The 72,089-nt window shown below is 35.9% G+C and overlaps 5 protein-coding genes across 9 annotated transcripts; 4 read left to right on the top strand and 1 right to left on the bottom strand.

The window, feature by feature from the left end:
• Positions 1-223: 223 nt before the first annotated feature.
• Positions 224-2,665, top strand: LOC105162131 (auxin-responsive protein IAA28). Its single transcript, XM_011080088.3, has 4 exons — positions 224-599; positions 712-971; positions 1,796-1,877; positions 2,447-2,665. Exons 1-4 carry the CDS (start codon positions 370-372, stop codon positions 2,496-2,498), a joined length of 624 nt encoding a protein of 207 aa, XP_011078390.1. The 5' UTR covers positions 224-369; the 3' UTR covers positions 2,499-2,665.
• A 13,114-nt stretch (positions 2,666-15,779) lies between these two features.
• On the top strand, positions 15,780-20,622 carry LOC105162132 (beta-1,4-N-acetylglucosaminyltransferase family protein). 3 transcript variants are annotated; one of them, XM_011080090.3, is made up of 2 exons: positions 15,780-15,936; positions 19,204-20,622. In XM_011080090.3, the coding sequence occupies exon 2, from the start codon at positions 19,259-19,261 to the stop codon at positions 20,348-20,350; it is 1,092 nt and encodes a 363-aa protein (XP_011078392.1). In that variant the 5' UTR covers positions 15,780-15,936; positions 19,204-19,258; the 3' UTR covers positions 20,351-20,622. The 3 variants fall into 3 exon arrangements, with proteins under 3 accessions (XP_011078392.1, XP_011078391.1, XP_011078393.1); XM_011080089.3 differs by having other exon boundaries at positions 15,784-15,979; XM_011080091.3 differs by lacking the exon at positions 15,780-15,936 and adding an exon at positions 15,989-16,355.
• A 16,237-nt stretch (positions 20,623-36,859) lies between these two features.
• LOC105162134 (uncharacterized) lies at positions 36,860-61,153 on the bottom strand. 3 transcript variants are annotated; one of them, XM_088880438.1, is made up of 20 exons: positions 60,004-61,148; positions 58,778-59,255; positions 58,103-58,190; positions 57,799-57,980; positions 57,449-57,585; positions 53,173-53,239; positions 52,535-52,703; positions 52,303-52,414; positions 47,001-47,076; positions 46,716-46,898; positions 46,184-46,344; positions 45,126-45,234; positions 44,662-44,857; positions 44,289-44,575; positions 44,007-44,128; positions 41,200-41,344; positions 41,034-41,126; positions 38,061-38,134; positions 37,417-37,470; positions 36,860-37,337 (listed from the first exon to the last, which is right to left on the bottom strand). In XM_088880438.1, exons 1-20 carry the CDS (start codon positions 60,984-60,986, stop codon positions 37,043-37,045), a joined length of 4,011 nt encoding a protein of 1,336 aa, XP_088736564.1. In that variant the 5' UTR covers positions 60,987-61,148; the 3' UTR covers positions 36,860-37,042. The 3 variants fall into 3 exon arrangements, with proteins under 3 accessions (XP_088736564.1, XP_088736565.1, XP_088736566.1); XM_088880439.1 differs by having other exon boundaries at positions 37,199-37,337; positions 37,417-37,498; positions 60,004-61,151; XM_088880440.1 differs by lacking the exons at positions 36,860-37,337; positions 37,417-37,470; positions 38,061-38,134; positions 41,034-41,126 and adding an exon at positions 41,698-41,733 and having other exon boundaries at positions 41,206-41,344; positions 60,004-61,153.
• A 2,226-nt stretch (positions 61,154-63,379) lies between these two features.
• On the top strand, positions 63,380-64,489 carry LOC105162177 (uncharacterized). Its single transcript, XM_011080145.2, has 2 exons — positions 63,380-63,821; positions 63,870-64,489. Exons 1-2 carry the CDS (start codon positions 63,380-63,382, stop codon positions 64,487-64,489), a joined length of 1,062 nt encoding a protein of 353 aa, XP_011078447.2.
• Positions 64,490-65,179: 690 nt separating this feature from the next.
• Positions 65,180-66,987, top strand: LOC105162179 (uncharacterized). Its single transcript, XM_011080146.1, has 3 exons — positions 65,180-65,206; positions 65,269-65,667; positions 65,725-66,987. Exons 1-3 carry the CDS (start codon positions 65,180-65,182, stop codon positions 66,985-66,987), a joined length of 1,689 nt encoding a protein of 562 aa, XP_011078448.1.
• Positions 66,988-72,089: the final 5,102 nt, after the last annotated feature.

Below are 72,089 nucleotides of genomic sequence, written 5' to 3'. Positions count from 1 at the left end.
AATCTGAGCGCAATAAAGAAAGCAGAGTGTCGGGTCCGAAAAGGATTCAGCAATTGGGAACAGCACAGCATTTGGGTCGGCTCAAAGTCTAGCAATGATAGAGACATACTTTGGAAAGTGTTGCCCACAACATCTCTACCCTGTCCCCAAACCCCCCCCCCCCCCCACCCCCTCCCCCAAAAAACCCCCCCTCAATCTATACATATATATATACACACACACGTCTGTGTGTAATGCAGAAAATACCCACACCCTTTAGAAGTTAGAACCCATTTCCCTCTCATTACATTTCCACTGCATTTTCTTGTTGGGCTTTGTGAAAAACTTGTGTTCAGCTTTCCCGGATCCTTCGTGTTGGAGGACATAGATATGGAGCTCCAATTGGAACTAGCACTTTCGTCCAGTTCGGGTAGAGGGTCCGACCCGAATCAAGATTGTAACCGGAGGAGAAAACGCTGTTTTGATACAGCGTTTTTGGGTGTCATGGAAAGTGTGGATTCGCCGCAAACGTTGCCGTTGCTGATATGGGACGAGAAGCAGAGGAGCAACGGAGAATTACATGAGCAAAAGCGCATTCACGACTTAGCCGCCTCCGACAGGTTTATACTGAAACCGTTTTATCCGGGTTTTGTAACTCTTGATTTTGGAATAAAATTTTGTAATTCGAAAAGGGTAAATTTTGATTAATTGGCATATAATTTGGGTGAGCAGAAATGTGGAGGATGATGTGTTGGTGGGTTGGCCGCCGGTGAAGTCTTGGAGGAAGCAGTTCGGCCATCACAGCCGCCGCGTATGCGCCACCAACTACGTCAACGTCGAGCATGGCGGCGGCGATGGTGGTGGGAGGGGATTGAATTCGATGTACGTGAAAGTGAAAATGGAAGGAGTTGGGATAGGAAGGAAGGTTGATTTAAGCAGTCATCGCTCTTATCAGACACTTATTGCCAAACTCATTGCCATGTTTGGAAAATGTAAGCATGTTAACTTTTTGTTTTTCCAAGTGGTTAAAATCATCATCATCATCATTAGGCCTATTTATATTTATACTCATACTCGTAATCTATGATCTGTTTTACATAAATTATACTTTTTAGATAATTACATATAACTACTAAAAACGCCAACATTTATTAGATAAATATTTTTTACTTTTTAAAAAAAATTATATAAATTGCAAAAAATCTCGACATCATTACACAAACTATTTATACTTTTTTATTGTTAAAAATGATTTCTGTGATTATAAAATTCAGGACTAGTGTGTAAAAACAAACCATAAAATAGATAGTATAGATGTAATTATAACTAATTAATTTAACTTTTAAGTATTAGAGACAAACCTCCCGTAAATAAAACAAAAAGATGGCAATTCAACGTTCTAAATTTTTAAAAAAGAAGCTTACATTGTCGTCCTATTTTGGGAGGTTGTACTTTCTTAATTTTAAGGGGTCCATACTGTCTTTTTTTTAGAAATTCTTTTACTTATTACTGGCTTTTACATGGTTTGAGTATTTAGCTCTTATTATTATATTAATAGTAGTAAATATTATGAATTTAAATGAAATTATTTAAAAGAAAAAATTAAATGATGCTATATTAAAACAATTTAAAGTGAACAAAATATAATCCAAATTTAAAATTAAAATATTTAAAACTTTTTAAATTTAGAATTAATTCAAAATAATTTAAACCATTTACTAGGGTTTTTTTAGGAGATATTTACTAAATATTGAAAATTCATAACTTTAAATACATCTATCTATATATAATATTATTGTATTATTTTGTGAAATAGGTGAGGACAATGTGGAGACTTACAAGCTCACATATCAAGACAAGGATGGTGATTGGGTGCTTGCTGGGGATGTACCCTGGGAGTAAGTCAAATCTAATTTAGAGATAATTACATTCATTTTTTCTGAATTTTACATATCTACTTTCATTTAATAAATATATTCTTTTATTTGTCAAAATGTATTGATATTAACAAAACTGAATGAAAATCGATATTTTCTCTCGATTGGCTTATTGTAGGTTAAATAATTTTTTTATTACTAAACTATCCTTATAATAGTAAATATATATTTCCTCATATACATTAACGTGTGAAGATGTACAAGGGTAATTTGATCATAAAAAGATTTATTTGACCTGCAATAAATCAATAACAAGTCAACCAGAAGTAGATTTTATCCATTGTTTTTTTGTTAATATAATCAAATTCGATAAATTTTGACTAGGGGGCTTATTTGTTAAACGAAAGTAAACCTCAAGAGCGCTAAATATAATCTTCCAAACTATAAAAGATTTGTGTGTAATTATACCAAATTTTAGGGAATAACAGTGTAATTATACTTTTAATTTAAGTATAATTTGTGCCTTATATTACAATTAAAATTGGCATCTGTTAATGTTCTAACACATGGATATGTATTTTGTCGTGCAGAACTTTCGTCCACTCAGCGCAACGTTTGAAGTTGCAAAAGAACGGCTACTGATTATAAATTGCAGGGTTTTTATATAGATACATAGATAGATTATATGTATAATTAATATAGCTACAGAGTAGCCTGCATATATACACCTTTGTTTTTGTCTCTTTCAAGTGTTTAATGTCATGTCTAATGATGCTCCGACAAGTAGTAGTTTTTGGCACGTATTTAAATGTCCAGTTGTTCGGTGGTATTTGTAAATTATTAAAATTAAATGCTTTTTAAATTATAGTTTAAATTAATCAAAATAAAGATGTCTCAAAATATAATTTATGTTATGTTTTAATTTTAATCCAATTAGAATGAACTAAAAGTTTTAAGTTGGTGAAAACGTACTTATTGCAGTTTAAGATATTCTGTTTCAAAAAGTTAGGGTAAATTAGAATGATTTTTTTTTTTAAATTTGGCGTAATTACGAATACTCAATTGTTGTTTGAAAATTTTATAGATATCTCATGATGTCATTAGAAAAAATATAATTTTTCGGTATGGTTAATTATTATAGCTAAATGAAGAAAATCATGACAAATACAAATCAACCGCAATTTCACAACGGGCATCAACTGTTGTTTCTACAGGTGTGGGCACGAAAATCATGATAAACATTTTGGCTGTTGCTAAAAATCATGGCTAATATTGACTAATCGTGGTAAAACTTTAAGCTTTGCCTAACCGTGGTTAATAGTATTGGTTTATCACGATTTTTAAGCCGTAGTTATTATAATGTAGCGATAACTCAAATTTTTTGTAGTGTGTTTTGATGAAATTAAGTAATTCTTGAATGAAGGTGCGGAATTGCCAATTTTGCCCTTATTGTATTTGTTTTTCTAAAACAAATTAAAGCTTGTAAAAAAAATCGGACAAGGTGGATGAAAAAAATTGAAAAATTATAAAATAAACCCACTTAGTCCATAAGAAAATAAAAAAAATTTAAAAAATAGATAAAGTTATAGTTTTTAATTTACAAAGATATTTTGATCAGTTTACCACAAAAAATGGATGAAAATCTAATGAAAAATAATAAATTGGGCTAATTGTCAGACGATCCTTAAAATTAGTGGAATATTGGTAAGTTTTCAAACAACAAGAGAGTATTCGTAATTATGTCAAACATTCAGAATGATCATTGTAATTTACCCAAAATTTTACGACTTTTATGCATTGACTCATTTTTTTTTTGGGTATATTTCCTATTACTCCATACCAATAATAATTAAAATTTATCCACCTACCAGGGTAGTCCAATAATTTCACAAATAAATTGATAATATACAAATTTTTTTATCAAACACTTATGCATCGACTTTTTTCACTTATAACTATTACTTTCAAATACCCACAACATTTATATTTTGATCTATTCACTTTTTTTAATAAAAAATTAAACACTTTTAAAAAAATATGAGTTTTGCGCATACCCCATAGTAGAGAATTAGCTCTTGGTGCTTTTAACTAATTCTTTTTTATATTAATTCTTTTGAAGATTATGATATATGAATAATAATCAAATTAGTGTTTGGATAACTTTATATAAAAAATTCTATAAATTAATTTATTTTATAAGATATTAATTTCATTTCTTAAATAAATCTATGATGTATTTTTGAATAATGCAGCTTAAAAACATATTAACAATAAAATTAGTTTGAAGAGCTTTATTCAAATTTTAAAAATAATACTTATGTAATTCGATTTAACTTTACGACTGTCAAAATAATTTATCGAAAAAAGGTTAAATGCATTTTTTAATAAAAACGATCAATTTATCCCCCTGTACTATTAGTAATAGAGCAATTTACTCCCCTCCCCTGATGTATTTTATGAATCACATGTGCTCTTTTTTTTTAATTTAAAATTTAAAATAATGTTTATATTTTTATTTAATAACAGTTGGATCTTGATCAATTTACAACTCAAATTTAACTAATAAATCAACGATGTAGATTTTATTTTTTCAAATCAACGGTTTAAATTTAAATTTATAAATTATGATTTTATATAATTGAATGTGAATATATTATATTTATACTTTTATAGTAAAAAATATTTATCTATATATTGTATTTTATATATACAATATAGATATATATAGAGAGAGAGAGAAACTGAAGGGGGAGGGTGGTGATTTGGGTGCAGGAAGGGGGTGGCGACAGGGGAGGAGGAAGGGGTAAGGGGGAGGGCGGATCTGGGTACGGGAAGGGGGCGGAGGAAGGGTGTGGCAACGGGGGAGGAGGAAGGAGGACGGGAGGAAAAAGAGAGAGGGGCGACGAATCTGGGCAGGGGAGGAGTGGCGGCGGATCTGGGTGGGGAGGGGGGGTGCAGATTTGAGCACTGGAAGAGGATGGCGACAGGGGAGGAGGAAGGAGAGAGGGGGAACGGGGAGGGGGCGACAACGGTAGGGGAGGGAGATGGTGGCGGTAGGGTAGTGGCGGCGACAGTCTGGCGAAGAAGAAATGCAAAAATATATTTACATATTTATTTTTGTATAACTAAATAAATATTCTTTCTTGCATTCCGCCTACATGGTCGGATTTACCTTTTATTTTTGTACACTCCGCCTACATGGTCGGATTTACCTTTTTACTGTTGTGCATTCCGCCAATTTTCCTATTCCTGAAATATTTTCTCTTACTAAGGCTCTATTCCCATGCCTGACAATATCACCGACTCGGAACCTACCTTCTCTCTGATTAGAGGAGGAATTTCTTCCTCTTCCCCTTTGGGGAGCATTCCTGAAAAACAAAGATGATTCATTAGCCCGCATAAAGACCAGCAATTTGCTGATGGTATAGCAAATTTGCTATCCAAAGTTGTTTTATACGATTTTCTGCAGTGACATTTGCATCTAGAAATTGTATGAGAATGTCAGAAATTACTTCCTTGACTTTATCAATTCGTTTTCTGATTATTTTTTGAATTCTTTTTAATCTTGTCTTATATTCAATTGGTTCGTCCCAAAATTTCCAATGGTAAATGGGCCAATGAACTCCATTCATAAAATATCTTTCTCCTATGACCATTTCTTCAATCCAACCATTTGGAATTATTGAGAAAATATTCATTCCTCTAAATATTTCATTATCAAATTCATCTAGATTTATTTCCATCAATATATTCTCTTGAGAGGAAATCAGGGAGACTATTTGTCTCTCCTTTAATATATTCAATGGAGAAATTAAATGGGGCAAGATGTGCTTGCCATCTAGCAAACATTTGTTTAGAAACATCATATTTAAAATCTTTATTAAACATAAATTTAGCAGCAGAACAATCTGTCCTAATGGTGAATTCTTGATTAAGTAAATCATCTTGAAATTTTAAAACACATTTAACAATTGCAAGAACTTCTTTAGCAACCGTAGCATAATTTCTTTGGGCTGCTTTCCATTTCCCTGAATGGAATCTAACTAAGAATTCTTGTTTATTTTCATCAATTTGTTTTAGTATTCCTCCAAATCCAATATCAGAGGCATCTGTTTCAATAATTTTCTTCCAATTTGGATTAGCAAGAGTTAAACATGGTAATGATTTTACCTTTTGTTTAATTAACCTAACTGCTCTTGTATGTTCATTAGTCCATTCTGATGGATTCTTCTTAAGCCTATCATACAATATTGCTGTATCTTGGGCAATGTTCTTATAGTAGGGGGCTATATAATTTAGACTGCCTAGAAATCTCTGTAGTTGAGTTTTGTCAGTAATTTTATCAGGGAATTTATCAGCGAATTCAATACTTCTATTGATGGGTATAATCTCTCCTTTTTCAATATGATGGCCAAGGAATCTGACTTTTGTTTGAAAAATGCTCATTTTTTATTTTGATAAAACCAAACCATTTTGGATAACTAAGGTTTTAAACATTTCTAAATGCTTAAAATGGTCCTCAATACTATTTGAGAACACTAAGATATCATCAATATAAACAATGATAAAATTAGAGAATTGATTAAAAATATCATTCATAATATTTTGGAATTCTGAAGGAGCATTTTTTAGTCCAAATGGCATAACATTCCATTCATAATGTCCAAATGGGACTGTGAATGCTGTTTTGTATCTATCTGATTCATTTATTTGAATTTGCCAATATCCTGATTTCAAGTCAAATTTTGAGAAAATTATTGCCCTATGTAACCTGTCTAACAAGTCCTTTTTATTAGGAATCGGATACCTTATCCATTTTAAGACTTTATTAAGAGGTTTATAATTTATTATGAGTCTAGGTTTTCCTTTTTCTTTTTCTGCATGTTTGTTAACATAAAATGCAGTACATGACCATGGTGACTTTGAAGATCTAATTAGTTTTTTCTCAATTAAAGAATTAATTTCATTTTTACATAATTCTAAGTATTCACTATTCATTTGGCATGGTCTTGCCTTAGTGGGGATGTTCGCTTCTGAAAATTCACTTTCATAAGGAAGGTTAACAATATATTTTTTTCTATGCCAAAATGCATTGGGATGTTCATCACATATTTCTAGTTCAAATTTATTTTGGATCATTTTAATCTTCCCTTGTAATTTAGGATTTTTAAGTAATTCATTTATCTGTATTGAATTTATTTCTTCCTTAATAAAGCATATTTGGTTAGTTTTAGATATTATTAAATCTTTTATTTCATTTATAACCCTGTCTATTGGTTGGGTGATGAATTCAAATTTTATTATTTCATTATCATAGGTTCCTATTATACCCTTTTCATTAATATTTTTTATCGGAAAATCTTTTTAAGGAAAGGTGTTCCAAGGATAATTTCATTTGTTAAATCTTTTATTAGCAAGAAGCTTGTTGGAATACATTTTTTATTATTACATATGTAAGCTTTTGGAATTTTAAAGCTTATATTTAGTTTTTGGCCATTGGCAGATGATAAAGAGTGGGTCGTTTTTTTCAAAATACCTAGTGGGTATAAGGCCTTCTTTAATACAGTTAATATCTGCTCCACTGTCAATAAGAGCCGTAAATGTTTTCCTAAAATTATTATTTATTAAGAGATCAATTTTGACATTCCATTTTTGACTAGTGACTATTTCTAAAGTGGATAAAAATTCTTCCTCGTATTTTTCTTTTTCTATTTCCTTATTCTTATTTTCTTCTTCTATCTCTTTATTCTTACTAATTTCAATCCTATCAAGTCTGTTTGTAAGAGACTGGTTGTATTTTTTAATATTCTTTATTTCTTCTTTTAACTTTTCAACTTCAATTTTGAGATCCTCTATAGTAGAGGGGTTATCTCTAATGGAATGTTTTTCATTAAGTAATTTCTTGACCTCAACTATTGTATATGGTTCAAAGGGTTTATTAATAGTCCTATCATGAAATGGGATAGGCTCAGATGTGGAGGCATTATTACTATCAATCTTGCTTAGGATAATGTCCCTAACTTCAGGATCCTTTATTTCCCTAAGTAATTCAATAATATGATTATCTGTGAGAACATTTATTTTTCTCATTTCTTTAAATTTTGCCATTAATTCATAAAATTCTTGATGTGAATTTTCTTCCTGCCTACATGAGCAAGATGGCTCTTCTTCTTCAGATTCAGAAGTGGTTGATGAATATTCAAAATTCTCTTCGATATTTTTAAGTTCATTTGGCTCTTCCGATTCTTCTGATTCAGAGGATTCTTCTTTTTCCGAAAATATTATATTGAGTATTTCTTGTTTTTCTTCTTCTTGTAAATTAAGATTATTTATTTTCTTTTTCAGCCTTCTAGCTTTTTTGTTTCTGCATCTATTAGCAAGATGATCTGTTTCTCCACAAATATAGCATCTTCTTATTTTCTTTGTGGTATTATTCTTAGCCTTCCATTCATTTTTTCTAGCTAAGTCTTTTTCTTTATTTATTTCTTTTCTAAATTTTCTCTTTTTGTACCTTTTTTCCTTAAACCTCGAAGTTCTATTCCTAGAGATTTTTGATTTATCGGATGGTTTCATTTCCATCCCAAATTGGGCACAAAACTGTCCTAATTGGCTTTTCTCTGTCAAATTTTGTCTTTTAATTTGTTTATTTAATCTAATTTCGTTGCATAAATTTAATCCTTCCTGAATGCAGGTTCCAATTAACTTCCCATAAGTATATTGATTATAGTTGATGTGCAGGTCTCCTTTTCTTAGGACATTTCTCACCCTTTCTGCAAAAAGATGAGGGAGGCCGTCTATAAATTTAGACTTCCAATGAGAATCATTTGACTCTGGGAGTTCCATTACTCTACTGAGGAATACATCTTTGTACCATCTAAATGAAGTTAATGTTTTACATTTTAAATTCTGTAAAAGTGTTCGAATATTTTCACTATTATCTGACCATCTACCTGTAAAATGTTCAACTATGTTTATGGCTAATGTATAAACTGCTTTCTCTTCTGAGATATTATTTTCAATTTTCACTGTATTTAATATTTCATCTTTATCAGTTTGGCTGAGATAATTATCCCACCATCCCTTTAATTGGCCAGTAAATCCAGCTATGATCATTTTAGCAATAGCTTTATCGGAATTATTATTTCCTTTACAAATAGTACTGTACATCATCATTCTATGTATAGTATTATAAATTTGTCTTTCTGTAAATCCATCAATGTTCCATTCATAAATTTGTTTCCCATTATAACTATTTTGGTCAATTATCTCTTGTTCTTCATGAAGGACATCTTGGGGTGTTGGCCTAGGATAATAAAATTTGGTTTGCATTGGCTTCCTAGCGAATTTTTCTATTTTGTTAATTTCCTCCATAAATTCGTCTTCATAATCCTGAGGATCTCCTTCATTATTTAGAGGATTTAAATTTGGTATCAGAGCCATGTTGTCGAAAGACTAAGTTGGGAACCTTTTACGTAGGTTTAAACTAATAGGTATGAATTTTGGTCAGAAAATACCACACTAAAGCCCAAAATCAACGCCAAAAATTGGCAAAACCGGGCAGCAATGGCAAGGCCGACCTCATTCATACCCATAATTTAAACCGACGACCCAGAGAGCCTTATCATTAAGTTTCCTCAATTTCTCCTTATGTTTATCAGTAATGAAAAATACTCTTTATATATATATATATACACATCTATATAGCCATGCTATCTCTGTTATACTTGGATAATTCAGCAGCAGCAACTTAGCCTTGCATTAGGCTAACAAAAACAGAAACAAGAATGGAAATAACGAATGCAAAAATTTAAATAAGAGAACTCACAGGTGGTTTCTTCTTATGCCAACTGAAAGTTTTATAACTAAGGGAAAAGAAAGAAATTACAAGTGGAAATGCCTCAGCTTCAACACATGAAGGCTTCCGAGGGCTTGCCGAAAAAAGGGGGGAGAAGGTTTTGGGTGCCTGATTTTCTTCCTTTTCTGCAAGAACTTTATATTCTTGTAATTTTTCCTCCTCTTCATAATCCTGAGGATCTCCTTCATTATTTAGAGTATTTAATTTTAGAGTTTTAAATTTCTGATCAGAGTTTGGAGACTCGTCTCTTCTTTTTTCCCATATCTAATAATTATAATAAATATCTAAAATTACTTTTAACTAATTAAAATATATATTTAATGATTAATTAATTAAAAAAACTCGCACTAAAAAAAATATGGAATTGGACTTAAAAAAGCCATTCAAGTTCGTTATCAATTAGGTATCAGTAATCAAACTTTGTTCAACATTTTGAACTAGTTATCTTTTCGAGGGTATTGTTAAAAGATCATCAATTCCTAATGAAATGGATGTAGCGGTAGCTTGACCCCAAAAACCCATCTTCAGTTCGTATTGCAGGCTGCAACTCGTGCATGAAGCCAGAATCACGGCCAGATATTTTACTTATTAGCAAGCGAGCCCTTCTTGCCTACTTGGAAAGTAAAGTCCATGGAAAGTAAGGAAAGACCGTAGATATTAGAATGTCTATCACCTCATCTCTCGAAATTCTTTCTTTTGATGATTAGAAAATGTCTTTATTCTATTTGGGCGACGTCAATGTCGCCAGATCTGGTAGCGACAGCATTTTGTCACTTTCTTGTTGCTGGGCGATGTCGCTAGATTGGGGATAGCGGGGGTGGTGGTGGGAATGGGGGTAAGCAGCGGGGGTTGAGGTGGGAGTAAGGTTTTCTTTTTTAAAAAAAAAAATTATATACATAAAAAATAATTTATTTTTTTTATAATTTTTAATTATTTATATATAATATACTTATATAGGGACATAATGGTCAGACGATGTAAAGATTTAACGTTGTTACACTTCAAAATAAAAAAGAAAATGTGTGTTGAATTAAAAAAATATAGGGGGGGGGGTATTTTATCTATTTTTAAAACAACAGGGACTTTTTGTTGAGTTTTTAAAATACAATTTTTTTTTTTTTACAATTTACCAAAATTATGTTTAGATGTACATGGGGCTCGTGTAGTGCATCGCTGGATTTAGGGAGGTATTTTGCTATATTTCTGATAAAATAGGGGATAAATTATTTTTTTATTTTGTAGAGGAGGTAAATTGTTCATTTTTCTCAAAACAGTGATAAATGATATTTTTTTAAAAAAAAGAAAGAAGAAATAAAAACGGAGGAACTCAATATTTAAGGCCGCTTCCGAATCAAATTTAGGTAGACATTACGGGGTCCAGTTCTCATCTAAATATAGGGAATGATGATGCAGACAAAGGGTTCAACCAACTAAAAAATGCACACGACCCAACACCGCATTGAGCGCAAAAGTGAAGCGCAACGAAGTGACAAACTGAGGACACTGGCTGCAAAATCCACTTCATATATTTATCTTGTTTGAAGTATGCTGCTATACTTTAATTCATCCAATTGAATAGGAAGTGGTCGTCTGAATATATATATATTTTTAATGTGTTTTTGAAGTGAGATTTTCACTGCTAAAATCTTTAACAATTAAAAATATTAAGATAGTAATTCTTTTAAGCAAATATTTTAACAATCATGTACATTGTTGATCATGTCAATGCAGCAAAATTAGTTTAGCATAATCAACAGCCTACATCAAATATGCAAGTTTGTTTTAACATATTTGATGATACCGACGAGACTATTTCTGAAGCCCAAAAGATAAATTTGGCTCACATTCAAGAAAAGAGTCAGACCCATTCACTCAACTCCAACAAGCCCCAGTTCTGCTCCATGCGTTCTTAATAGATTGAAGGGGTGTCAGGACAGCTAGCTCAGATTCTACCACCTGTCGACGAGGTAGCCCATATGAGTAAACCCAAGACTCATCACCTTAGATAACACGTTGGCCGCATTATACACATTTAGGCCATCTCACACCAAAAGGGTGCTAATAGGGATAGTGGTGCCATTTGAATTCAGATAGTCAAACATGCAAGTAAGTAACATTACTAGATTTATTGTTGATCTGATAGGATCTCTTCTGTCTGGACGACGTGTCCAACAGTAAGATAAACTTTATCCCTAAATAATGACATCCTAAAGATTTCGGAAATATCCTTACTTTCTCCAATTGACTTCAGAGCTCTCTCTACTTTTAGCACTTGTCTCGCAAGTTCCCATACTATTTTCCACATCTCCGACACTCTGCCTTTGAATTGCATGATTTATTTTACCCCATCTCACGTTTTTTTGACTTAAGTTCCCTTCATATAGCTTATCAAATTTTTATTGTCTTAAACATGGAAGTGTTAACCTTATTTTGTATGTTAGTCCTTCAATAAGTTTAGAATTTTCAAAAAGATTATTCGACTAGCGTGGTGCTATTGGACTTCTGAATACCTGAGCTAAAGACGTGGAAAATGACTAGTTTTGATAATGGAGGAGACAATGGTTCTTTTGAAGGGTACACTATAGGCAAATTAATTTTGCTCTAAATTAAATAATGACAAATGTCAAATAATATATTAATTGTTAATTGTAGTCTATTTCCTATTTATATTTTAAAATCTACTAAATTAGTTCTAAGTATAAATGGTTGATTTCAAGTCATCAAATTTCAAGTCAAGACTATAACGTTTTAATTCGGGACTACAAACGTGAGCCCTCGAATTAACATTATAAAAATTTCAAAAGAGATCTACGTGAAGATTACCCTTTGCATTTGTCAAAGTTTTATAAATACTACTTTGGAAGAGAAGAATCAAAAGATAGAATAGAGACTGTACCCACTTTGATATTTTAATATAAATATTTTTATTTGTAATAATTTATTTATATTTTGATTTACAGATACAATAAAATTAACATTTACAAACATGACTCTCCCTGCTGGAGTCAAATCAACCGTACCACGACAAGATTGCTTCAAGGGCACCTCAATGCCCCTCCCATGTTGTTGATCCACTAATCATGCCTTCTAAAGCCAACTCGCTCTCCCACAAGCACCACTCAGCATGCAAGATCATTGGTAAGGCTGTCATGCACGCCCTCTAAAGTTGTCTTGATCCAGCTATCGACACTGGAATAAGTCAAACGTCTCATCTTGACTTATTACAGAATTAATGTAAATATACCTAACAATGTAATAGTCATTGACTTATTACAGAATTAGTTAACTACAGTGAGTTATTAGAAATGAATTACCAATTGATTAAAGGTAATTAACTAAACATATAATTAGTCTAATTAGTATAGATTAATACCACAATAAGGAAAGGAAAAGAAGGGTACAAGGATACCTCTTGACCGCGGCTGAGGAGAGCACGAAATTGGGGTTTCATTTGCTCTTCAACTTCCAAATGAAGTGGTGTTTACATATTTATTTGATGACAAGCATGGATGACACATTTGGAAATGCGACATATGCTAGGAAAAAAATTACTATTGGCTACAAAATTAGTGTTCATGGTTAAAAACCATGATAAATGACTATTATTAACTACGGTTAAATAAAATTAATGAAAAAAACTAACTTTTTTATCATAAAAAAATTAGGGTTAACTATATTTTGTCATTTGAATTATGCCCGTTTTTACACTGATATTTAAATCCTTTTTTTTGTGTCAACTTATCATCTCAATTTTACGAAATTTTACACTATATCGTTTACAGCTGTTTTTCACCAAATTTTTTTTATCGAAAAAACATCACATACATGTGATCTTTAATGATTGTGTGATGTGATTTTCATATATGCACATCATGTGATATTTTTTCAGCAGAAAAATCAACAGAAAATCAGTCATATATGACAAAGTGTAAATTTTACAAAGTTGAGATGGTAAGTTGATACTAAAAAAAGTTTAGATGCCAAAGTGCAAAAACGGACATAAATCGAATGACAAAATGTAATTTACCCAAAAAAATTATTTGGCATGATTAAGAATCATAATCAAATCATTTGTTATGACTTTTAGACATGATAAATATTTTAGCCACCCTCGTAAAAACCATTCTCTATTTTCTTTTTCTTCTTTCTTTTTGTTTCTAATTTTGATAAGTTTTGCAGGAATTACAACTTGATCCTTTACCTTTAAAACCTATATGATTTAACCCCAAATATTTTAGATCACTTCAATTTAATCACTTAAAGTTTTAACATTTGAATCATACCCTATAAAATATAAATTATTTTCTAGCCAATTTGAGTTTTTCTAATTCTTACAAGTTAAATAATCAAATTTCATAGAATTTCTCCTTTATTCTTAATTAACTTAAATAAACTTTTTGTAGATAATTCTCAACCAATAAATATGTTAAAAAGAATATATAGTATAGGTGATAATAAACTAATTTATTAAAGATAATACGTCGTAATATTTAATATAATAGGTGACGGGCATTACATTCTCCCCTCCCCTCCAATTGAAAGAATTCGATCCTCAAATTTTAATACTCATTGACTGGTTTTTTGAAGATTTACTCATTTTAAGTGAAATAATTATATAAATGCAAGTAGCCTATACTCACAAGGTATGTTTTAGTTTCTTGATATTTAATACTTTAGACAAGATATTGATTGATAATCATGCTACTTAATATATCACAACATATTTTAACGTAGTGTTTAAGATAAAAATACATAAAAAGTGTACTTTTGCGTACGAACTATTTTCAAAAAGGTATTTACCCTTGATTTTGCATCAACGAGTTCGTGTACAAGTACATGAATAGTCCGATTAGAGTGGGATATGATCTCGTTTGATATTTTATTTATCACTTTTATTGCTATTTAATTTCTCAAGCTTGTACTGATTTTTTTAACTAGTATATGTGTCACATTCAAATGTGTGATAGTTATTTTTTAACTTTACAAAATATATTAATAATTAAATAAAAAATATAAAAAAGTTATGAGAAATTACTTTTAAAAAAAATGGAAGAACAAAAAGCGATGTGAAAATTAAGGAGTATATTCAAATTAATTTTGCACCCAATTAAATAATCAAAAAAATGCCAAATAACTTATTAATTATCAATTGTATTACCTTTTCTATTTGTATTTTGGAATTTACTAAATTAATTTCAAGTTAATTGGTATTTATATATATATATATCTTATCATCATATTAGTGACCGACAAAGTTATAGTTAAAGTGACTTAACCAGTCAAATTATATTTTGCAGTCAAAGATTCAAGCCAATCAGACAATGACACTTAGAGCAACGACATGTATGCTCCAATCAAATCAAGATAAATAATTTTTATATTTATCTCTTTAAAATATATAAATGTTAAGGAGATAATGTTAAATTAGTCAATCATGTTATTCAAATACTGAATGTACTTATCTCTTTAAATTAAATTATAGAGAGATAATACTAAAGGTGTGCAAATACATAAAAACTCCACCTCTCTGACACCTATATAAAGGAGTCCTTGAAGTTCATCTAAGACACTCACACATACATATAGAGAACGCAAACTAAAACAAGAGAAGAAGACCAAATGAATTCTCTTCACCAAGTTCCTCAAGGAGAAGATCGAGTCATACGTCGAAGGCGTACAATAAATTATAGCGTTTAATTTAAAATTACAGGTATTAAATCCTCAAATTAATGTTAGAAATACTAAGTAAATTTTTATATAGTATATGAGAGAAAAATGTCTTTTCTTTTTATACAGTACAGATATATATATATATATATTCATCTATTTATTTATTTTCTTAGACTTTAAATTGATATATGATTATCAATTTATGAAAAGAGTCCAAGATTTCTTTGCATAAATTATAAATAATTTGTTATGTATATATATATATATTTTGTCTTATGCATTGTAATTAGTGATTACTTCAAATTTTTAATTATTTTTTATTAAAAAATCAATTTTCTTCCCTAAGACAAAGCAAAAACTAATTAAATTACTTGTACTCGGATCCTTGCTCTGAATCAATAATTATTTGAAGGGAAAAGCGATGTGGAACCACATGGACTCCATAGAGAATCCCAATCTCCCCTCTTTCCATTCGAAACGACTTTCTCTCACCTCGAAGTATTTCCAGTTTCTTCATTTCCATAAATACATACGCTGCATGTACAAGAGTTGCAGGTATATTATGTATAAATACACGTATATGGAATCGCAATGAAAGGTATACGATCCAGCTATGCTGTATTTATGCGCAAGATTTTCGAATTTACTAGTCCTTTGGTGAAAATCTGATGTTTGAAACCTGATTGGAGCTACCCGTTGACTTTTTGCTTATTATCCCTTCTTTTAATTTTCTCATGTTAATTAGTAACTACAGTGGTTGATTATCTGGGCTCCTGTTTTTATTTATTTTTCATGTATTTTTAGGTAATACTTTCTGAAATTTTATTTAGGGTTAGTTAAGAAGTTGGATTTTTATAACTGTATTCTGGAGTCGGCGTTTTGTGGGGTTTCAGCTTAGTCTTCCAGTACAAGAGATTCAGATATGGAAATTGATGATTAAAAGTGTTGAGCAATTTGAATCCATGCCATGTGTGGTATTTCGTTAAATCGTCTCTTACAAAGCATTTGTTTAATTTGGTAGTATGCATTTAATTACCTGCTAATCTACTGTAATTATAGTATTGTATTTGTATGATTACGTTGCAGTTATTGTGCTTAAAGCTAAGAGATTGCTGACGTTTTAGAAAGGGGTTGCACTAAATCATAATGTTTTCAGTTCTTGAGTTAAAGGTTGTGTTTATTTGTACAAAGATAACAAATTTCCTACTTGGGTAGCTCTGTACACTCTAATTGACATGAAACAGCTCTTGGGGATACAGGGTAGATATATGATAAATGTATCTTATGTCAGAATTACACAGATGTTACCAACTTGGTGTTTGTAGAATCTGCGAGGATTTATATTCAGTACAGTTTTCTGGCTGAATAGGTGGCAAGATCACCAATTTTAGGAAAATGGAGAAGGATAGTGGACTGCTTATGACATGAATAGTAAGAATAGGAAACTCTTAAATTGGGGGAAACGGAAAGAAAGATAGGTGGATAACTGGAATGAAGATCATTCAGAAGGGGAAATCTAAAGTTCTATATATCTCAGATTTATGAAGTTCACCATTGATTCTTAATTATAGAATGTAATGCAAACGAAAGAATTCTTAATGTTAGGTTGATAAAAGCATTGTTGGTTGAATGGATCTGAGTTTAGTAACCATAGATTCATCTTGTTCTTAGTTTTTGTCTCTGAACAATCTCTCATTTCGAAGTTGTAAAAACAAGTTTTGGGAAAAACAGATAGTATCTTGGCAACTGATGGTTCATACCAGTGAATTATCTGCTTCGACATGTCATACTTTTTGTAGCTACAGAGATCGAGTTGAATCTTGAAAGGGAAGATTGGATTTATCTGAATGTGAGTGGATACAATCATGAGGGAAAAATTAGCTCTAGTGTCTAGGTTCAACTATTCTTTTGCTCTTATGTTTTCCTGTTTTAACTTGTATTCCAATCTGCTTGTAAATGCATTTTTTCCATGTAGTTAACTCTAGAGAAGTATTAATAAGGCAGTTGCTGTTGACTTGACTTGAGGCTTACTGATCCTTAAGCAGTAGCACTCATCAATTAATCATTTGGATCCCTAACAATTGCCCCTCCTAAGAAATGACCCTATTTTAAACAAAAGTTGAGTCATATTACTAACATCTTCGACATATGGCTTTTGGTATCTGTCTAGAAACAGGTTGACTTGAATACCAATTTTTTGTTTTTGATAATCCTTGATGTACACGCACAATTAATGATTCCAGGACTTCTGTCTATATCTCCCTAGGTTTTATTAATATTCTTTCATGAAGTTTTCTTTGTTAATTATCTTTTTAAGTAGGCCTCTTGAATAAGTTCATGGTGGAATCTGTGGTTCTTTACCCATGATGTAAGTGTAGTCCCTGAATGGTGTGAGCTACTTACAACTTTTGGAGATTGCATTTGAAATTAAATATGTTCAATGTACTAGATTCCTGTAACAAGGTCCCAATAACAACTATGTTTTGGATATAGATTCATTTAGAGACAACTCATGTATTTAGCCATGCTTGTTTTCAATGCAAAATTTTTCAACTGTAGCAGGCAATAAAATCAAAGTGGAAGGCCGGGAATTTATTTGTCATGTAGCCTTTAGCAGCATTTGTGCTAGATATTCTTCTACACGTATGTGACGACTTAAGGACTCTTATAATCTCTCTCCATGTCAAATGTTGGCAACATGATCACCGGGTGTCGTGTGTTGACTCTATGGACAATAGTAATATTTAATTTTTGTGTTCGAACTTTTATGATATACTATCATATTGGTGTTAGGAGCTGGATTACTTGATGTGAAAATGTTGACAATCATAGTTCTTAAGTTGGAGTTCCTATCATTACTTGAAAATGCATTTTATATGCAGACTCCAAGAGTTTTTGAAGGTAGGAATTGCACAGTTCAGCATAGTGAGCTGCTATGCATAAGGAATAGTGGTCCTAGGCATTCATCATTTTTTGACTTTCCTGGTCGAAAAGGTTCTTCAATACTTGTATAACCCATTCTTTTGATGCAGACTTAGCCTTCATACTTCATCATCTTTGGTGTGTAAAGGGGGAACCTAGAAAAACAACAGAATCAAAGAACTTCTTGTAACAACTTTAGCCAAGTAGAAAGCGTGAGAAGCATTTGTGTGGTTGATTTGGTTGATTTGCCTAGAGAACTTATGATAAGGGCATTCCAAGTTCCATGAACTTTTGTCCTCCTTCAAGTTCCGCAGGCCTTTTAATACAATGAAAAAATTGATTTATGCAATGCCTTCATTTTTAGTGTTCTCATCATGAAAAAATTGATTTATGCAATGCCTTCATTTTTAGTGTTCTCATCTCGAAATGCCTATTTTCTTAAATGCTTTTGTTCTAAGCAGAAATATTGAAGCTTTGGATTTAATTTAAATAACTGTTCTATGTTGGATCTTCAGTTGAGCGCACAAAGTATTAGTATGGTTTCAGGTTTTTGATTCTCTTCCTAGTTCTTTGCTGATTTGTGTTTTTGATATAAAGTACTCTACTTCTCCATGAAGAAAAGTTGACTTGATCCAAACTCTATATTTTTCCATACTTGATTCTGATTCAGATCTGCCTCATGATTGGGGCTGTCTATATCTCACTTTTATGTTTTTGCTTAATCAATAGATGTCTAAGTTCCGTGAAGAAGTATTTGCCGTTAGTCTTGCACCTTTAGCTTTATGAATGTCCTGTCAGAAATATTAAGTGGTTCAAGTTTATGATTTAACCTCCTTTTAAATACTGAAATGAACTGCATTTCTTGATTGCCTTGTTTCATCTGCGTCCTTAATTATGCAGAACATGATCGTTGGTGATTACATGTCTGTTCATCCTGATCAATGCTTCTCATAGCATGGCCCCAAGACCTCTCCGTCTCACCTCTAGGCGCCCTCCTAGAAAACTCCTTTTTATTTTATTATTAATACTTGGACCAATTTGTATCATTGGAGTTTTCACCTATCGTCAGAAGATCTCCTATTTTTTCCGCCCTATTTGGGACAGGCCTCCACCCCCATTTCAGCATTTACCACATTACTATGCAGAGAATGTTTCTATGGACTACCTTTGTCGTCTCCATGGTTGGTCCTTACGATCTGAACCACGTCGCGTGTTTGATGGAATTATATTCAGCAACGAGTTAGACATGCTAGAGATAAGGTGGAAGGAACTCCATCCTTACGTGACTAAGTTTGTTATCTTGGAAGCCAACACGACTTTCACAGGTATCCCGAAACCCCTCTACTTTGCTGAAAACCGCGACAGATATGCTTTTGCTGAAAACAAAATTTTTCATGGCATATTTCCGGGCCGTATTGCATCATATGGGTCACATGAGGACCCTTTTAAACTTGAAGCAGAGCATCGTATAGCTATGAATGGGTTGCTTCGTCGTGCGGGCATATCTGTTGGCGACCTCCTCATTATGTCGGATACTGATGAAATACCGAGTCCACATACTGTGAAACTGTTGCAGTGGTGTGATGGGGTGCCACCTGTGCTCCATCTTGAACTGCGACATTATATGTACTCCTTCGAGTTTCCTGTGGACTATAGCAGTTGGCGTGCTACCACCCACATCTACAGTCAGTGGACCCAATATCGACATTCACGCCAAACTGATGTTATTCTGTCAGATGCAGGTTGGCACTGTAGCTTTTGCTTCCGCTATCTGAAAGAATTTGTATTTAAAATGACTGCATATAGTCATGCAGACCGAGTGAGACATAGAGACTTTTTGAAGTATTCTAGAATTCAGAACCTAATCTGTCGGGGAGATGATCTGTTTGACATGTTACCCGAGGAGTATTCTTTCAAGGACTTGATAAAAAAGATGGGATCAATTCCACGGTCAGCTTCTGCTGTCCATATTCCTGCTTACTTGATCGAGAACGCAGAGAAGTTCAAGTTTCTTCTACCTGGAGGTTGTGTACGATCACCCGGATGACCTTGTTGTGTGAAGGTTCTCTCGAGTTCTCCACAAAGATAAGTGGATATAGATTAGAAACAACTTGTTTCATTGTTTAAGTGTATTATAGGGCAGTGCTTTTAGCAATTATAAAATTTTCTGTTTTTCTCGATGTTTTCCCTGCATAATGAGGAGGTAGAGATGAATGCTTGGGAGCGGATATCTTGCCAGGTTATAGCTATAGGATATGTATGTACCATCTTGTATGATTGATGCTTTTGTTTATTTATCTAGTATTCAATTATTTTGTATTTTGTTATTTTTTCCAGTACGTATTTTACATTCAGCTGCAGGTCAAAAAGTTTGATGCCGGGCTAATAAGATATGTAGGTGTAAATTCAGAGTTGGTGAGCCTCGTCCTCATGATAAGATTGCTACACACCTCAAAGGGAACCTAGGGAAGTATTAGAAACCCTCCTGGGAGAGAAGAATGTGTCATGCAGGAGAGAAGGAGTATTATGTAAATAATATTAACAACGTATAATTCGATTGAAATATTTATAATAGTTCTTACATTGGTCAGTATTTTATAATAATTAGATTTCCCCACATAGTTTATTGTTTTCCTAATTAAACTCTATTTTCTTATTAGATTAGAACTGTTTTATATGTCTATAAATATATATATATATATATATATATATATGCTCAACTCATTACGCAATATTATTTATGAATGAACCAATTTTTTAAATTTTAGCATAATTAATCTAATGCAATATAGTATAGTACATCTTGGCGCTCAAAATTTCATGTCATTAATCAATTTTTTATCTCTTCCACTATTTTCAAGTCCAATTTTTTGGATCAAATTTTCCTTCAATTCTTGGGGTTTTCCGCAGTTTTCTCACTTTTTTTCCCCTTACTTTCAGTAAAGAAAAGAAAGGACAAGGAAATCAGAAAAAATATGCCAAGGGAAAATTGCATAAAATCTCCTAAACATCTCGTGTTGAAAATATATGCAGAAAACCCCTTTGTTTTTTGAAATATTGCACACATACTTTTTTTGTCAATTGTCTTTAACCACGTTATTTTTTTTTTATGATTTTCCTGTTATTTTTTAATTTTTTTTGAGTAAATGTAATTTTCATTAAAAAAGAAAAATATAGTACAACAGTGTTCCTCATTAAGTGTCTCCCTCAACAAGTCAAGAGATACGCCACAGTCTATACAATGCACACGTACTAATAGAGCTAGGTAACTTAATACTGAAAATACGCTGATGACATTTTCCACAATTAAGTTAGCCACAACGAATTTTCCTATTATTGCGTTGTTTTATAAGCCATTGATTTTTTTTAGATAAAAGTGAATGGCCTACATCTTAAGTAATTTGAAAAATATATTCTTTACATTTATGTATTATATACATGGTTAATATAAACAAAAATATTATATTATAATATATATAATATAAACAAATATTTAATATAATCATATTATATACATATGTATGTAGTGGAGGTGCCGATGGCGAGCTCACTATCACACCCGATGGGGGCAACCTCGCCTTCGCCCCCATTTATGTTGGGCGATCGAGACGTCGCCACAGATCTGGGTGGGCAACGACGACATCGTCCCAAATTTGGGAGGGCGACAACGCTAGTCCCCGCCTAAATCTGGGCAACGACGCCATGATGGCGCGCCCAACCCACCTAGATGGTATGCGGTGGAGGCGCTAGTGGAAGTGAAGGAGGCGAGAGACAGGAGACACGAGCGCAGGAGGGGGGAGATGCAGGCGGGGATGGTGGCTGGGAATTGGGGGTGCGGGGTGGGCTGGTGGAGATGATTAGTTTTCTATTTATTTTATTATTGTTGTATTTTTTTTTATTTTGTATAATTTAATATAATGAATTAATTTAATTATGTATTTTTATGCCTAAATATAATATATTAAAAAATTAAACTTTATTTACTACATTTTATATAAATAATATAAATTCAAAATGTATCCAACACAAAAATTAAATTGACTAATACTATTTAGAAATAAATTCATGAATTTTAATTTTAAAAAATTATAAATAATATTATTCACATGTAAAATATGTATAATAATTTAGTTTGATGTAATAATAATTTTTATATATAAATATTGATGAATACTAGTTTTTTTAGTATTTTCTTCAAAAGAAATATTAAAAATATAAAGAATTAACCAAAAATAAAATTGATAGGGGCAATTTTGTCTATTTCAAGAGGATAAATGCTGAAAATGTATCAAAAAGTTATCCCATTCGCATGTCCTGCGCGTGTAGACAACTCTCTATTTTTTTTTTGACGAAGAGGGTATTTTTGCATGATTTATAATTATATGTGGTTTTGTTGACGATTTATTTAATATAGGTAAGTATCTTATCCCAAACAGTTTCATCCTCTTCCTCCAGGTGGTCCCATCCATCACCACCGGCAACTAGGCCATGCTGCGGCACGACCCCACCTCACATGCCCACTATTTGAATGGGTGTTCGTCAAATCCAATCAGATTCTTGTGATTGAGTCACAGCTTACATGATCACGTTCATGTACGATTGCTTTGGTATTGGTGGTAGTCGGCAGATCATCATTTTAATATTGTACTCTTTTCACCAAACATCCTCTCACTAAGTTCTTTTTATTGGGTATGATTTTTTATTGCTAATCTATTTGCCACGTGACATTATTCTTTCTTCTTTTCAAAGTTTTTTTTATTATCTGTTTTACAATCTCAACAATTTTTATTATTGTCAGTTATTTCAATACTTTTTTTCCTATTCTCTATTTTTTTTTTCTATTTTTTTTGGAAAGAGTTAATATTAAGTTAAAATAATACAAAATTTAGTTACAACCTATTTGATTTGGGTTATTACTTTTTTGACAAGTTGTTCGAAGTTGATTTTAGGCTTTAAGTTAATCTATATTTATGAAACGCTGTTGAATAGTAATTTTGAATTTATTTTTTTATGAATGATTTGTACAAAAAATATAAAAGGAATCAAAACTTTTAGCAGCTTATTTTATTTGTTTTATTTATTTGTAACTGCATAAAACTTCAAATTTTTATTTTTCTATTATGTTTACTATACTTTTAAGTAATCAATTGTCATTTTTTTCTTAACTAATCTTTTAAACTACAACAAAGAGTTGGGTACAGTCCCTAATATTTTTGAGCCAGTAGTTATCTTCTGTGATAACAATGGGGCTATAGCGCAAGCGAATGAACCCAGATCTTATTAGCACATTCTTAGACTCTACCATCTGCTTAGAGAGATGGTGGGAAGAGGTGATGTTCGGATGGACATAGTCGCATCTGGAGAAAATACAGCAGATCCATTGACCAAGCTGGTGTCACAGATTGCTTATACTCGACATCATGGGAAGATGGATTTGAGAAACATGAGTGATTGACTTTAGGGTCAAGTGGAAGATTGTTAGAATAGATGATTATAAAGTTAATTAGATTGACCTCTATGTAATCTGTTTTGAAAATTTTAATGTAATTGTAATATTATTTATGAATGAATAAAGTAAGTATTCATTATTTGGCAATCGTATTCGTTGTGCTCACTAATTATTATTTGTTGTGCTTACTAATTATTTTTAGAAAAAATAATATTTTTGGTCCCATAAGTTATATAGTTTCTTTTCGCTTTTGGTCCCATTCATTATGGGATTAACATTCTTAGTACCGTAACTTATAAAAATTAGCACTTCTGGTCCTCATCAATTTTTTTTTGTCTACAAGTTAACAGTGTAAAGAACGTGTCTAGCATGTGATCGTTAAGTATTTTTGACTGGAGATGAAATTGGTTTGTTTTCTAGCTTGGGACCATTTTTGAAAAAATTTAACTACATTTGAGGAGAAAAAAATAAATCTCGAAGGAAATTAGCCAAAAAATATAACGATTTCTCTCTTCTCTCACAAAAATTGAATCTCATCCTTCTCATATTTCTATAAGTTGAAGCAAACCAGAAACAACACAAAGAATCATGTCTTTCAAAAGTGAATCAAGTAGGCCAAATGCAACCCTCATATGCTACTATTGAAAAAAGGGTCAATTTTTTCTAAAATAAAAAATACTTAACAGCTACGTGCTTGGCACGTGACCTACATCGTTAAATTGTAGATGTAAAAGTGCATGAGGATCAAAAGTATTAAATTTTGTAAGTTATGGAACTAAACGTGCTAATCCCGTAATTAATGGTACCAAAAGTGACATAGGACTTATGGGACTAAAAATGCTATTTTCCCTTATTGTTATATGCTTAACATTACAACAAAGTCCTCAAACCAGACATGCAACCCATGTAATTCCGCTGCACATTGGATAACAGCTTAAATCAACTTTTAAGGGTTGAGTCTGAAACATTCTAAGTTGAAGACCTCAACACCGAGCATCGAGAGTCCTATTGAGGCTTGCACTAAACATTGCATCGATTGGATGAATACCGTGTTTCATTGTCGATAGACGTTGAACGTCTATGCAATGTTAGTGGGTGGTTGACTAGATTGTTAAGTTGGCTGAACTGTCTCGCGGGAGCCATCATACAGAAGCCTTTGAAGTTTGGTTGGTGTGATTGAACCTCCTCACTCCGATAATACGGTATTTGTCATTGAACTTGAGAAACTATGGCAATCACATGCATACAATGGTTGTAACTTGGATCTAGCTAAAAGATGACCGTATCACGGATGTGGTTATTATAAGTTTTTTCCTGTGCAATTGGAATATGTAATTAGGATGGTGGGTTCCAAGATAGAATCCACACCTATAAGTATTTGACAGTTGAGTCTCTTATGCGCTCTGAGATGGTTTGAGCTCTTAGAGTCTGTGGCTGTAATGATTGGTTGAGTAGGGAATGGCTTCCTGTGTCAATCAATAGCACAAACACATCTCGACTCATTGAACATAGTTGTCCAGTCAGAATGGAAATCGACGCCCAATTTAATGCCCTAAACTAAGACTGGGAGATGGATGGTGGAAGACCCATACCAGTATGGTACTCGAAAGCCTAAATGTTCATGCCAACATTCATCTAGTCTCTAGTGTCACGGACCGTTGCCAGACGACCACCCAAGATGACAGATATTTTTTTTTATTAATGGTTAATTAATAATAAATAATTAAATTAAATTTAATTAATTGATTGTATTGGACACCTAAAAAGTGACACATAATTCATTATCGAATTAGTGGAATTAGTTATAGAAGAAAAAAATTAATTTAATTGGATTAAATTAATTCAATAATAATATAAATGACTTGATCATTTATTGAAAAAATTATTTGATGGATGGTTAATTAATTTTGGACTTAACACCTTTAAATTAATTGGATTACTTTATTGAGTTTGGCTTAATTAATTGATTGAATTAATTAGTTTTTGGGTGTATGTTTATTTAATTGGACTAAATAAATTATTGGACTTAGATTAAAGTTAATATTATTAATTTAATGTCAATGGACCTTAGTTACCCGGTCCATAACTTGAAGTTTAAGCTCATTTGAGAGAGGCTGGATCAAGCTAAGGAAGAGTTAAACTCCTCCACATGCACACAAAGGTGGCCGGCAATGAGGTGATTTAGTGGTCCTAGTTTTGTGCTATCATGGTTGGAAGTTTTGTGCATGTGTGTATAGGTTACTTTAGTGGTAAACTTTGTCGTTTGAATTTTGAATTCATTCATCTAAAATACAAAACTACACATGCAACTCTCATAAAATTAACTTTCTCTCATTCTCACACGTATACTAATCCAAAACAGCCCGCTTTACTCTCTCTCAATATTCTCCTCTAATATTCTACTTGAATTTGATTCAATGTTGAACATTAAACAATCCAAAAATACTAATAAATAGTGTGTTGTTTGAACTTATTTTTTTTCCTTGTTGTATCTTCTATCTAGCAGTAGAATAGAGCTATTATTCTTCGAGTGTGGTGTGGCCAACTTAGAGGACTTTTATGTTGAGTACTCAAGTGAATAGAATAGAAAAACGACAAGGGAACAACACATGTTGTTGCTCTTCTTTAGAAAAACAAAAAGGTAAAGTTCTATTTAAATTATGTACTTTCCGTTTTCCTCCTTTAGCCACATGTTCAATATGTTTATTTTGTTGTTATACTTTTGAAAAACACCAGTAGCCCGAAAGTTTCAAAGAAAACACCCCTTTGAAATAGATTTTAATTCTTTTTTATTTTACGCTTTCACCGCGTCTCGAGCCATACCAATTCTTTCATACAGAACTTTCTAAAAGATGACATGAGGTTGAGCCATTTCAACTGCAGAAGCAGTACGTCCCTCTCTGCACTGGTTTATTTAGATTATTGATTTGAAGTTGCTCAATGAAATTTGGCAATTGTTGTTGCATTATTATCATATTGGTAATATGCTCCCATTGTGTTTGAGTGTGTTCTTCAATTGTTGCTCTTAACACTAAGAAAAATATAACATGTAACCATGGCTAATTGCCATGGTTAAAAATAAATAGCTGTATTAAATAGTTATTGACAACGACCACGCAATGATTGTTGCCCGTAGTTTTTGCGGGTGTGGCTAAAATATTTGTCATGGCTAAAGGCCATGGCTAAACATGACATACAACTAGGGAAAAAGATTCATGATAGATAAACTAAGTTTTTGCATTGATGTTTATCTAATCATGGTTAATAATAATTATTTACCAAGGCTTTTAGTCATTGTCATTAAAAGTGTAGGCAATAGTAGTTTCTTTTTTTTTTTTTGTAGTGTAAATGTTTTTTGTTCCACCAAAAATATTTCATTTTCTCTCGTGCTTATTGTAACTCTTTAATTCTAGTTCCATCCATCATTAATTTGTTGCAGGTTTAAGAATTGTTGATTCTGATTTCAAGTTGTTATGAATTGACATACACATTATAGAAAAGGAGATGAGAAGCTTAGAGATATAAAATTTTATTCAAAATCTAACTTTTCTAATCATGTAATTGGACCTTAAGGAATATAGGAAAAGATATCATTTTGTAATCACAAAGATAATGTTGTAATTATTCCTAACTAATGTTTCTTTCCATTAGCTCGTATGCTGCCTGTTGATTTGGCGCGTATAAGAGTGAGCATGGGCTTCAGTTTTCCTTATTGCATCCTCTCTTACCACTTGTTCAATCATATTAGGGTTAAAATCTCTCCCTCCGATGTCGTCCCAACTTCCAAAATTCCTAGCCTTTCCCAATTTATGTCAAAATGATGTAGTTCCATGGTGATCCCATTTCCTCAGCCTTAATTTCATTTTCCCTCATGATCCAATGATTAATTTTTATCTCCCTAATCCAACAATTTTTCTTAAAAAAGTGTGTTAGCTTGTAAAACCGTAACATTTGACTAACATAAACAAGTATAAAGCTATTCCATACACACAGTAGTATACCTTTTCCTCTATGAGCAAATTAAACCCTATTATTTTTCTTTCTTATGTAATATGAGGATCTTATAGATTCAGTGTTGATTTTATTTATGCTAAATTACAATTACTATAAGTAAAGGTAATTAGTTGGTAACCAATTCACGTACGATATCAAGAAGTGACTGAGACGGAGATCAAAAGTTGATAAGTAATTGCTAGTCATGACATCAAGCACAATTAGGAAAGTGATCGGAGGTTGCGAATGTTGCACCTGATCTTGATGTTTTGATTGAAAAGTCCTCCTCCCATGATAATGAACTTGCGGATAAAAAATATGTTAGAGATATATTAAGTAAGATCTCATATTCAAGAAGATATGTGACACATGTTTTGTTGCAATTTTGAAGAGGTCGAGCAAAAAACCATTATTGGATTGTGCAATTGAAGACTTTGATGCTTGTGTATCGATTGTTAAGTGATAAGGACCCTTCTTTTGGATAGGAAATAATGGTTGCAATCCGAAAGGACAAGGGTTCTAAATATGTCAGATTTTTTAGATGAGGCACATCCAAATTCGTGGTATCATTTAGGATTCATGAGGACTTATGTTGTGTTTCTGGATCAGAAGCTTAAGTTTATGGTATATGAGGGTAAATTGAGGTATTGATAATGTGTATGGAGTCTCCAGAACCTAGTCATAGGATGGATAGGATGTCAAGATCTTATGGAAAAAAAAGTCACTTAAGGGGAGAAGTGAAGTGACCTGTGGTTGAAGAATTGGTTCCCAAGAAGAATTTGGAGAGGTTGACACATTATTTTAGCTTCTTGCTCGTTTGTTGGCTTCTACATCAATGCTGCGATGAACATTGAGATAGTATTAGTATTTGTGAAGGACAAATTTAAACTTTATACTAATGTAAATTATGTGTTCAATAAATTGCAATACCATTTCTTGGACCTAAAATATGCTTATTACGACAAGGCATTTGATGTTTATGTTAAATGCAATAAAGATGATTGATGAACTTGTTAGGTTTTATAATTGGTGTAAGGATATAGTAGTTTTGAGGTAATTTAAATATCTAGAAGTGCAAAAACCTAGTGTTGAGTTTCTGAGGAAACCTAAGGAGCGCTTAAGGGAAGAAGAAAATAGGTAAAAGAATTCCAAGGAAACCATGGAAGAAACTTAGTCACAAACTAAAGAGGAGGAAGAACAAAACATTAATAAGATCGAAACTCTTATTCCATAAGAAAATAAAGATCCTCTCATCAACCCATGTTCCCTACACAAGCCACATAGTCCTCAAATTACTAAAAACCTAGTAAATCTTAAGGATGATGGTTCATCAGCTGATCAACAGGGCAACAAGTATGACAGCACAAACGACAAATGGGTAAAATTTCATGTTAGAAATATCAAAGAGAAATCGACGTGTCGTGGAAAAATCACTACCCTGAAAGCAAAATTACGGTATAACCAAGGTGCAATTGGTAGAATCATTTTACAACAACGCGTGCACTCGTGGCAGAGAGTTGGAACAAAAAATAATTATTACTCAGAACTGAGAGATATAGTAGCAAGAGAAAGAGAAGAGAATAAACTTTTTGAAGCTGTGTATGAAGTATGAAGAGCCGAGGCCTATTATAGAGAGGAAAACCTCGATTTGTTGAGATTTCAATGTGGGATACTCCAAAAAATATCAAATCAAAACGGCTAGTTGAAGAGGATTTTTCTCAATTGCAAAGACTTAGTCAAAAATCAAAAGTTGTAGAGATTTTCAACGTGTATTCTCACAGAAAGATTTAAAATCACACAACTCAGACCGACCCAGCCTAGCCAGATCGGGACGGCACGGGACGAGCAGACGCGTGCGTGTGGGTTTTCTCCCAAAATCCACTTACCTACACTACATGATCCAAATGTAATCATGTGGAATAATAAAAGCAAGTTGAGACTCTCTCATGAAAGCAATGTGGAATACAAGAAAAGCTTCTAGTAGTCATTCTCCACAATTCCTCGTGAATGACTAACCAGTTTAAAGAATATGATTGTTTTCAGTGAAGGAATGAACACTTAAACATTAATATCTTTTAATTGAACTAATGCATAGTGAGGTGAGACAACAACACAACTAATGAAAGTGAAAAAATCTGAACTTTCAATAGCTCAAGTTGAAACCCCCACACCACGTATTGTCTCCTTAGAGTTTGTTATTCCGCCAATAAAATTCAAGTATTATTAGTGTCCCTACGCTAGTACACTGAGTTCTAATGAGTACCCTAGAAAGAATTCTTTTTTCTTTTATAGAAGGTGGCTCTCCTTCACACCCATTCAGATAGTTCCATCAATTCTATATATAAACCACTCAACAAGTGAGCTATAAAACTATCTTCCTAATCCATATTTGGTAAGGATCAGCTATCAAGTCTTTGTTAGGACTACCCAGAATATAGGGCTATGGATTCTCATATGGTTATTATCACTTTTAATTAGTTTTAGGGTCTGAGCTCACATTGCCCTTAAAGTCTTAAAGATAACTCTCCTAGTTAGTCTCTTTGTGAGAGGATCTTGCAAGTTCCTCTCAGACCTCAAATAATCCAAGAAGATTACTCCATTCTTCAAGAGCTCTTCCATTGCATCGTGTCTAATGCGAATATGTCTCCATTTGCATTATATGCATGGTTCTTGACAATTCCAATGGCAACTTGAGAATCACAGTATAAGGAGACAGATACAAAAAACCCCTACAAGGGCACATCACCCACTAAATTTCTCAACCATTCAACTTCTTTACTTGCTAATCAAAGAGCTATAAATTTAAATTCCATGGTAGAGTGAGCAATACAAGTTTATTTCATAAATTTCAAGAAATAGCTCCCCTATCGAAAGTAAAGGCATAACCACCAGCTGAACTCACTTTATCATGATAGGTTATCTAGTTTACATCACAAAATCCTAATACTAATAGAATATGATCAAACTTTTCAAAATCATTGTTTGGGAGTTTGCTTAAGACCATATAGTGATGTTTTAAGTTTGTGTACCTTATTCTCTTGATTAGGAACTACAAACCCTTTGGTTGTTCCATGTATATTTTCTTTTCTAAATAGCCACTTAAAATGAGGTTTTTACATCCATTTGATGAACTATTAAGCCATGAATAGCAAACAATGCAACTGAAGTTCTAATTGTTGCAATTTTGATCACAGGAGACTATGTATGTCTATACCTTTCTTTTGAGTATATCCTACAACCACTAGTCTTGCCTTAAATTTGTCTATAAACCCATTTGGCTTAATTTTCTTCCTGAAAATTCATTTGCATTTAATAGGCTTACTTCCTATGGATAAATCCACTAAATCCCAAGTGTTATTTATCATGATAAAATTTAGTTCGTTTTTAATTATTTCTTTCCAGAAACTAGAATTTATAGAAGTTATAGCCTCTACATATATTTTAGGATTTGCATGTAACAAAAATATTGAGATAAAGTGTTCATTTATTTTGTCAAGGTCTTCAGCCAGGAAAACAATTAAGAAATCTAATCCAAAACAATACTTACTTTTTTGTCTTATTCTTTCTAATTTTATTCATAGTTGAAATAGAGGAAGTTGTGTAAGGGTTCTACATTGTTGCTGGAAGAAGCTACTTGAGTATTAATAGCTTTATTCAAGAAAAAAATTAATTCAAAGAATTCAACATCTCTAAATTCACAACATAGATTATCATGCAAATACATGAATCTATACTCAACACTATTTTGGACACAACCAATAAACACGCAATCAAAAGTCTTAGGCCTTATATTTATTTTTTTAAGTTATGGATATGCAACTATTGCCAAGAACCCCCATACTTTAAGATAGCCAATCTTAGGTGTAAACCCTTTACATATTTCATAAAGTGTTTTATCCAATCTTTTTATATGGAACTCTATTAAAAATATAACATGTAGATAGCATTGTTTTCCCCTATATATCATTAGGCATGCCAGAACTTAGTAACATAGCATTCATCATTTCTTTTAGGATTCTATTTTTTCGTTCAACTATGTCAGTTTGTTGAGGTTCATGGATAATATCATTATTTTCACATAATTCCTTAAGAAAGTTAATGTCGTATTCACCACCTCTATCAGACCCAAGCCTTTTAATTTTCAACTTAGGATTTGAATTTCAGAAATATTTCAATTGCTTGATCTTTTGTTCTTAGTAGATAAATTTTATTATATCTAGAATAATCATCAACAAAAGAAATATAATATCTTTTATCATCTTTGCTTAGTGTGTTGTTAAAATCAGTCATGTCCAAATGAATTAGTTCAAGTAATTCAATGCTTCTGAGTGTAACAGGTTTAAAGGATTTTTTGACATATTTAGCTTGTACATAGACTGAACATTTAGAACAATCACTTACATCATATGTATTATTAAGATTCATACTTTCAGTCTTTCAATTGAAGCATAGTTAACATGCCCTAGCCTACCATGCCAAGTATTAACAGATCTAATCAAATAAGCAGAACTTGAAGAACTTTTATTTGAAATTGTAGGAATGGTGTTTAGGACAAATAGTCCATCATCTAGGTATCATTTCCCTACGAAATTTTTATTATTATCACCTTGTCAGCTTTTAATACTATTTTTAATTCAACCTTATTAAGAAGACTACCAGAAATTGAATTCCTACAAAGTAGGGCAAATACAATACATTATGCAATGCAAAGGTTTTGCCAGAAGTATGTTTGAGGAAGATATTTCCTTTACCCAAAACTCCAGAAGTAGTGGAGTTGCCCATGAAGACGTATTCTCTGTCAGTAGCCTCAAGGAATAAGTGAAACAACGCCTTATTGGTGCATAGATGCCTAGAAGCACCGAGCATATTTTCCTCAACTACTATTGCAATTATGATTCCATCATTTTTGGCAAGGTTAGTTTGGGGAATAGTCTTTGGTGCTTGTCTCTGATTCACCTTCTGCTAGTCTTTCCTGTAGAAGCATTGATACGCTTTATGATCTGGTTTCCCATAGTAGTAGCAGAGTTGTTTACTTTTTGGATTTTACCATCATGCTTTTAGACGACTTTCGTTGACCATCTTTATAGAACTTTTTACCTTTATTCTGAAGCCTATCCTTAGCAAATGTAGAAGATTCAATTAAGTTAGCCTTAAAAGAAATAGAAGATGAAGAGTTTTGCTAATCATTTTCTCTATTTGCTTCCACAGTTCTCATGTGATTGATAAGTTCTTGGAGCATTAGATCCCATTTCTTGTGCTTCAAACAATTTCTATATTTGTTCCAACAGGGGGGAAACTTCTCAAGAAGTACATTAGCTTGCAAAACCTCACACATCTTCATACCTTCACTCAGCACGTCCACCACCAAATTTTCGTATTTATGAACTTGGTTCATTATTGATTTTCGATCAGCCATCTGCAATTGGAGCCATTTGCCAACAATATATTTCTTTCCTGCTTGCATCATCGCCTCCCTACATGATTTTTAATTTATCCCAAATTGTCTTAGCATTTTTATGATTCATGAATAAGACGAATATAGTGTTCTACATGTGATTAAAGACGTGGTCTCCGACAATCTTGTTATCTTTCTTGAATTTCGCTTTGACTTCTTGATCAACTTTTTTTTTTACGTCCGTTGATGAAGATGTTTGAGATACTTCTGAGATTTGTAATGGAGTTTCTATTGGATCCTTTAACAATACCTAATCCACATCTTGTTGCTCAAATATGTAAGGAGTTTCTGAAACCATCGTTTGAAGTTAGTCTAATCTTATGGTTCCAATTTGGAAAGATCGAGCAAGGCATTAGTAATAGGAACAACCATGATTTCTATTGGGTATGAGGAATTTTTGCCTTCAGATTGTTAGAAATATCTAACAGAAATTGTTGTGCCGTGGAAAAACAATTGCCTGAAAGAAAAATTGCAAGGTCCAATCATTTAGAACCATTTTTCCCACCAAGGGTTAATACAAGACTCCCCAGCACATGTACTCGTGGTAGAGAATTGGAAATGAAAATAATTATTATTCAAAACTAAGAGATATAACAGCGAGAGAAAGGGAGGAGAAGAAATGTTTTCAAGCAGTGTATGAAGTGTGAAGAACCAATGCCTATTTATAGAGATGAAAACCTCAGTTTGTTGAGATTTCAATTCAAGACACAATAAAAAATATCTGATCAAAAAGCTAGTTGAGAGGATTTTTATCAACTGTAAAAACTAGGTCAAAAGTTAAAGATGTAGGGTTTTCAAGCAAGTTGAGAGTCTCTTATGAAAGTAATGTGGGACACAAGAAAACTATTTCTATTGGTCATTCTCGACACTCCTAATAGATCGATGGAGAGCCTAAAGTGACTTCAGCTTGGAAAACTCTGCTGCTGAAAGTGGTAAAATTGAGTAGGGATTAGCGTTGGTCGAATCAGCCCCCAATCTACGCGTAAGGCCTATGTAGCAGGTGGTTTTGATCAATTATTGTTGTATCGTATATATGATTAGGGAACAATAAGGTAGCATGCGGGAATTCTCAGCTGACTGGTGGAAGTGCGAACAGTGTGGCATTGCTTGGGCACAGTAAAACTAAACCTAAGGTTCTGCATTGCTTGTTCCAAATGGGACACTCCAACCAATGGGGCAAAAAGATCCTTTTATAGCATCTCTCTTTGTACCAACACCTTCTTATGTGCAAATTGCGGACATGGAGAGGAAACAATGGTTGCTCACACAGTAGCAATAGCGTGGTAGTAATATATGCAAGCGACGGGATTCAAGGCCAAATGGGTTTCACTAGGATTGTTGGCATTGCAAGTTATTACTATGTTGCAGTACAACGTATTTTGTAATTGACATGTTAATGTTCCTAATTGTAACAACAATTAGTCTAAAATATGGCTGCCAATACATAGGTGAATTCATAAATTAGATTGAGTAGAAAAAGAAGAAGTGATGTTGTCCCACATAGGAATATCATGGGAGAATTTTGGGCCTTGTTGTGTATATAAGGTAGATGTAGGGGGTGAGTGTTTTCATACTCATTCTTGTCCCACATTGATAGTTTATTAATTAGTTCAATAAACTCCTTATATTAAGTTTAAGGTTCAAAGGATATTTGGAGTGTTATGAAAACTAGAGTGAACATACGGTTGCTCCACAAGCGTGTCGCCGCTGCCTCCCGTTCGTGCTCGAAATTTTAAAATTTTAATTCTATTTTTAAACGAATTTATGGCACTTGAAATTGTTGGTCGTTTTCTACCGTTCCTGTTGCGCTTTTATGATCGTATTTTATGTTGTCGTTAATGTTTAGCAACTGCTGAAGCCTATAAAAGGCTGACTGTTCTTACTTCAAAGACATACCACAATAGAATATCTAATTGATCTTTTGTTTGTGACAACGTATTTGTTTTGCGAAATTAGTTTTCAAAACTGTTATTATTAATTTTGACTGGTTTTCAAAACTGAACTATGATTGCTTGAACTTTTTCCAACAGCTATTGCTAAAGATGCGCAGTGGGCCGAGTTGGGTTAGCCAACCCAAGACTGGATGGAAAAATGAGGTGGGTTGGCCCAGGCCCACTTCGGACTGGATTGGTCTCAAGTATTAAAACCTAGGACCAGCCTAGCCTAGTGACCCACCTGGTCCTAAGCCGGGCCTATTGGGTCATTTTTTTTATTAAAATAACGCATGACATAAGTTTCATTTCATTCTTCTAAACTAACTATTCTAATAGCTTTTTTATACTTTTGAAACTCTAAAAATTATTATATTTATTAATTTACTTCTAATTTTTAAATATTTTAATTCATTAATGTTCTTTGTTTATTTTTTTCAAAGTTTATTTTAGATCCTTTTTTAATTTATTATCATCTAAGTTTATTATTGTAAACTTGTTCATCAAATTATTACTTAAGTTCATTATATAATCTTAACTATTACTTTTTCTAGTTATGTTTTTTTGCGTGATTTAATTTATTATTTATTTATTTCATAATACAACCATAAAGTTTTGTTCAAAAGTAAACCTCTATTTTATAGAAAAATAAAATTAAAATAAGAACATTCGAGCCTGATCCGGTCTTGATCCGAGCCTCAACCCAGTCGATTCATCGACTGTACCTTAGTTTATAAATGGACTCAATTACGGGCCATTTAATGACCACCTCAGGACCGATCGTAAATAGTAGTAGGTAGGTCTTGAACAAGACTTTTTTCGAACTAATCCCTGCCGGTCTTGAGCCGATTCGATCCGTGTGCACCTTGACCTATTGCCTCATGGAATGCCCCAACTTACTGGTTGGAGACAGCTCCTATTAAACTCACCTGTCGTAACAAGTGTTCTTAGTATAATTCTTGTTTAGTCTTAGATGCTACGTTTGTCACTTCTTAAAGATCAACAATATTGTGAGAAGTGGAAATAAGGTAAACTAATCCTATCATGCTTCATGTCATGAGCTTATGCAATAGCTATGTCCCATGGTTATATCGTAAAAAAATGTTGATTAACTTATAAAGAGCTGGTTTGTTTAATTTAAGAAAATGTTGTGAGATGTCTTCCCTTAGTTGTTGATCCGATCAATTTTGAGCTGAGCTTCTTTAACTCCCGTAATTAGACCGAGTCAAAAATAGACTTCCTCATCTTCATACAATGTACATAAGCATGTCTACAGGACAGAGATTGCATTTGAATCACCTGATATTCCCATTAGGCAAACGAAGTTACTCCTAAGTTAACTGCGTTCCACGGGTTATTGTTTTTGCTCAAGCAAAGAACTTTGACAGTATACAACACGACACAGAACGCATTATTTCATTGTTCCTACTTCCTGGAACACTGACATCGGATTGATTTGCCAATTTATAGACACTGCTTCTATTGTTTTAACAAAATGAAAACTTTTATAATCATCACAAAAATCAGAGTTTTTTTAGCCAAAGATCGTAAGTTACATGATTTACTTGTATCACTCTTACAAATTTGGATTCTCAAATTCTATACAAGGAACCTATAGAGTGATCCCATTTGTATGGGGATGAAAAATATAGTACAACTATAGCTCCCTAGGTTCGCAAAATCCTCTTTTTCTTTTTCCGTTTCTCTTTTTGGTTGGGGGGGGGGGGGTTGAATTAGGTTCACAAAACCTCTTATATTGGATGTTATAGACAACAGTTGTCACCTTCCAGATGATGGCTAGCTAGCTTTATGCTTCAACCTTGACAAATAAAAGTTGCAATTCTTCCGCCAGCCACATTGACCCATATGTATCGAAGATTCTGCGACAGATCCAGAGTTATTCCCAACTACTTAGTCAGTGTATGGCTGAGAATCCATGCACATATGTACTAGTTTCCTCTGGTACTGTCCATAATATTCACCAACTGCAACGACATCTTCATTTCCCGGGTTCAGCCCAGGCAAGTTCATGACCTTATTCTTTAACAAAGTAGCATCTTCATCAGAATCCAAGCGGGAGAGAAATTCAGCATGGATTTCACGGCAAACAAGTATGAACATGGCTGCAGTGTCGGGCAGCTGTGCCTGGCGAAGAGCTGTCAATGCTTCTTGTAACCCACCAGCTGCAACGTATAATATCAATGCCCTGCATAGACACGTGTTTAAGGATTAAAGAGAACAGATAAAAATACTTTTTTCAAAATAAGAAAATGGAAAAGTGATACCTCCAGATGTTATGTTCAGTGTGAAGAACATGTTCCGCCCATCTCTGCAACACTCTGTGGATCATTCATAGAAGTCAAGGTCCTAATCATTTGTTCACCCAACAATTGAGCTAAAGAGATGTGTGATGCATTGTTGAACACAAACAAAATGTGGAATCACTAGCACAACAAAACATGGGTTTATCATCATTTGTAAATTTGAAATCAATTTTGCCATAGTAATTGGTCATGTAAAAGGAGACAAATATTCTCGTAATACGATTAGCAACCACCTAGAGCTAATTTGGCACTTCAACACACAAACTTCTAATTTGATACAAGTCGGTAAAGGCAGACAGCCTAAAAGGGCAAAGGAGTCAAATGCTTATGGCATTGTTGAATAGCAGCATACAATATTGCTGTTATCTATTTCCGAGGTTTCTCTAATGTAAATATTGTGGAAATTATGAATACGACACATGCCAGAAAGAAATAGAGAGTACTTCGTACCAAATTGTAGAAAGGAGATACAGATTAAGCTCTCAAATACAAGAAATGACATATTAGTAGCGGAAACAATCTTGTGACTTGAGTAAATTTACAGATCACCTTTGCAGATGTACCAATAAGGAGATAGGCCTGACTGAAGTGAAGACAGAACAAACCTTGCATAATCAGACCCTTTTAAGTGTGTCGCAGCTAATGTTGCGGCGTCCGTCCAGCACCCAGCATCCTGCAACTGCAAAAGAGTAGAAACTACAGTATAAGCAGAATTATCATTCTTTAGAAATACATTTCACAATCTTAGAGTGGTGTTCCTTAATACTTTTCTAGGAAGTACGTGGTCCTGGCTTAGTCGGACTTCTATATTCTGATAAAAAAATTGACCAAACTCCACTAGAACTTTATCAATCTAACTGATAAATTAATGCAACAGATGCATCATGGATTTCACCACCTGTTTGTTATTTAAGTGCAAAACTTGGTCATTTGCAAAAGCTAATTATCATGCCAAGAGATGAAAGTACCTCACATTTACACCTAAATTTACCAGATACACTACAACATATACGAGTCAACCAGAGGCAGATTGAAAAAAAAGAGTGTGTCCCATCAAACAGTGTGCATGCTTGGTAAATACTACAATTGAAGTTGCATTAAGCATCAGTCACAAGTAGGTGGTACAAACTTCTACTTAAGGTGGCACAAACAAAACAGAACATGAGTGAGTTTGAATATTCATGACAGTTTCACATAAAAACACAAAGTTGAGGGCTTCTAATAACTCGCAATACTAAAGGATAAAGCAGAAACAAAACAAAGAAGCCCACTAAATATTCAAAAAGGAAGAAAAACGTTACCATGCATATTAACTGAGGAAAAATCCATAAATGAGTCGAAAATGAAGTTTATCTTACTTATCTTAATATGTGAATACCATGATAAGAAGGTAAAACAGAAACCTGAGTCCGGTTCGACCATTGTTGAAGAGAATTTTCAAAGGAATACCAAGCACTACTAATTACAGCACAGCTGAGCTTGAACACAAGTTCCGTAGTGATCTGAGCTCAAATAGAATCCAAATAAAATCTGATTTCAGTATAGGGTGGTATTATATTGTTTTCCCTCTTATTTCCCATAGAATGTATACATGCAGTGTCAAGACTGGTGATTATTTGAAAACTCAAAATATTGAAGGTTGCTTTAGGATGGAAAGCTATTCATTTTTCCACATTAATTCCCTTCACACAGGCATCCATACCAGCAGAATAGCCTTTTTCTTGCATGCGAATTCTGAGTAATTGGAGCCATCTATGCGCAAACTGGAAACTCCAAGAACAGCCATTACTCTAAATTACAACTTTAGGAAGATTAACAAGTTCTCCTTGGTGTGATTAACGCAAGAATGGACAACTCAAACGAAATATTTGAGAAATCTGCTTATGATCCTCAATAGCATCCAATCCACATATTTGGCCTTTATACGAACAGCCATATCCCGTTCCCTTTCTTTGACTGTTGATCAGTTTATCCATGAATAACCTTCTGAACTACTGGTATGTATGATGTAGCATACTATCATGGAAAATACTATGATAAGAGGTGCTTCTGTACTAAACATGCCACCAGTAGTTACCAGGAGTTCTTCCTCCAAAATTTGCTTAAATGTTCATCCATAATCATATGATCAAAAACTTTTTAATTTTCACTATTCATTTATCCTCTCCCCATATACTTATCTAAACATCCTTAACTACAACAATTTGGCCCATTTATTTGCATGTTGCTCGAACAGCTTCAAGCACTTTCGTAATAATGTATATTCCTGACCTTTTTTATATTACATGTCATGAAGCAAATCAAAACAATAGGCAGAAAAAAGATTGAAATCTCTAGCTAAAATGCAAAGAAAAGCTAGAATAGCTGGACCGAATGACTCCCTTGAAAGTAGAGAACTATTCTAATGACATGAAAGAGCTGCCCCTTTTCATGCCCTACCAGGGACATTTAGTTTACATACAACACAGCTTTTCACTAGCTGCCACCTATCTTGGCTGCTTCCTAGTCAACATATTCTTTGTATTGTTCTCACACCAACAGCATGTGGGCGTGATTGAATCACAAATCTGATCCTCTGGCAGTCCCCCTACCCCACATTTGCTCTTGCTCTCATTTCAAGACATTTTAAATGAGAATTCAAACTTCTTTACACCGTCCAGGACCCGGAGATGTTCTTTTTTGATTTTGCATCTAACAACTTATCAGACTTATCAAAAGGTTGAGTTTCTTCCACATATAGGTTAGGTCCATACCACTCTCATATATCTTTGCAACGTCTCACTTTTTCTAGTTGGCAAAAGTGTGTTAGGTCGTCTCATCCTCTAACCCACATGGGCATAATAGAAAGCACAATGGAATAAAGGCTCCTCTGACCAGAAAGCACAAACAGGAAGGACCAAGAACGGCAAACATGCCAATCGACTTTTCATGAGTCTGTTCTGGCCTGGCCTGGCCTTAACTATCACAAAGCAAAGATACACCTTTGAGAGTAAATGTCTGAGCTTCGCTATTATAATTATGTATCTTATTTACTTATGAGAATGAAGAGCATGTCTACCTTGCAGGTGCATCAGATCCACAAGGAAAGAATAATAAAAGACAATTTTGTCATGCCCCTGTCTGTGCTAGCATGCCATCTATCGTATCATACGCATAGAGTCCCTTAATTTAGAAATCACATTCCCAAGTATCGCTAATACACACACATGTATACATTACATAGGAGTACTTTCTGTAACATACTTGACAAATCTACTTTGTTCAACGCCATCAAGGAGGAAAGTGTCATGGTGATTGGCTGACTGCCTTTCTCACTCAGTCTAAGATATATAAATAAGAAAGTAACACAGAGATAGCTTTCAAATGCCAGAATATTATAAAGACCCCACAAGAAGCACAAATGGCACAACTCTAAAAAGTTGCCAAAAGACTGCCCATGTTTCTAAGTACAGCTCTCCCAATGATATATTATATATGTCCTTGCCAGACAAAAGATAAAAAAGAATCTGACATATATCATGGCAGCTGTTTCAGTATATAGGCACACTGTAATAGAGATATGCAAGATAAAACTCTACCTGGGAACAAGCTTCCTGATACCTCCCTACTGCACAAAGCAGGTGCGTGCCAGACATTGACCTATCATTTCTGACCATATTGGCCGCGACTACCTACAGAGGAATACTAGATGAATAGATGGTATGATAAGTTGGAGGGAAAGAGCAGTTAAGAAGAAACAAGTACCTTTACAGCCAGTTCATGCAGAGATGAGGACACAGCAGAGGAAAGCACAACTGCTCGCAGAGCATTTACATAGAAGTAAGAGCTCTCTGGAGAAGTTGAGAGCAACAAGCTAACAGCAGCCTCCAAGTTCCCAACTGACACAAGTCTGACCATGGGAAATAAAGTGAATAAGGCTTAATTTTGTCTTATTTATGTCAAGATTCTCTATTATTCAGTTAACAGTCTCCAAAAAAATTTACATCAGGTCATGCATATACTGACACCTCATATAAGATTTTCACCTATTGCTAAAATGAGATATGCATCTCATTCAACCTGAGGTTTTTGCAACAATTAAAAAAATATCCTACAGCAGGAGGATGTACACATGATTTTAGGAAGAGAAGTGTTTAGAAACTTAAGAGACTTTAAGTTAACAGATCGATAAGGAAACAAAGGGTTTTAGCTGCAAGTATTAGATCGACGCAGAGCAGGATCTTGATAAGCTGCGAGGATAACCTTTTGGGGATGGAGCTGCTTCAGGTGATTTTATTCCTGGTGCAACAGAGCTTCCATAAAGTATTTTTGAAGGAAAATAAAGAGGCAGAATGAAAACTCTTACCAACTAGACAATAAATAATATTTACTACCAGCCACTGTGGAAAAGACTGAAACACGAATCATAATGTTCCCTCATCCCCAAGGGCCTAAACTGAATGCTCTCATTTGAAATGACTAAACTTTAGAGTTAGATTATGGTCACTTCATTTCAGTCACACTTTGAACCTCATGTAAGTGAAAGTCTACAGGATAGTTACAACTAAGGTAGACCTGCCAAATAAAGGAACATTCTGTTGAAGATAATTTGAATGCTGTCCAAGCTTCTTGGATTCTAGTTATTTTTATTGTTATTATTTCTGTTTAAAATAAATGCAACAGAAACATTCCCAATTTCTCTCCAAGTCCTAAAGTCCACAATAATCCAGATTTGGACTTCCATATGCATTATTTGAAGGGCTTATTGTAATGACCTTTGCTCGGAATTATTGTAACTACAGACTATTTCCGGGGCCCTTTTAAAATTATAAAATCTTGCCTCCAAGTTGCGGCCAGTAAAAACACCCAAATGATAAATGTAACAAGACTAAGTTCCTCCTGGTCAAAAACTAAAAGATCAATCAATTACAACTCCTTCCCTTGAGAATTAATGTAATCTCTGACTACACCCTTCCACATTTTGAAATTACAGTGCCCTCCAAATTTACAATGTTTACATGCCAGTGCTTTCAAATTTATAATGTTAATTCCCCTTTAATTTTTTAGACAACATGGAGGTGTATTTGTTCTGTCTTTAATTTAGGAAAACGAGATAAATATAATTCTTTAGTTATGTTGAGGTGCCTTATTTTAAAAACGTCATAGGAGAAATTTTTCTGAAAACTGCAAAGAAGGATTGTCTTAACATTATGTTTCTCCACACTCTAGATATTAAATGATAGCTAAAAATATATGTTTACTGTTATAGTGTTTAAAACAATTGATTCCAACATTGAAATAAATAAAACAGCATGGCATTGGTTTAAAGTAAATAAGGCTTCATTACATCATTTTTGCAAATCATCACAAATTGAAAAAACATGTTGAAGAATTAACATTACAAGATTTTGTGCCAATAAATGAAAACTTATCTAATTTCAGTGTATTATACAATCCAACCCTCATAATATAGCTTCATATCATTATGCGATGTAGTTAGATGAATGCATCTATTATTCTTTACATAAAATACAAAATATAAATAGTTAAGAATATAAAATAAGATAAGGCTACAAAATTTGGTATCCAGTGCATGATTAAAATAATATTACCTACAGATTGTATTCATTACAAAAGTACCCCTTCAAGTTTACCAAATAACTAATGGCAAATAGGCATATACAAAAATTTTTGGATTACATGATCATTTCCATACTTCTAGCAGATGGGGGCGTCATGTAAATGTCGTAATTTTGAATGGGAAGGTTTTGTAGTTTCAAAATGGGGAGGGGTATAGTTGTAATTAAACTCCTCAGGGAGATAATTGTAACTCCCTTATTTGAATCATCACATAAATATGTTCACAGCCATCTGTACACTGTTCAAATGACAATAACATTTTATGAGCATGTGTCGCAGTTTTGTGCAGACTCGGTCACATAAAACTTTGATGCATATGATTCCTGACCCACAATCATATGAACTCTGATGTAGATGTCCTCCTTCCATGTTTTATAAACACTTTTAAGCTTGAGAAACAGAGATGGAAAATGAAAGAGGAAACTATTTTCTTGCTTTTGCAACAAGCATCAAGTGAAATGACAAGAATAACTGCAAGCTATACTATATATTTTCTAATTACTCGCACTTATTCGATGTTTGTTGGATATCTAGAAACTAATCTCATTTTTGTCTCTCTTCTTCCACTGTGTCTTAACCATGCAAGTACATCCTTAACAATCACATTCTGCTCGCAATATAATAAAGCAATCAGATTATTGATGATGACTCAGTTTCAAAGTCAGACAAAATTAACTTAGTTAGACATCCAGTTTGCCACTAAATAGGAGATAATCTATTTCTCATAAAGAAATAATACATGACGGAAAGATGATTTGTGGCTAGCTACCATGAACACAATTAATGCTTCTACAAGAATCCAGTAATAGAATACAATTCAGTTGATAGAGGCACAGCCTCATAATAAACTTGTCCATCCCAATGCTGGATGATCCAATTAGCAACTAGAAATCTTGAACAGGAGGTGTCAATAATTTAGAGGAAAGACTTACTCATGTATACGGTTTTGAATTGCCTCTTCGCCCTCCAATTTCTCATGCCAATTGATACGTTCATTAGCGCGCTCCCATAGTTCTTGTTGTTCAAAGGCCATCAATTTAAGTTGACCGTTAACCTGCGATGAGAAATATTATCATAAAGAATTCTCAACTACCGGAAACCATACATATAACGGACACATCACAACTTTCCACCAATAAAACCAAAACACTTGATAGCTAATTTAAACATATCTATCCAATAAACAACAATTTTTATCACTCAATTTGACTAACCAACAAATTCTTTTTCCCTGATCCAGGCGCTGATTTCCCTTTTGAAGATATCCTGCTCAACATGGATGCCTCGTCAATTTCAGGAGTGCGAGCTGTATGTGGCCCTCTTTGTGTTGATTTATTAACCAATTTATTCATCAAGTGGTTGAGAGCATGAGGTAATTGTAGCCAAAATAGGGCTTCCATGGATTCACCAAAGATGGCCGCTGCAAATGCCAACCTCAATGGGGAGCCTTTTCTAACAACTTTAGCATATAGTCTTACTCTCTCGTCATCAAGGAGGCAGCCTTAAGGATACGTAAAGGAAGAAAAAGTCATTAAATTGTTAAGATACACATATTTTACATTAGCTGTGAACAGGACAGAAACAGACCTGCTTTACGGTAAGGCTCTAATACTTTCAGAAGCATTTCTGGAACAACAGAGTCGCCAACACGTGGTGAATTCATCATGTAGCCACGGAGATCTCCAGCTGATGGGGTTCCTGGAGTATTCCAGTCATTCATGGTTGTGCTAAATACATCAAACCATGCAGGTTTCACACCCAACTGCAAGATCATCCTCAGCGCCTGTAGGAAAAAGAAAAGCATCTCTAATAAGCAAATTGATGACAAATACTCATTATCAATTTTCAACTTCTACTAAGATACTACCAAAAACAGTATTTTCAATCTGTTTGTAGTATACATCAAAGAAATACCAATACAAAGAAAGATTCCCCTCCCTTAAAGTTTTACCATATATCTTGTACACAGAATACTAGTTACAGAACAACCAACCAATCCATAGATCCATGTTTATACTATAGTTTGCTACAAGTCATGTTTCAGAAGGTACCAGGGCATGTGGTGTGGGGAGCAATACAGGAGAAGGCAAAGGTACTGGCCGAAATCTCTCTTTTGTTGGTCGAACTTGGGGACCAAGAACCCCCATTTTCTGGTCATTTCTGCATGCAGAGGAATTTGGCTCATCAACTATAGCAAGATGCTTTTAGGTTGTGAGCTTCTCAACATATTTGCGACAAGCAGTAAATTGCATTTCAAGTGAAAATATATAACATGAAAAGTTGAGTAAGAGTATCCTTAACGCACTTGGTTTCCATTTTTGCAACACAAAATATGACATGTAAACAAACTTTACTGTAAAGTTTTGTAGATCCAATCCACACAGGACAAAATAGAACTACTCTGGCACATGCTAATTTAATGCACACATCAAATAAGTATCACATCCACTGTGCCACTTTCCATCCCGATAACTAGAAAAGATTGCTAATGATCTAGCAGGCAACAGGCAGTTACAATGTCAATACTTTATATTGGCACTGTTAAGTTTGTATCATCCAAGAGTTCAACTTTAATGTTTCAGGTTCCTTTCTTAATTGATCTGTTTCTCTGTTTATATCGTGAATTCTCCTGATATAAGATCTGCCTCTTCGTAGATCTCTTACACAAGAAGGATATCCTGCAAGGATCACACTTCAGATTGATTGAAACAGAAAATATTTGATTCATAATAGAATATATTGACTTGCAAACTCATAGTGCCTGTCTCATTAAATTAATACCCCCTCCATCCAAAATAAAAACTCCCAGTCAACTAGGTCCGAGTGTTAGATGAGTTTAGAGAAAATGAAAGTGTTGTATATCTTTACATTAATGCCTTCAAATGTAGTAATGAAGAATCAATTGACATTTCATATGTTTTAGCTGAGATGGTAAAAAGAAATTCCATTCAGGAAATAAAGTTTTAAACTTAGGACAGTTGGAGTAATACTAAGGATATGATAACCATGTCCTCTTCTATCAGCTTACACTGGATATGTACACAGTTGTAGCAGCAAATGCTTAAAATATGAAGAGTTATAGTGAACTGTAAGGAATTAATAGACATACACATTAAGTTCAACAAGACGGAAACTACTATCAGCTCCAGCTATGCACAGTACCAGTGGATCATCCTTACTTGTCCGCAATGGCAACCAGTCAAGTTCAACTACTAGAGTTCCAGGAAATTGTGGTTGTAAAAGGGAATTAGCCAATGGATCAGGTGAATCCTGTAGATCAAAAGCACTTATGAAATTGAGAATCAAACAGAGACATTCCCTAAGTTGGGGAAAGAACAATAATGTGAACTAGTCCTTTTACATTGATATTGCAATTGTGAGAAAATTTCACATGTAGAATTGGGGAATAAAGGTTTCTTAAATCTTAATCCAACTCTTATCAAAATGAATTGAGAAGGAAGTTGAACAAATTTTAAGTTGGTAGTGGATGTCTCTAAATACCATTAAAGTATAAGGATTACCTTCTACACATTGTTATCCATGTAAGATACATGAAATTTCACATAAAAATATTCCACACATAATGATTAACATAGTCATGAAGTATTTCAACTAGTGCTATCATGCTATGTGATTCTTACCAGATCAAACACAGAAAATGTGTTGTCATAAAATAAAACAGCAATACGCCCACGGCTACGGTCTCCAGGAACAACTGGTGAGAACTTGATTCTCCTAATACCATCCCTGTGAGTGTTGAATGAGGATGATTGCCCAGTAGTGACATCCCACCAGCGTATGTTCCCTGTCCTGTCTCCAATGACCTGAAATGTCAATACAGAGCTTCTAATATGAAACCTTCCCATAAAGTCGAAAAATGAAAATTCAATCATGAGTAGAATAAGTCCATCATATATGGTACATACTACATGAGGCAAGCGATAAGCCATGGCTGTAATCAATCCATCCGACGTAACAAATGAAGATGATGGCCACTTCGGTCTGAAATAATGGCAAATTCAGACAAGATAACATGAATTAGAGCACTTCCATGATGTTAAGGAAACATGGAAGCCATTTCAGTTTGTAGTTGAACATGATAAAGTAGTGAGCAATGTAATATAAAAAAGTTAACTTGGTTATAGAAATAAATTATAATGACAAAAGAAAATGCGACGAAGCTGAAAGATGACTGACAAGGATTTGTTTATTAAAAGGCCATGATTTCTATCCACTAAAAGAAATGACCAAATCACGTCATAGAAACATATGAAATTATACCACCATGAAAAGATACAAATTAAAAGTTCCATTTCTATGTTCCGGAGTAGTCATGAAACTCTAAGACAGAAAGCAAAATAACAAAGACAATAAAAATTGTACTGCTTTGTTCTTTATTCTTTTCTGTCTTCTTTCCTATTCTTTATTTATCATTTTTCCACGTTCAACACCCCCCCCCCTCTTTTCTTTCTTTCTACTTTCCTTCTGTTTTTTCCTTTCTCCTTATATTCTCATCAACAGCCAGCCCCTGGCCCCACTCTGGCAGTCATCGCTGCTGCAGATCTACCCAGCTGCTCCACCCTCCATGCAGCCCCATCACTCAACCCACTCTTCCCAATTCTAAGTTGCACAAATGTACACACACACGTGCGAAGAGAGTGAAAGAGATTTTATAAAATGTATGTATATATGCACATATGTATTCACAGATTTATATATTTACATACACATCACATGTATATATAGATACATATATATTGTCGACAGTAGATTGATACACTAATTTATAAATTTACATATATATGCATATAATATACATTTATTTACTAATTTCTTCATTTTTCTTGTGTATGTGTAGTGAGTTAGAGGAAGAGAGAGAGGTGGAGGTGGAATTGGCCAGTGAAGAAACTGGAAAACTAGTTTAGCTTTATCGAAATTTAATTATTTAATTTTTGAATAAAATATAAATTCATTAAAAATCACTAAAAAAAGAAAATTAATGACAAAAAGTGAGTGACAATTTTAATATTGCGAGCAATCCAATTTTTCATGAGAGGACAAAAACATATTGAACTAGAATGCCACTTCGTTCCCGAGGCGGATTAACTCCTCCTATGCAGAGAGCAAACCTTTCCCAATTTAAATTCTATAACAAGTTGGGCAGGATTGATATTTATACTCCAGCTTAGGGGGGGGGGGGGGGGGGTTAGAAGATTTAAGATTTGTTAGGGTTGTTACATTGTATATATCTTTCTTATTATTTGCGATAGCTATGATTGGTATGTGAATCACTTTGTACATATCCTCTTCCTCCATCTCTATGTATTTGAGATTACATGTCTTCAATAATACAGAAACATACTTCCCTTCTCTACTTTTCAAAATTTGGAAGGACAAAAACACCATATATGTTATAATATCTACCCATATACCAAAAAAATAAGTTGGAGCAGCGCCCCTTTTTGTGCTTCTTCCTTCTGCTAGAGTAAAGGTAGACGTAAACTTTTTTAGAAGAATAACCAAGTTTCACAAAATCTAATTTAATTTAACTTCAGCGATAAGCTAATGATCACTTCAAATAGGTTTTTGCAAACAAATCTTTAGTAGCAGTTTGCAACAGATTATAAAACCAGCTTTTCCCCTTGTGGCTTAAAGAAACCATTTGAAGGATGTTTGCAATCTCCACTTTAGCTTCTGGGAAGATATTTTTTGTACTTCTTGCAGCATAAGTGCGAAGCATCCAAAAACCCATAATGAACCAGCCCCAAGCCTCTTCAAATCAAACCATTCAACCACCACAGGCCACCAACATCAGAAACACAATTGCGCCACCACTTGTATATACGCATATGTATTCATATATAAAACTATATATAAGCATGCATACATATAAGTTTCTATATACTTATTTATACCAAATGCATTTTTAGTTACCACTCAGCATGCTTGATTGCAGCAGTAGGTGATGGCAGCCTGGGTTTGTAGCAGGGCGGGAAAGCTGGGGAGGGACTAAGTTATGTGTGCAGCACAGGGCTTGGATGGGTTAGAGTTGGCTGCACAGGACTGCAGCAAGCTCTTGAAGAGGGCACAGCGCTCGGTAGGGGATTGGTCTACGGGCCAGGAACGGGGCTCGGAGGCTCAAGAGACAGGCAAGAGGCCGGGTGCAAGATTAGTGTAGTGTAAAGAAGAAAATTCACTTTCAACTTTTGGACAGCTTTACTAATCAATTACCAAGATTTCTCCAATTTTACTACTAGCCACATTCACAAGCCCATGAAAACATCGCCTAAGGAGAATTAGTGGTGCCATGAGGTGTGGAACACAAGTCCAGCTAGATTTGATACTAACTTTAGGCGCATGGTTATTAGGGGTGGCAGACAAGTCGAGCTGGCTCACGAGCTTCGCAAACCAGCTCGATTTTGAGCTCGACTCAAGCTCGAAAAATTCGAGCTCGAGCTCAATTCTCTTTATTCATCAGTTCGCAAGCCGGCTCGTGAGCTTTTCCTATTTTTTTTATTTTTTATATATATTTTTATTTATAAAATGTTTATATATTTAATTTTATATTCAAAACTTATCAATTTTACACTCAAAATTGACCATATATTATAATTATTAATCAATATCATACATTTTATTTTGGACAATAATAAATTATGGTACTTTTATTTATACATTCAATCTTTATACAAAACAAATTTAATCAACAACTTAGTAAATTATAATATTTTTATAATTAAGATTATTATTTAATATGACACATATAAACTTTATGTTATATTTTAATATATATTTGTATTTGTTATATGTTTTTTAAATTGACAAGTAATTCACTTATGATCTTTTTATCTATTTCTGAGTTTTATATTTATATCAAGATACATACTATGCATTGTGCAATCTATTTTATTACTTATAAATTTATGTCGAAATTTAGTTATTCCTACGAATTAATCGAAAATAATGATAATAATAATAATAATAATGGTTGAACAATTTTAATTATATTTATTATTATTTTATTATATATATAATGAGATAAAAAAGTTTAATCAACAATTACGATATCTTAAAATCCGAGCACCCGATTCATACCAACTTTAAATATACATAAGACTATGTCCATTAGATCATATCACATGACCTGATTCAACGATACACCATCTTGAACGATAACTCTTATGTTCCGAGTACGATATCTCGACATCCGTATATCCAATAAGTCTAAAACTTTACCAAATGAATTTTTCTGTAAGTTTGATCATATCTAACGGTTTGATCTGAATTTTGATGACCCAATTAACCCATATTGTTCAACAATGTAAGATGATAGTTATATCAATGTAATACTAATATTTATGAATATATAAATTTATTGCAGATTGTGAACATATATTAATCTCAACTATAAAATATTTTTATATATTTCAATTGCACTATTCTAAATAATGGATACTTTTCTACAATTTTAAATTGTTCAGTATGAATTTTTCTTTTTTTTGGTATATTTTACAAATTATATTACTACTAAACTAATTAGTAGTTTATATTTATAACAATACATTAAAATTTCATACTACATTTTGGTATATTTATAACATAGTATACATTATGCAATCTATTTTATAACTTATAAAATTATAACATTTTATTTTATTGATAATAATAATAATAGATCAACTTGAGCTCGAGCTGTCTCATCATATAGGAATCGAGCTCGAACAACTAAAAATCGAGCTCGAGCTCGAGCTCGAGCTCAACTCAAGCTCGAATCGTTTACACCCCTAGTTATTAGCAATGAGCGAACAAATAATATTGTCTTCATCAACATATTGCCGTTTTTTATTCCACTTTTCAGCAGCCAATTATCAACTATACCTAGCCCGAATTGCAAATTCAGCATACTCTTAAATAACAGGAGAATCAATGATTAGAACAAGCAAATATGCCAAACACGCAGCACCATAAAAATTAGATTGACGAAGAGAGCAGGTAACAACATTGCCAAACAACAAAGTTTTCATCATCATTAAACTTGCTAGAAAGTGAACCGTACAAGGACTGTCTAATGCTATAACAAAAGTTTCTCAATGAACAGCAAAACTTTTTGACTCTTCTGAAATAAGAAGTTAGTCCAAAAGTAGGATATAGTTAAAACTATGAGCAGCTTAGTACGCTGGTTGTCCATGAATTTATGATAAAAAACCCAGACAAATGTATGCTTTCCCTAAAAACTGAAATTTGCTTTAAACAATCTTTATTTGCAAAAACATCTCAGTCAGCATAATACACGCACATATAAAATGTAATACATCAGAACAGCATCTCATTATGAGCAACCTTCTAGAATTTGTGCATCACATCAATAGAATCAAGCTTGCAACTTAGCTTCAGCTTTCCAATTGTAAATGAAAATCAAGTATTTTGGCTAACAAAACAAATGGCCATCTCCTATATCAGATTCAACGCAAGGAGCCGTTTCTGAGTAAATCTTTTTGTAAGCAACTTGCTTACCTATCAGACTTATGATGCCTTAAAGCTTATATCAAGATTATGATTAAGCAAGAAAGGGGTAATAGCAAAAAGAAAACACGCTAAAAGCTTGGGCAAGAGGAAATAACTGAGGAAAAAATTCATGCAGAATAGTTTTAGCATAAGTAACTAGAGTTAAAACAAAATGCAACTAACAGCGAAAAAAATAAAAAGAATTTGATCAAAAAATGACCGGCTCAACCATAGTACAGGTCTACTTTGTTTATTCGAAGAAATTTTCCCAAAGGACAGATCCACTGACAACCTGTTTGACATGGATAACTTAGAAACGGTTTTTTTTTTTGAAAAAAAAATGCTAATATAGAAGCATTAACAGAAAAATCTGGTCAACAAATTGTTCATAAGACTTCCAACAAAAAGTCAGTTTACTCGTCATCTGCCTAAACTTGAGGTATCTACATATAGTTATCATTAATTATGAGATCTGGAACAGATGAGAACTTGACTACCCTCTTCATCCCATTGCTATATGCATACCCACCCCGTCAAAAACAGTTTCAAATAAAAAGCTCACTGCTCCTGCCAAAAAGTCTAAAGTTATCCATATATTTTAGAGGTTCAACCTAAAACTATAACTTGAATTTAATTCCAAAGGTTGGAGATATTAATCTGTTAAAGGCCCAAAGCGCATCCTGATAAATTGACCATCAGCCATGAATTAGAGAAAAAGCATACCTAAAGTCTCGGATTCTTCGTCCGTGGACCTCGAACACTCCAAGTGCGCCATTCACCAAGGCAAATGCAAAGCTTTCTGAAAAATCTTCATGGGATCCATCTGCTCCTTCTTCTGCAATTCATGAAATGAATATTCAATGCAAATATTAAGTAAAGCTGGCCAACTTAAGAGTCAGATCTAGGAAACATCTTTAAAGAAAGATATGAATTAGCTTAAGCAAAAATTGCTCACTAGCATCAGTTGATGATGTTGTAGTAGGGGATGAGGGCCCGATAAGGGGGACGTCAGCATGATCTTTGGATAAAAATGAAGAGGTCCTTGTAGGTTTACTTTGGGCTGGCCTTGGAACTGTTGGAAGAGTCCATTCAAGAACGGTGAATGGAAGAGCTAACGACCTCAGCTGCACCATAAATACTTTAGATGTTTTTTGAGAGTAAAGGTTGAAAGAATTAATAAAACTATTCCAGTGTGGATATTTGTAATTTAATTTACTTCAATTCATTAAAAAGGAAAACTTTCTTATTAAAAGCTGGAATTTCTAGTCATGATCAATAAAATGAATTCAGAAGTTGGCAGCATATGCGATTATAGGGAAAATTAGCTCAAATGAAACTCAATGGTTATCAAGCCTTGAGACTTACAAGAGAACATTCATTATTTGTTTGATAATTTACCCGCAGAATCAAGTTACTTTTGCTCTCAGTTCAAGTTCACACCTTTAAATCAGCTTAATGAATGCATAACTGTTATTGATACCTTTATCTCACTTAAATGACAAATTTCAAAACAGTTTCCAAAACAAGAAAGAAAGAGAACAATCATCATATCTTAATCAGAAAGGCTGATAAAGAAGAAGAATAAAAACTAACCATTATCGGAGCCTTTGTCATTGCCCAAACCTCAACAGGTGCATCCCGGAACAAGATCAAAAGATATCTGAAAGAATTTACAGCTATATTGAAGGAAGGGTCTCAGAAAGAATTGCTAACAAGTTGTGAATATAAAAGAAATCCACTTTGAACAGGTTTAGTAAAGAATGCTCGTGATTTTTTAGAATGAAAATGAAATCATTTAGGTCAATTAAGTCATAGATTTGACCAATTAGAACACCATTCTATAACCTTTTCTCATTTATATCTCAACCATCCATCTCCAGAAGGGAAAGTGAATACTTTTATTTGCTATTGACAATATTACGGATCTTTGGTTACTATAAAAGCGATATTCTGTAACGCAAACTTATCTACTTCCCTGACATTTTCCACAAGTTCTATAAGAACAGTTTAGTGTTTCCTTTAGCAACCAATTGACAAGAACTTTGGCTTAAACTAGGATATGAGAAGATGATCTTAATTGTATATCAACCCAGCCTGATCTCTGAAAAATTACATGAAAATATATCTCAGAAATGCATTCTATCTTGGAAAAACTTTTTTCTAGTAGACCTGAAAAAGTCCCTGTAAAACCTTCTAGACCTAGAATAGCAGTTGTGCCACCATGCCAGAAGTTGCACAATATCTAACTGAAATTTAGAAGTTCAATCAATCATAAGATTTCATTACTATCCATATCCCTATGCACCTGCAGTTCATAGTAACTTTATAGCCCACTAGTATTTAAAACTTCTACAAGTACCTAAATCTAACTTAGTCCATTAATCCTTAACATTTTTGCATTTCCTATCTAGTGAGTCGTCTACCCTGCCAATCCATTAGGAGCTTCATGTCCAAACACTGTCCTCCCAGACCCAGCAACCCACCTACCACTGGACCCAAATTGAGGGCAATGGAATCCTACTTCAAACATCTCAAGCTATCCACAGTGATTAGTGTATACCAAGTTAAATTTATGATATCCTACTTCAAAAAGGAGAGGAGGGGGCAAAAGCATAATATAGAGAACATGGAGGGTAAAAAAGGCGCCAGCTTCTAAGATAAAATAATTAGATTAGAGAATCACAAAGAAATCTTAACCCAGACTGCTTTAGACTACCATTTGCTTGCAATGATACCAGAGTTGATTTATTAGTCAAGTGGGTTAATATTGTTCTCGGACATATCAACCTAGGTTTGACAACAATTTCAGCCATTTGAGTCATAAGTCTCCTTTGAGAAAGACGAGAATCTCTATCCCATAAGCATGGTCTCCCCCACTATACGCGTACATGCGCAAGAGCACATTGAGTGATGAGGGCATCCTTGAGACAATAAAACAATCTTTAGTAGTCAGTCGCATTACATTCTTACTCCCTGAGAATAATCTTATATAACTTGTTCCCTATTCAACAGTTTTTGGACCATTGCATGGAATTCCGCACATAAGCTACTTCTTATAGTACTATTTGTTAGAATGCATGTTAACATCAAGATAATAGTTTAACAGACCATAACCTCAAAATTGTAATTAAAAACTCAAATTCAGATTTTTCCCGAAAAAGTGAAGCTTTTGGTATCATCATGTTAACTGGAAAAATTCGGTGCGTCTTAGATTTTGCTTACCTGACGACATTTTTGGCAATACCACTCAAAAAGAATGAACCTAGTTAAAGCAATACAAGGATTTAAGTGAAACTATATTGATCCATCAACCGATTGATAACTAAATCAGGATTAAAACTGTAAATGCTTCTACTTGTAATGGTAAAAATTGCACATAAATATGCACAAGCAGACCTATTTTATTGTAAGAAAAAAGTAATAACCAAGAAATATAAACTCATGATGATTTTGAAATTAACAAATTTTATGACTCAAATTTGTTTATACTAAAATGATGGTAATAGAAATTTATGCGTATTAAAATATTTGCAAAATTTACAACCTTCCATTAGATAATTTCTTGTTTGTTTAATTTCCTTTCCAGGAAGAAATACGAGTGGCATTTTCTTAATCATCAACCCCAGAAAAAGAGGTAGACTACCAGTATGAGAGCCTGATGCAAAAAAGGGCATTTGTAATCCTTGATGTGAGGATTGAGAAAGATCTCTTGTACTTGTAAGGAAATGGATTCCACATAGAAATGAATCAAAATCTGAAACTGTCCTATTACAGATGACAATGTGACTAAAGAGCTCCTACTTGCAGTAACTCAACAAGTGTCTTGACTTTTGGTCCAATACTTAAATATGTTTCTGAAGATAACCAAAACTCAATTTCATCTAATGGTTTGGATTCAGAAATGGCAGGGTAAGCTTCCGCACTGTAATATATTAAAATCCACTCAAGATCGCAAAAAAGAGTCAAAAGCAGTAGGCTGACATATAAACTTAATGTGAGTTAATCACTCTCTCAAAGTATAATTATTCAGGTTGAATCACAATTACTTCTTAAAATCATTCTAACGGCTGATTTAGAAGTACTTCCTTAATAAGATGGAAATATCCTTCCCAAATATATTATTGATCTTCCTACTGAAGTCTTTATGCAAATAGATTTTCATTAGAAACTTACTTTAGAAATCAGGCACTGCACACAAATGTCCAAGTCACATTTTGTCTATATCTAATGAACTGTGCTTTCCATGGTTAACCAAAGTCTGCTTATGAACATAACTTTTGGAAATTGTTATATAACTCCTAAAATTTGTTTTTATTGAAAAATTTATGGAAGCTTGATATAAACTGTCCTAATCGATCAAAATGTGTTCACTTGGAACATTTTTCTCGGTTGAGAGAGAAAAATTATTCTCTTATAAATTGTAAATGTGACCATTTTCGTAAGAAAGAAGGGTCCACTTGACCTTACAATTTTCAAACGTCTTCAAACTCTTACAAATCCTTTCTCCTGCATAAAAAGAGGCCTGAATGAGTGCCAAGGAGAAGGATGTCCCTTGCCAACATGGAGGTTGTCCAAGTGCGAAGGGCAATACTTAGTGTCCCTAGCAACACAATTGTTGAATGCTGTATGGTATATAGTAGGCTTCAGACAAATCGAAATTGGAAGCAAGAACCTATAAAATCTTGAGTGAAAGCCTAGGTAGTTCATCAAAAGCTTGGTTATTAGGTCAAGCACTGTAAAAATTTTATGCTTGTTTTCCTTAACTATTTGGCATTTACATTCAACTAAAACAATTACAACTTTAAAACCCTATAAACAAACCCCACCCCTCACCGAAGGCATTTTATGAACAATGTGCTTTGAAAGGCTTGAAATAAGAAACAACATATAACTATGTTAAAAACCAAAGATGCATTTAGAATGGCTCCGTATTCTTTTATTGGCAAAATCCACTTCTTAAATGCAGAAAGGAAAAGGATTTCAAACAATTATAGCCTTGCTGTCCAAAAGCTGTCAAACCCCGCCCACATTCACAGTTCTCGCCACTTTCTTGAAAATTGCAACTTATACCAAAATACTTATACTACTACTACTAATATTGACTATTTATCAATATAGCCTACTTAGTCCCAACAAGGCCTAAACCTTTTCTAAACCAGCACCAACAGCAACCCCAGCTCTCCACCACCCCTAAGTTGTACACTGATATAATGTCACACTTTCCCCCAGCTCTCTAACTGAGACCTAACAACTCCACCATATCTTAGTAGTCCAATTCAAAATGACAAATTCTCACTTAGCAGCCAAACCCAAGGCCAACAGAACTCTCATCTTTAACCATTCATGACACTCCCTCTGTATAATATTCTCATAGCTCCGACCAACCATCTCTGGATATAACATTCCATCTTTCCGGAGCCAAACCTCATCAATTTCCATTGCCATCACCAAAAGGTAAAGGAATATAAAAGAAAGTTAACAAAAAAGAATGAAGCAAGAGATGATGGTTGTGGTAGTAGTGATTGAAGTTGTTTAAAGTTTTTCCAGTTTCAACTCTCCTTTTGTCTTATTTTCTTCAAGTGAAGAGGATTGAACATGCATTCCGAGATCTTTCTTCACAATTTGAGTTTTAACATGAAAATATATTACTGGTCAATCACTGACTAGCAACAATAAGATCTAATAAGTTTTGTTTGCTCTCAAATTCCTCAGTAGCTAAATACTTCTTCTATCATCAGTAAGATATGTAATTTCAGTAGGTATGCTTACTTTAGGATACATGAAAAATTTCAAGAAATGTAAAACATCAAATAACTCAAATCCAGTACAAACAAAACAACCAAATAGAACGACTAAGGAATCAGTAAACCTTCCAGAAGATGAAGCCCTTAATGCTCTTATTGGTGCTCGCTCCGGCTTTTGAAGTACTCGAAATGTTCTATTAAGGCCACTTCTCAGGCTGGTTACAACAAGCCTATTGACATAGCCTCCTGTTTTCTCTGTTCCCTGCATACAAAAATGAATATTGTTAAGAAACTGCGGTTTACAAATATTGACAGAAGTCAAGGCAATGCTTCAAAAATGGATGCACTAGTTAAATCAAAGAGGAATCAAGTGTGAAGCAATTGCTGCCAATTGCCAACATAGCCTGTGACCATATGCATAAGGAGAAATTGTTAACCACCAAAAAATTAGGATGCTCCTAAAGACTATTCTGACCTGCGTATAAGAGAAGGAAACAAGTCTTGAGTTTCCTAGCCAACGTAATCCCCTGACCATGCTGCTGTGAACAGAAAAACTTGCAGCAACAGCATTAGCCGAGATGTCAATCACATCTATCGTGCCATTTTGCGTTCCTAAAGCAACTAGTGGAACAGCTATAGCAGGGGAGTTTCCACCACCTTCATGAATGCATAAATAATCAGTTAATGCATAATGCTGCTTAACACAGAAGATTCGATGAGCTTTCAAGGGGTGGCAGAAAAGGATTCACGAATACAGGAAACAGTTAAAGATTACTCACGTGCTAAAGTAGCCGTCAGTGAAGGCGATGGTACAGCCAGCATAGTAACTGCTGATGACAGAAGATGAAGCTGCCCATCTAGAGTGACCTGCATTATTGGCAGAACTAGCAATTTAGATGAACCCATAGAAAGAACAGCAACAGGCTAGGGGAACAACAAAATATTACAGAATCAGGCCCATCAGCTCAAATCAAATCCGAAACAAACATAAAATGAATTTTTCTTTTTTTCTGGCAGTCGAGGGAACCTGAAAAGAATTGAGTGATCGAATAACTCTCTTTCCCATCCAGATCACATGGTTAAATAAAAAGTACAATCTCGAGTTCCTTTTGAATGCCTTCTAGAACAGAACCACAATCATGATTTAACTTGATAAAGTAACTACTTCTTTTAACATTTGGTTTATATGACGCAAAGGATGTTTTACTATTCAAATTGACCTGCAACAAGAACAATCATGCCCTGAATCAAACTTTTAGAAGCTTGCATACATCAGATACTCGACATCTATTGCAGTTATGTATTTCTGCAGAATTAGAAAAATAACATGCAAATATCACTTCTTCAGTTGTGATCCTTGTACCATCAAGTCCAGCACAGGTAGCAACATCAAATAAATATAAACGAGGAAATACAAAAGAGCATTATCTTTGAAAAATAAGATTCCCAACAACCTTAAATGACACTTCCTCTAAAGAAGTAGTGGGACCAGATTGGCGGTTTTCTCTGCTATTTGTATCATCTGGCTGTGTGACTGATTTCAGTACGCCTAAGTCACCAGGAAAACCTTCTGATCGGGATTCCACTTCCTGGGCTGGAAGTTCACGGACCTCAGCAGCCTTTTTCACATTTTCTATATCCTTCTGACCATCCCTCAACCTTTCAGCAGTCAGGAGCCATTTCCACACTTTTCCATCATCAGAGATGGATATTAAATGTGTCTTCGAAATTATAGGAGATTCATCAAAGAAATCAAAAGGATTATCGAAATCCATATCAAATGAATCTGTGCCAAGACAAAGTTTGCGGATGTCTTGAAGCATGTAATCTGATTGAGAGATGGCAACTGCAAGAACTAAAGGAGAAGGAACAGTTGTGCCAATTGAAGGCATTAATTCATCCATTGAACACATCATGTGCACCTGGTCTCCCCTGAGGTATGATGCAAATAAGAACGATTTTCTTAGTCAACCTAAAATTTAGAAAAGAAAAGTACTCCAACTACGCAATGAAATAGAACAAAAACTTGGTGTATACTTATATACCTCCTAATCACCATGGAATAATGCTCAGTCAACAAGCTCTACTAGTAATACCACATACAGGAAATCCAGTAACTGAAATTAGACCTACTAGAAGCTTACTCTAAAATGATGGGATTGCATCTAAGTTACCATGACATTAGAACCATTAAAGAGAGCAGACAAGAATTATCACATTGTTTCTACGTCCTACAGCTTCGTGCATAACTGACAGTGTTCGCACATTAACATGATTACAGAACCACAATGAGCGTGTTATATACATCATAAAATGTGTTTTGTCTGCTCTTTCAATTCACCCATTCACCATTCTTTACCATAATCCTGGCAACAGAATATACATTGTCAACGCTCACCAAACTTTGCTCAATTGTTAAAATTACATATCACGTTCATATCAATAAGTTCATAAGCTTACATTTTTCATGTGAATCGTGGCCATTAAACTTTCTATTGAAACATTTTTACTAGGTAATTATTCTCACAAGTTGACACTCTGTATATCATTACTCAGTTTATATAAACAAATTTGAAAAAGTTCACGTGGAATCTATTCTAACACACTTCAGCAATACAGTACAATATAAACATGACCAAGAAAACAAAAATGCAAAGTCATGTTGACATACAACACTCACTCTTTGCGTCGCCAAGTACTGAGCTTCCCATCCAAATGAGCACAGTAAAACACCTCCATATTCACATCTGGTAACACTTCCAAGATCTTGCTGCAACCCCTCGGCAACCCTGCTGCAAACAACACCGATTCGTACTGCAAGTCAAACAATAAAAGCTCTCTGGGAAAACCCACTAATATCACATGTTTCCAATGTGGCGAGAAGGCAAACTTCGCCACATAATTGGGGAAGATCACAGAGGCCGGCGCCCCACTGTTACTGCCACTAGAAGAATCTCTCTCCAGCCTCTGCAATTCCGACGCGTCTGTGCGAATCTGAAGTTCCTTCAAGGCGACGTCGTTTTCAGAATCATCACCCAACAATCTCACCGACAGCAGGAATCCCTTAAGCCCCAAGGCACAGAAATGGCGGGAATCGAAGGGGTCCCGCCTAAGACAGGAGAAGTATTCCGGGGAAGAATCGTACTTGAAGAAGCAGCGGCCAGTTGCAGTGTTGTAAATAGAGAGAAACGAGGGTCCTGAAATGGCAGCGAGGCACCAGGAGTCGGGTCGGGCCTGGATCCAGCAGAGATCCTGGATACCTAATTTAGATGAATTAGGATTATTTGTATCGAAAGAAAGAATGGGGGCTTTGGAGCGGAAATCAAGCAGCGAAATGCGCCCATGGCGATCACCGACAGCGAGCAGGAGGTGCGAGGAGGTATTTTCGCTGTCCAGTAGGTAGTGGGGTAGGGGGAGGGGAGACCATCGCACGGCGGTGATGAAGGGGGACACGGTGGACGAAGCCTGTGGGGGAAGGGGGAGGGTGGAGACCAGCTGCATGGAGTGGGTGTCAAGAATGGCGACGGAGCTGCCGGCAGCGTAGGCAAGGAGGCCGGCTGAGGAGAGGTCCGCAGATCCGCAATTGTTCTTGGACGGTGGCCCCGGCAGCATGCAGTCCCACGTAGCCAAGGAGGGCTCGTTGGGCGGCCGCGGCATCGACATAGCTTTGCTCTCTGGGAGCTACTGATTGATTGTTTGTCAGGTAATGAGAGAAGTAGTGAAGAAAGGAGGAATGGAATGTGAGAAGAGAGATCTGAATTCTAACATGCAAGGCTGGCACGTTGGGCAGATGGAAAAGGTTTATGAAAATGCAACTTGGACAAATTACAATGGAAAAGGTTTATGAAAATGCAACTATGACAATTGTACAATAAAAGTTCATCTTACACTATTCTTTGATTTGATTTTACTCATGTTTTTGGTGTTCAAGAATGAAGGGAAAATGAAGGAGTGTGTGTTACATGGGATGGGTTTTTTCATTTTTATTTGTTATCTAATATCAAAATGTTTTTAAAATTCCTTTTAAATGAGTCGAACTTATAATTTGTAAGATCTGTACAAGTCAATTATTATAATTAGACATTCACATGAGTTCAACCAAAGAGTGTAAAATCGAACAAGTATGGTAAATTTATTCATAAAATTTAGAATTAGCTTAAAATTTGTTATGATTCGTACTTCAGTCAAAATATATGAATTTCAAAGCACATAAACCAGCTCTTTTTTTAATTTATTTATCTATTTTTATTATTAATTGTAACATAATTCATTATTATAATAGAGACACATTTATCAAGTGAGATGGGCTTATGATTTGATAGATTATTTTTTCTTTTTTTAAAAAAGCATAATATTATAACCAAAGAATCCACAAAATTACAAACAAAAAGTTGGAAGAGAGTAAGTTCGTTCCCAACCTACAAACTTTAAAGGCCAAAAACAACGAAGTAGAGAAGCTATAACCTTACTACAAAGATATGTGTGCAAGGAGGAGATGTTGGTAGGAGGAGTCCACTTCTTGAGACAACTGAGACAAATTTTCCAGCAAGCTTTTATTTCGATCACGCCACAATGCCTACGCTAACGAGACCGCAAGTCTACGCACCTTCAATCGAATCCGCTCACCTTGAAACAGTTCACCACGGGATATTTGACAGGGCCCATTCCTGTCTAGCACAGCATGCTTATCATCCTCTTCATCCCTTCCACATCAAAGACATTGTCCAAGAATGTGAACCCGCCACACTCGCCATGGGAAGAGCTTGGCGACAAAGCCTCCAAAGAAAGACTTTAATTTTGTTTGGCACCTTAACCTTCCAAACAAAATTCCAATTATGTCGCCCAGCACCAGTAGAAGATCCACCAGCAGCTGCAGCCATTATCTCTGATGAGGGTGTCACGAAGAGATGCTGATTAGAACAAAACTTTGCCGGTTGGTCGCGTATAATATCGCAGATCGGTGCGAGAAAAAGACATGAACAAGATCGCAGAGTCAGATCGCAGGATCGCACGGGGCACATTGTGGCTTGATGACGTCTCAAATCGGGCCCCATGAACCCGAATCCGACCCATATTATCCATCGGACAGGTGTCCACCGGAAAAATAGCTGAGTCATTGCATGGATGAGCCTGAAGCCGACACCTGTCCAACAGGAGGGTCCCATCTTCAATCGCCTATAAATACCCCAAGTCCACACTGAGAGAGGGTACACTGTTCATCTACACTTATATTTTAGATCGCCGAATTTTACTTTCGATTTTAGCATCTGACTTAGGCATCGGAGCATCGTCGTCGGGGCGATCCCGACTAGCTTTGTGTTTTGTTTCCAGATAACATGTCCAAATCGGTGACGTGGGTGGTCGAGATCATTGATCAAGGTTAAACGTGATCGAGCCGGATCAGTTTGGCGCCGTCTGTGGGAACGATTTTGGAGATAAAACATAAACCCTAAAACATGGAAAGATCGGAAGGTGGTAGGCGGGCTATTGAGGAGACCCCGAGGGTTGGGAATGAGAGGATAGTCCAATTGACACAAGGAGAATTACAACGAATGATGGAGGAAGCTAGCAGAAATGCCATTTTGGCATATGAAAGAAGAACACAACCCGCTGAAAATGAAAATGCCCGACGAAGAGTAATACGAGACAGAGAGACCGAGCGGATTTTTGAGGGGATGAGTAGGAGAGCTCCCGAGAGGAGACGGGCGGCCGCCCCTTCTGAAGTAGGGTCTAGTTCGCAAGGTGGATGGCGGAGACGAGAACCCGCAATCTCGAGAGCGGATGTTGACAGTGTAGGCAGACAGATCCATTTGCTGGGGAAACAGATTGATGAATTGAAGTGAAGAGGAGAATTAGTTACTCAGAACAAACACTCGCCGTTTTGTAATAGAATTCTGAGTGAAATTGTAAGTGCGACTTTTAAAATGCCGGATTTACCAAAATATGACGGTCTGAAGGACCTTTCACCTCTGCTCTGGCAAGAGACCCGCCAACCAATGTGGAATAATTGAGGCGCTTGGCGCAAAAATATATTAACAAAGAAGAAATGAAAAGCTATGAAAGATGGGGAGTGGTTAGGTGCTGGAAGGACCCGCGACCACGAATCTGGGAAAGATCCGAGGCAAAACGCTGATTGCTCTCGCGACCCTCCATACCGACCAAAATACCACCGATACACACCCTTGAACACTACCCGAACAAAGGCGCTGTTGACTGTAGAAAAGTCAGATATGTTAAAATGGCCCCGCCATACGAAATTCACGCCAGCTAAAAAATTTTTGGGTAAGTATTGTAAATTTCACCGCGAGCGTGGGCATGACACGGAAGAGTGTTATCAATTGAAAGACGAGATTGAGAGGCTGATAAGACAAGGGTATTTTAAAGAGCTAGTGTTAAAATGCCGTGCTGAGGAAACTGTGGTTCGGAGAAGTAGATCTAGGAGTCCCGACAGGAGGCAAGATAAAGGAAAAGGTGTGCTAAAAGAAGCTAATCTGGGAAGTAATGCGCCTGTGAAAGGCATAATCTATACTATCGCATGAGGGCCAGAAGGGGGCGATTCTGGGAGATCTAGAAAGCGGCAGAATAGAAATGTTCAGCATGATCAACTCATTGCAAATATTGAGCCAAAGGAGGAAATTACGTTTGGGAACAAGGATGTGGCAGGAAGAGTGGGGTCGCAAAACGATCCTATGGTGATCAGACTCGATATAGCCAACTTTACCGTCCGGAAAGTTCTGATTGATAATGGAAGTTTAACGGATATCATCCTCCGGGATGTTCTTGTCAAGATGGGGTTAGAAAACGTGGAGTTAGAACCTGTGAGAACCCCGCTAGTTGGGTTTGGTGGCACTGAGATTGTGCCATTGGGAACCCTTGATCTACTCGTGTCTATAGGAGAAGAACCTCGAAAAAAAACGCTGATGATCAAATTCTTAGTTGTAGACACGCCCTTTGCATATAATGTAATCCCTGGAAGACCTGGGCTGAATGCATTCCGAGCAATAGTGTCTACGTACCATCTGAAAGTAAAATTTCCAACGAGAGCTGGAATAGGTGAGGTGGTTTGCGACCAGGAAGAAGCGCGTAAATGCTATAACTTATCCCTGAAAAAGGGTGAAAGCACGGATAAAAGGAGAAAATTAGATGTTATTATAGGAGGAGACTAGATACCTGAAGAGAAAACCGAAAGAATTCGGCCAGCTGAGACTCATAAGATTGTAGAGGTGATCCAGGGAGATCCCTCTAAAACTACCAGGATAGGGTCGCACTTGCGCGAGCAATTGAAAACCATGATGGTATCATTACTAAGGAGAAATGCTGATGTTTTCGCATGGAGCTCGTCTGATTTCGTAGGTGTGGCACCGGAAGTGATTGTTCACAGGTTAAACGTAGACCCTACCATGCGACCTGTGCAACAGAAGAAGAGAAACTTCAGCGCGGAGAAAAACCAGGTGATCAAGGAAGAGGTAGAAAGGCTGTTAAGTGCAGGGTACATTACCGAAGTCCAATATACAGATTGGCTATCCAACATTGTGGTAGTTCCTAAGCCAGGAGGAAAATGGAGAGTTTGTATCGACTTCACGGATTTGAACAAAGCATGCCCAAAGGATCCATATCCACTTCCTGGAATTGATGCATTGGTAGACTCAACCGCAGGATATGAGCTATTCTCCATGATGGATGCTTACCAGGGCTACCATCAAATTTTCATGGCAGAAGAGGATCAGAGCAAGACTTCATTTGTGACGGAAAGGGGAATATATTGCTATAAGGTGATGCCCTTTGGGCTGAAGAACGCAGGAGCCACTTACCAGCGCTTAGTGAACAAGATGTTTGAAGATTAGATCGGGAGAACTATGGAGGTTTATGTTGACAATATGCTGGTAAAGAGCTCGAGGTCGCAGGATCATATAGTTTACCTTGAACAAACCTTTGCGACGCTCAGGAAATTCAGAATGAAGTTGAATCCGATGAAGTGCACCTTTGGAGTGACAAGAGGAAATTTCTGGGCTATCTAGTCAGCGAACGTGGAATTGAGATGAACCCCGAGAAAATAGAGGCAATACTGAAGCTGAAGTTGCCAACCAACATTAAAGAGGTCCAGAAACTTACTGGTAAGCTTGCTTCTCTCAATCGTTTTATTTCAAAATCCTCGGATAGAAATCTACCTTTCTTTAAAGTGTTGAGAAAGACCAAGAATTTTGAGTGGACGGATGAGTGTGAACAAGCGTTTCAAGACTTAAAAACATACCTGCGCTCACCACCGCTACTAGCAAATCCAAAGGGAAATGAGGTGTTTTATGTATACCTGGCTGTTTCGGAGAATGCAGTTAGTTTGGCGTTGGTTAGAGAAGAAGCGGGGGTGCAGAGTCCGATATATTATGTGAGCAGGATGTTGTAGGGAGCGGAGAAGGAGTATGTGCAGATCGAGAAGCTAGCACTTGCGCTTATTGTAACAGCCCGTAAATTGCGACCTTATTTCCAAGGTCATCGCATAGTCGTCCTAACCAATCATCCGCTCCGTAATGTACTGGCGCGACCAGAAGCCTCGGGTAGGCTTGTGAAGTGGGTAGTAGAGCTGGGGGAATTTGATATTGAATATCAAGCACGTACGGCATTGAAAGGACAAGTATTAGCAGATTTTATGGTTGAGCTCATTGGTGAGCCTGAGATCGGGTCCAGGCTGGACAAGTGGATGTTGCACGTGGATGGATCCTCTAATGCGGGAAATGGAGGAATCGGGATATTGATACAAGGTCCGGAAAATGTAGAGATCGAGGTCGCAGCACGACTATCTTTCTCGGTCACCAATAACGAGGCTGAATATGAAGCTCTTATCATGGGTTTGGAGTTGTCACTAGAAGCGGGTGCAAAAGATCTAGAAGTCTTCACAGATTCACAGCTTGTTGCTTTACAGATAGAGGGGACTTATGAGACCAAAGAAGAGCGCATGATATTGTACCACACCAAAGCAAAATCCATAATGTCCAAATTTAACAAGTGCCAGGTGCATCAAATCCCACGACATGAAAATGACAGAGCCGATTCATTATCGAAGTTTGGGGCTACTCTATCAGGAATTAGAGATCGCAAGATTACAGTGATGGTCAAGGAAACGTCCGCGATCGCCGAAGGTGTTGATGTTAATACGGCGAGCGAAAAACTATCATGGAAGGATGAAATTGTTCGATACTTGAAAGAGGGAATTTTATCGGCTGATTCCATTGCTGCACGGAGATTGAAAGCAAGATCAGCTCGTTTCACATTGGTTGATGAACAGTTATACAAGAGGACCATAGAAGGACCCTTGTTGAAATGTCTTGATCCGGAGAAAGCTGAATACGTGATGAAGGAAATTCACGAAGGAAGTTGTGGGAATCACTCTGGGGGAAGGTCATTAGCACAAAAAGTTATCAGTCAAGGGTATTTTTGGCCAACCCTGGTGAAAGACACAAAAGAATTGGTCAAGAGATGCGAGGCCTGTCAAAAGTTTGCAGCACAAATTCATGCACCAGCGACCCAAATGGAACCAGTTAAGATCACTTGTCCCTTCGATCAATGGGGGATAGACATCTTAGGACCTTTCCCCACCGCGCGATCTCAGAAGAAATTCATTGTGGTGGCTGTGGAGTATTTTTCTAAATGGGTAGAAACAGAGGTGTAGCTAAGGTGACAGAGGGCAATATGATCGAATTCATATGGAAGAATATCATATGCCGATTCGGGGTCCCTAGAGTCTTGATTTCAGACAATGGCATTCAATTCCAAGGGAAGAAAATCACGAATTGGTGTAAAGAGCTGAAGATTCAGCAAAACTTCACTGCAGTAGGACATCCACAGTCGAATGGGCAGGTCGAGGTCGTTAACAGGACCATCCTTCAGCATTTGAAAACAAGGTTAAGTTCTAAAGGGTCATGGTTGGATGAATTACCTGGAGTCCTGTGGGCATACCGAACCACACCTAGATCCTCAACAGGTGAAACTCCTTTTTGCCTTGCATTTGGTACTGAAGCTCTTATTCCTGCAGAGATAGGCGAGGAATCACATCGAGTGACTATGTATGACCCTGCAACCAATCACGAGGAGCGCTTGTTGGACTTGGAGGTGATCGAAGAAAAAAGAGAGGTCGCATACGCAAAAATGCTACATCATAAGGGCTTGATGATGAAAAGTTACAACAAAAAATTGAGGCCCAGACAATTCCAGGTTGAAGACCTCGTTCTGAAGAAAGTAGAGGTATCAAAGCATGTGGGGAAGCTTGACCCAGGCTGAGAAGGACCCTATAAAGTTACAGGATCAAACGGAGAGGCACCTACCGCCTGCAAGATATGGATGGTCGAGATCTACCTAGACCATGGAACGTTCAAAACTTGAAAAAGTTTTATGCATAATTGTGAGCCTGTTAAAGGTCATAGAGATCGCTTTTGTACCTGAGAAAGGTCAAGTTTTAGGTTAATGAAAAGTCATGTATACTGTATCTGGAAAAGATCGTTGGCATGTATAAATATCGTGTGCTTTTTTCGCAATTATCTTGTTGAGCATTTAGTTTCTGTTTAATTCTGGAATCTGCAAAAGATCACAGGATCTGAAAAGGATCATTCGATATGAAAAAGATCGTAGAATCTGCAAAAGATCACAAGATCTGAGAAAGATCGTTCGATTTGGGAAAGATCGTAGAACCTGTAAATGATCATTCGATCTATAAAAGGCGTGACCTGTGGAAGTACTTGGAAAACATTGAATTGGTGTCAGATCTAAATATTCGAGAACATTGTTTACACATCTTTCGAATAATTAGAAGTACTATCATGCATTGAATTGTTGGAATTGATAAATATGGCCAAAGTTCCAAAATCATTACAAAATATGCGATCAAAAAGCATGAACAGTCAAAATGTGATTGATTCTCTAACCCTTGATTTATACAAAAAATTCAGTATTTGCAGAAATTCTGGTCACAAGGTCGAGCAATCGAGCTCATTCATCCATGGCCTCCACCTCATCCATTAAGCTTGCAAACTCAGTTCCTTCAATCTGAGGAGACGGCTCTACAGGGTATGGTTGGAAGTTCTCATCCACGAAGGGGTTGAGTTGGTTCTGGTCGAACCCTTCAGCAAATACCCCTAATTTATTGGCTTGAGCCTTGCACTTGTTGAAGCCCTGCGTCATGTAGATGCTCGCCTTGATCTCGACCGCAGTATCGAAGACTGGAGTCTTCAAGAAATCTCGGGCTCCTTCCAATCTAGCACTGCGAACTCGAGCATCAAACTTAGCAGAGTTCAAGAACTCCTCCCGACCTTTTGTGCGACCTTGAATAAGACCTGCTTCTTGACCAGCTGAAAAGCCAGACCCCTCTTCACGCGCCCTGGCGACCTCGGCACCATGGGATTCCACGATCGCCTTCAACCAAGCGACCTCCACCTCTAAACCTGTCTTCACCTCATCAAGACGCCGACGCTCCTCTCCCCATTCCTTCTCTTTCGCCCGGAAGTTACTTCGGATCTCCCGGTATTTTTCTTGAGCCTCCTGGCGACGCTTGCGGAGGACGGTGCATTTTAGTGACAATGATCGCATGAACGACCCGGCCTACGGAAATGGTACATAGGATCAGAAGTGAAGAAGTTGAGACAAGTACGAAAGTCGAAGCAATTACCTGCGCCAGGGCATGAGCACCGTATTGCTCCAGTTGAGGGTAGGGGCAGGATAGAAGTGCAGCTTGGTCGTGGGGTAGGTTGGTGTGCCTGTAGATCTCGTAAGATTCCTGCCCAGCCTCGCTGTTCAGGATAGTGCTATGATCCGAGACCTTCCAGTTAGGTGCAAGTCGGGCCTCGGTCAGTTCAACGGATTTTTGAGATTCTGTGCGATGAGTGGCCAGGTGTCACAGGCGGACTCTCTTGTCACGCAGCGGAATATATTTTTCGCCCGTGCGGCGTCTCAGGTTTCACCCAACCTTCGACCAGCCTTCACACATCTCAGAGTTTATCGATTGTTCATCGCGTGTCTTCGACACTGAAGCTCACTAGCACGACATCTGAACGCATCCCTGCGCAGCACCGCGTGCCCTTGCGCTCGCCTATCCAAAATGCCCATGTTCGTCGAGGCTCTCGGCACGCACGCCTTAGCGTCTCTTCGCGGCCGGCCCCGACTAGCTAGTCTGCCGCCATGCGTCTCGCCCACAATCTTGGAACTCGCCGACGCATCCCTCGATGGCAAGGAGCATCCTCGCTCCGCCTCAGCATTACGGTGCTCCGCATGCGCCCGCAACGCCCGTCTCAAGTCCAACGCACACTCGGGCCATCCTCGGCGCACGCCTTCATCGTGGCCGTCTTTCATGCCTCGCCCGAGTATGACCACATCTTAAGTCCGAGGCCCACATGATATGCTGACATCCTGCCTTAATCCCGCATGGCATGCCCGACATGCCTTCCTGCCTTTCGGCATGGCTACATAATTTGCCCACAGTGCGACGTCGCCCCACGATTGCTCATCTTAGCCAACGGACCTCCATGGACGGCTAGAACCCAATAGCGCGTGCCATGAGTTGGATCATGAGGTCTTGGAGTGCGTACCTCGATCACCCATTCGCACGAGAGGTGTTGCCCCAAATATCTTGCAGCCCGTGGAGCAACCTTGCACGTCACACGGAACCTCTCGGCCGCATTTGTGCCCAACGTAGGCCGTCCTGGCCCTACGCCGCCCGTCTGGTTCCCATGCCTTTCGGGGACTCTAAACACTCCTTTGAGATGCCTAGAGCCGGCCCTTGGAGGCCCCCAACATGCCCCCAAGAGATGCTCATTTAGTGCCGACGTTGCCTACCGCCACTGCCGTCGTGCACGGGGAGGGCTGGCTGGAGCTCACCGCATCATACCCCCCTTATAATAGGCTTAAGAAAGTTTTTCCTATTTCCAGCAGTAGATATTGAAAGGGGTTGAGGAGCGCACTTTTTTCGCATCTCCCTCAACCGACGTCCAAATCACGTGTCTCTTGAACCGTAGCGTAGCCTACAACTTCTACATCATAACTCTTGAATTTCAGCCCCATCCGATCATCCATTGCTGAGCAATTGCCCACGCAATATTCTGAAATTACAGTCTCGCCACTGCACTGGCAGACTCTGAAGATCGTCGTCGTTTCCTACCCAAACGGAACCGTCTACCTCTGAAACATCTTAGAGGTGTTCCCAACACTCCAAGGATCTCGCCATAGAAACAATTTTTGCAAATCTCCAAAGATAAAGCACTCTGCTTCACACATTTCTCTCCTGCTCGCGCACAGGGTGGCGCCTGATCGTCGCCCTTATATCTCCTTGCCCAAACGTCCTCGGAATGACTTCATACTTGGCGGATAGCATCCCCACACATCAAGGAAGTTCCCATACGAACAGTTTTGCAATCCCCAATCGGTAAGAGTCTCTGCTCGAAGGCCGTTTGCGCACCTGCGTGCCGGTCGGCATCCCCTAGCCGCCCGCACGTCCTCTACAAGTCACTGCCGGCCGTCTTGCCTAAGGAGCGGCCAGTGACACCAGGGCAGACAACTCCCACTCCTCGACCTCCTTCAAACATTTCAAATTTTCATCTTCGGCAGCTCGAGCAGCGGCGGCCTCCTCTTCGGATCGCTTGTGAAAGAGTGGTCTCCTATGCTTTGACTTAGAAGGCGACCTGTGCTTACGTTTCCGATGGCGGCTAGGACCAGCAGCTTCGCCCTCAACCTACGAGCCGACCATCTCGGTGCTGGGGGAAGCACCTCGACCTGGATGAGGAGGAAGGTCATGAGGTTGTATCTCCTCGCTGCCGATGTCAATCGGAGTGTCCGGCCTTTGTGCGTCAGCTGTTGGAGTCGCCGATGTATCAGGATTAGGTCGCTGAGGAGTAGTGTGACGAGGAGCCCGATCCTGTGGAGGAGTGGACTGTTGAGCTTGTTCCCGGGCAGCTCGCTCCTGGCGAGCTTGAGCACGTGAGTCAAGCGACCTAGCATAACTTTGGTCTCTGCAAAATTACGACCTCAAAAAGTTAGCAAATAAGAAGAAAAAAGGAAACCAGTAGAGGGGATAGTGAATCACCTAACGACCCGGTGATGGGTACGGTGGCACGAGACAGGCGCACGAGACAGAAAATCTCTTCAGTCAGCAACTTTTTTGGAAAAAATGGGTTAGAAGTGAGACTATTAATCAAATTCCTATCTAGACCCTCTCCTTCGGTAATCGGTTCAGGTTTTTCTACGGACCACTTGAGAGTAAAAGGCCACTGTTGGCCAGGTGGAGGTCGAACAAAGACGAAGCGATCCTTCTAAGGACCGGTATTGGACTTAAGAGGCTTTAGATATCTACATTGTCTACGAAAGGTGAGGTAGAAGAAACCCCTATTGGCCGACCTAGTGGAAGTGGTGAAAGAATAGACCGACCAAAAATTATCAAAGCTGGGGTCGAGGTCGAAAGCTTGCATTATTATGACAAAAAGTACAATGTGGCTAATGGAATTGGGGGATAACTGCATGGGATTTAATCTTAATCCCCTAAGTATGCGAGCTACAGGGGGAGCTAAAGGCAATCGCAGACCGGCCTCGAAATGGCCAATAGATAAAGTACAGAAACCTCTAGGAGGTGTATGCATGCGATCAAAGGAACGGGGGATCAAGACCTCAAAATCATGCGGGATGAAATACTTTTCCTTTATTTGGGAAATGGATTGTTTCACTTTGCTCACAATACCAATCCAAGGGCTGTTATCTAAAGATTGTTGGTACCTAACATGCCTAGGGGTCTCGTCA

The sequence above is a fragment of the Sesamum indicum genome, linkage group LG5, assembly GCF_026168435.1.
Source record: "Sesamum indicum cultivar Baizhima isolate 11 linkage group LG5, ASM2616843v1, whole genome shotgun sequence".
In the NCBI taxonomy this organism is placed as follows: Eukaryota; Viridiplantae; Streptophyta; class Magnoliopsida; order Lamiales; family Pedaliaceae; genus Sesamum; species Sesamum indicum.
Note: the sequence above shows the minus strand (reverse complement) of the source record. Positions and strands in the feature narration are given on the sequence as shown.

Bases quoted from the DNA above. Each gene is read 5' to 3' on its own strand.
- LOC105162132 (XM_011080090.3), top strand. From the start codon at position 19,259: ATGGCCCCAAGACCTCTCCGTCTCACCTCTAGGCGCCCTCCTAGAAAA.
- LOC105162179 (XM_011080146.1), top strand. From the start codon at position 65,180: ATGGAGGTTTATGTTGACAATATGCTG. The intron at 65,207-65,268 runs GTAAAGAGCTCG...TGCGACGCTCAG, and splicing joins TTTATGTTGACAATATGCTG to GAAATTCAGAATGAAGTTGA. The intron at 65,668-65,724 runs GTTAGAGAAGAA...AGGATGTTGTAG, and splicing joins ATGCAGTTAGTTTGGCGTTG to GGAGCGGAGAAGGAGTATGT.
- LOC105162131 (XM_011080088.3), top strand. From the start codon at position 370: ATGGAGCTCCAATTGGAACTAGCACTTTCGTCCAGTTCGGGTAGAGGG. The intron at 600-711 runs GTTTATACTGAA...TTGGGTGAGCAG, and splicing joins GACTTAGCCGCCTCCGACAG to AAATGTGGAGGATGATGTGT. The intron at 972-1,795 runs GTAAGCATGTTA...TTTGTGAAATAG, and splicing joins CATTGCCATGTTTGGAAAAT to GTGAGGACAATGTGGAGACT.
- LOC105162134 (XM_088880438.1), bottom strand. From the start codon at position 60,986: ATGTCGATGCCGCGGCCGCCCAACGAGCCCTCCTTGGCTACGTGGGAC. The intron at 52,415-52,534 runs GTGAGCAATTTT...CATGAATTGCAG, and splicing joins AACATCATCAACTGATGCTA to AAGAAGGAGCAGATGGATCC. The intron at 44,858-45,125 runs GTACCTTCTGAA...TTTTTCCTACAG, and splicing joins TCCCCACACCACATGCCCTG to GCGCTGAGGATGATCTTGCA.
- LOC105162177 (XM_011080145.2), top strand. From the start codon at position 63,380: ATGAAAGATGGGGAGTGGTTAGGTGCTGGAAGGACCCGCGACCACGAA. The intron at 63,822-63,869 runs GTAATGCGCCTG...CATGAGGGCCAG, and splicing joins AAAAGAAGCTAATCTGGGAA to AAGGGGGCGATTCTGGGAGA.